The sequence below is a fragment of the Caloenas nicobarica genome, chromosome 1 (genome assembly GCF_036013445.1).
Source record: "Caloenas nicobarica isolate bCalNic1 chromosome 1, bCalNic1.hap1, whole genome shotgun sequence".
NCBI lineage: Eukaryota > Metazoa > Chordata > Aves > Columbiformes > Columbidae > Caloenas > Caloenas nicobarica.
The window spans coordinates 57,705,579-57,775,322 of NC_088245.1; the positions used below are offsets into that span (position 1 = coordinate 57,705,579).

General features: G+C 40.6%; 1 protein-coding gene across 2 annotated transcripts; it reads right to left on the minus strand.

Moving 5' to 3' along the window:
* Positions 1-5,105: 5,105 nt before the first annotated feature.
* TPH2 (tryptophan hydroxylase 2) lies at positions 5,106-56,607 on the minus strand. Of its 2 annotated transcripts, XM_065644646.1 has the most exons (12): positions 56,518-56,607; positions 55,208-55,216; positions 53,035-53,187; positions 50,040-50,223; positions 49,831-49,931; positions 46,125-46,192; positions 40,671-40,867; positions 38,846-38,981; positions 33,287-33,413; positions 12,880-12,975; positions 5,369-5,502; positions 5,106-5,280 (listed from the first exon to the last, which is right to left on the minus strand). In XM_065644646.1, exons 1-12 carry the CDS (start codon positions 56,605-56,607, stop codon positions 5,106-5,108), a joined length of 1,470 nt encoding a protein of 489 aa, XP_065500718.1. The 2 variants fall into 2 exon arrangements, with proteins under 2 accessions (XP_065500718.1, XP_065500709.1); XM_065644637.1 differs by lacking the exon at positions 55,208-55,216 and having other exon boundaries at positions 56,503-56,607.
* Positions 56,608-69,744: the final 13,137 nt, after the last annotated feature.

Genomic DNA, 69,744 nt, shown 5'->3' on the forward strand with positions numbered 1-69,744 from the left:
AATAGTAACGCATTTCAAAAGGTATTTTGCAAAAGAAATAGAAAACCAAATTGATTTAATAGGAAATAAAAGTTATTTTACTTGTTCCATACTGGTCTCGAATTACCCATTGTGTCTCCTGTGGGGAAACAGGGCTGTTTGGCTCCAGAATGCTTTCTTGCTGCTCTGCTATCAGAATTGTACTCACGCTGGAGCTCACGCAGAAGCTAGTGTTGTGGGCATTATTTGGTTTGTGTTTCAGGTCATGTGCCAGTTTAACACGGACAGAAATCTACCTCCTGCTGCTTTGTAAACTCAACCCTTTCCCTCCAAAGGTGGAGTGCAGCAGCAGCAGCTGCTTCTTCATTATTTTGCCTAAATATTAGAAATTTCTGACTACATTTTAAAAATGTCCACCTGAATATCCACCACCCACCTGCATTTTGAAGTACCTGACTATGTAATGTGTTTCACACTTATTCCACCTGAATAGTCCACTCTGGGCCAAATCCCAAGAACATGCCAATGCTTATTTTTAGTCTCAATATGTCAGCTGTTGGCAAAGAAATATTAATTCTTACTCTAAGGTGTTGGAGGGCCTTTTTAAACTAAACATAGTTGTTGCAAGATGTTTTGAATAGACGTCACCAAATTCTGATTATTTTGTGTTTACTTACCTTTTCTCTAGGATCAGATACAAAACGAAACAACAGAGGTTTCACGGAGTATTTCAACTGAGGAGGACATCATTTAGTATCCAAGCTCAGTTAGATTACAGGAAATTGCCAATAGGGCTGCCAAGGACATCTCTGCAGCCTTTATTATCTCAACTAGAGGGACTTGTTACTAGTAAGTATTTGCTGGTATAACCAGAATCTCTCTCTCAGCTCTGTGTCTCAAACGTATTTGAAAGCCCAGAAGAGGGATCTGTCACTGTTGGCCTATTCTTTAGTGATAAGGCAAGAATTTGTCTGCAAAACATCTCCAGAGTTGGAGTGATTGATAGCACAGAGCAGAGCCATTATTTAACAATACCAAATTTACTCCTTTTGCAAATTATTTGGAAACACAATAACAGTTCCTACTGAGATAGAAGGGAAGCTGCCATATTTCTAAAAAGTTATCAACTGTACCGCTAAAACAAGAAGAGCAGTTTCCTGGTTGGAGTGGAAAGCTGATTTCCTGAATGGAAGAGCATTGCATTGACCCTTACCTGGCCCTTAATGTGACAACGGGCTGAGCAGCAAGTACGGGCCCCAAGTTTCCTGGTCAGCTATATCAGGGGCCTGGACCAAAGCTCCCTGCTAGATGAGTCCAGTCTTTAGGGTTGGTCAAAGACCAAAGGAGGAGGCAGAGGTGCAACTGATGTGCAAATGCTCTGCAGTGGTGGCTGCTGACCATTACTGCTGAACCGTTTTCCAGGCAGTTGCTCTAAGAGATGTCAAGACATTGTCTAGCCTCTTTCCTGATCTCAAGGCAGGACTGACTGTGGTAATATAATTCCTGAGAGAAAGCTAGCTAACCTGTTCTGTTAAAAAATGATGGAGGCTCTGCTGCTTCCCTAGGCAATCTGCCCACCATGTTTCACTGTTACATAACTTAATGCTCCTTCCCTGCAATTTACGTCCATTAGTTCTTGAGGCCAGAGAACAGTTTGTCTCTTCCGTTTTTGCAGCTATTTCTATGTGTTTGAAAAAGGTTATCTTGTCTCCCCCCAGTAAACTCTACTCCAAACTAAGCAATCCCAGCTTCCCAGTTCATCACACGGAAGCCAGGCTGCTGCTGGCTGGTGATAGCTTTCAGTAGCTGCTGACTGGGCTGGATTTGTACCAGCAGCCTGTAGGTGAAAGCCTTCAGCAGCTTTAGCTCCCCAAGCCAGGCTGTCCTGTCAAAGATGTGAAACCTTCTTCCGTAATCCGATACAGGGTATCAGTAAATGTGCATTACAGTACAGTAACTTTCTGAAATTTTCTCCATCGCATTAGGCGATGATAACAAGAAGAAAGGAAAAAACACTCTATTTTGTGAAAGTGTATTGAAGGCCTAAACTTAAAACAGGATTCTAAACAGGTCTCGAAGAGTAGAGAGGGAAAACACAATATATTGTATTAACACCTTCCTCACTCCATCCCCGCTACTGAACAAACGAAATGAAATGCATGAACCATGTCTTGGTTTGCAAATGAAACTTGGTATTTGGATTTGCTGCAGTGTCTCAGAGTGGTTTTCATTTCAGACTTTGCATGGTAGTAAACACTGCAATGCTTTACATTCATTAAGCTTGGGCCCATTTACTCTGCGCAGGCAAAGCAAGTACATATATCTCAGACCCATAAAGCATCAGTTCAGAATTACACAGAAAATAAATGAGCCTAAGCCAGAAGTCCAATTTCCAGAGTCCAGCTCACTAAAGCTAAACAACCACCTTAGATAAATATGGCCTGTTTTAAATGAAACGTTAGTGTAATTTGATAACTGTCAATAATTCCCTCATTATGCCTAAATGAGCTTGTCATCCAAGGAGATTGCTGCATGGCTGATCGTAATTTGCTAATAAAAAACGCAGAGAAGTATTTCAGCTAAGCTGGAACTATTTGATTCATAAAAGTGCAATAGTGCACTTTTTAAAGCATTCCTTCCCCGTCCTGGCTTCTCACTGGCTGAAGCCCGAAGTCAGTTTGCTCTGCAGCCTGTAAGAAGGCAGCTTTGCTGTGTAAGAACAATGAACAATTGTCTCTCTAAATCACTATTATTCCTTAGCCCATTATATTTAATTTATTTTTAATCACGTTGTATAATAGAAATAAAATCATTGGATTAAGCATATATCTAGCAGCAGGAGCCCATTATCCTTTGACAATGTTCTGTTTCATTGACATTATATCTTCATTGTAGACAGTTTCCTTGCCATCATTAGTCCTAAAATGACTATTGGATTTCAAGGGTTTCTCCCTAATCCATAATAAGATTTACTTGCTAACAGCACAAAACAAAACAAAGATATGCTTCTATTGTTTTAGTGCTGTGGAATTATTATTTTAAGCTATTCAGAAAAGTCAAGAATAAATCCAGGTATTATAAGTATTTAAAGTTTTCCTGCATAATTCTGATTCAAGGGAAAGCCTCAGTAACTTCATAAGCTTTGGATATCTGTTACTCATTGGGGCTTTATTTCACTCAAGCAAGCAACAATGCTTTGTCAGTTCTTGAATGGAACAAGATCTACTATTTGTTGTGTAATGATTTTTTCAGACCGGTTAAAGCAAATCTCACTACAGTCTGTTTTCTTCAGAAAGGGCTACGAGAGGTTCATCAGATTCTATGGGAAGAAAGAGGGAGAAAGTTCCATGCCAAGGTTGCCAGTGATTCCTCTGTGATAAGTGCTGGCTAACATACTCAGCACTGATATCAGAAAGTTAAAAAACTCCTCCAGCGTGCTGATCCCCATGGGATAATTCAATAGCTCTTCAATTGTACCAACAGCAGTCACAGTTAAATCTAAAACTAGAATTTTGCACACCCTATTAACAGCAGCATTACAATGCAGCAGGGACCATCCAGAGGAAAAAAAAAAAAAGGCATTTTCTGTTATCTCATCGTTATCTTTGAGGAGATGGCAGATTTCCCAGTGAAAATTATCCTTATAGATTGCCTCTTATTTAAGGATATGCTGGTTCTATCAAGTGATGCTCTTTTTATCCTGAAATTGCTGGCAACAATTAAAGAGAATCTGCATGACTCTTTCAGCTGGGAGAGCAGCTTCAATAGATACCTATTTTCCATACATGTAGACAAGCTATGACACTTTCACCCATACTGACATGATCTGCATAAGCCATGTGGTTTCCATTAAGAAGCGTCCATACAATATAGTCAACTCTCCATTATCTCGGCTAATAGGAGAATAGAATAACCCAGATAAAGGAAAGACATGCATAATAATTGCTTCCAGATAAGAGCCGGCTCAAATATTTCTGCACTGTGCTCCCCAGACAGAGCTTGTAGTTCTGTCAGAGCTTGCTAACTTAGAGTTTATTAACTCAGGCATTACCTGCATCCATCCTGGTACAAGCTAGGCAGCTCGGGTGTCTCTATGATTTAATCACCACACAAGTAATTTACTAACTGATAATCATCTTGGCTATAATTAAATAACAGCTTCCATATTCACCCTTTTATATGTGCTGATACTGATACAGAGTAGACCCAGTCATGCACGGCCGTGTCAAGGTTGAATGTGGCATAATGAGGAAAGGCAAATTATGCATGAAATGCAAGAGGAGTACATTCAAAAGACAAGGGAATGCGGAAGGCACACTGTGATGTAGAAGGGCTTTATATTCACATCTAACAACCCGGAATTAACACAAGCATTTCCTCTCTTATTCCCCAAGAGCCCTCGCAGAGGAAGCATGCTCAGGACTGTCACAGGTAACACATGCATGAACTACAACTGCCTTTCTACATGAATTGTCAAAGGTTGGGGTTTTTTTTATTGTGTTACAACTAGTCAGCCACACTGAACATTTGTCAGTTTTGAGTTCTCATAATCTGTAATCTCCATAGAACTTTTAGTACTGATACATAGCCTTCCCGATCTCAGCATTGGTATATAAATCGTATTGTTCAGTCAGAAGAGTCACTCAGTTCTGTTACAGATATATGGGCAAAACATTGTCTTCATCACTATAGAAAGAAATACAGATTCTCTTACAAAGAAAACAAAAATGTTGCAAATATTTTTTTCTGGATTCTTATGAGAGGAGAGATCATAAAGAAATAAACTCAGACCTAATGAAATCAGCAACACCATTTCTTATACATTCAAGTGATTCATCTTATGGAAACCAAACTATCGCCAGGCAAGATTTTAATCCTGTACTTGTACATGACATTGTGTTGAGGAATTGATGATTATATTCTGCCACATTCCATGTTACATTTACAAATTAGCATTGCCTTGGTTTGTCTGCACGTTACAATTAGACAGAGCTACACAATGATGCAAGCCACAGGCCAAGCTGTAAAGGGAAAATTGATGGGTTTGAGAAGTTAGCCATTTCATGTGATATTACTAGACTGGCTACAGAAAAAGCAGCTCATGGAAAATCACAGTGCCACACATATCAAATCCCTAAATATCTGTTCATTTTGCTTAAAGCATCACATACAGTGTTTAGATCGCTGCGCAGGTCTTGGACGACGTTTTCTATGCTCCTGGTATCCTTCAGAATCTCAATGCTTTGCGTATATGGATTGAAATAGACAGAGAAGGGACGATTGATTGATTTGGCGAAGTCCCTGAAAGGAAAAAGAAAATTAACAACTCTTTTCTTTCAACCACTAAAGAAGAGAAAATTAGATTTTTGAGTCAGGGGAAATAATTTACCTCATCTTTTCTTTGGCTTCTTCAAAACTTTCTGAAACAAAGTAAGCTTCCTGGAAAGTGGTGATAAGGCATTCTTGCAAACAGGTTGTCTTTGGATCAAATGTTTTCACATTGGCCTTGTCAGAGAGAGCATGCTGCAAAACACACCACAGGATCTGTTAAAACCATATTTTGATATTGCTGTGCATCTAGGCAACTGTTCATAGGTGCAGCTTTTATATCACTGTGCTGTATGTTTCCAATTAGTTGATAGTCTCTCTTGTTTTACATACAGTGATTTTTCAGTTTGATCAGAATAAATAATTTGCTTCTTAAAAAAGGTCTTTTTATGAGAGTAATTTTCTTTCCCAAAATAATTATTAAAATAATAAAGAGGAGATTAGAAATGCCCCTGAAATGTAGGCATGCAGACCTAAATCTTCAGCTGGAAACAAAGAAGTCATCAAATAACATTATTGAAAAAATATCTGTACAACTACAAATATGTATGTTCCCAAAACGTCACTTAACTGGCAGAATTGATCGTAGTCTTGGTGGGTGAATTGAGTCTGACCAAACCATTCATATAATCTGTGCTTTACATTTTCAGGCCAAAATCATATAGTATTTTCCTGACGTTGAGTTTAAGAGTGAAACTATATATCTGAAAACCCATTAAATAATGCCCATTTATCACATGTTGATGAAATGCATTACCCTTCTGCCACATACACCTCAGCAATAATGCTCCATATAGTAAAGAAAAAATAACTAAATAAACAGACATAGATAAGCACAGAGCAGACACAAGGCAGACAAGGCACCAAACAGTGCCATCCAGTGAAAAGATTTCCGATAAGCCTTTCTTTTTACGTGACTGGCAGAAGCCACTAGAAAGGACACAGAGGTTTCAAAACTGAAAATCACGTACTGAGACATTTTCCAACACAATCTTTTTCTAGCTCCCCTTTCCATTTGAATACTCGTGTTAGCTTTTGGATCTACCTTAACTTTTAGAGCACATGTATTTTCATCCTCAGTGCTCTGTACAGAAGTACAAGGTAAGGAAGGAGAGCATATTTAGGTCAACTTTCAACCTTCTTTAGTCCCCTAAGATCTATCGATAGTGAAGACGTACATGACAAGCATAAAGAAATGACAGGGAGGGAGCAGATCCCCGAGGACTGAAGGTGTCTCTTATTCCTTTACTTACTTTCTGCATGGACATTCTTTTATAGCAGAGTAAGGTATTAACCTCAAGGTATTCACTGCACCTTTTATCTGAGCTCTTGCTCATTCTTATTCCTAAATCCCTGTGAAAGGCTCTGAAAATATCACAGTAGCTCTCAACCTGCAGTCTCCAAATAGCAGGACATAAAACTGGAACAAGAACCTCTTCCTCCCACCTCCTCTCTATCCAAAAATAAATACATGAAAAATTAATGCGTGGAATCTTAAAACATCAAGGAATTAACTTTAGTACATGTATCTTTTCCTTCCGACAAGGTTTGCTGTTTCTAGCCAGCCATCAATTAAACAGGCTTGAAAACAAAAAATCAAAAATGGTCCAATCTTAACCAGTGTCCTCTTCTAAGTGCATCGCAGGAACAGGCTCACCTTATTTGGCCTCTGTCTATATCCTTGTTGCCACTGTCCCCTTGCAGAGCCACGATGTGGCTGAGTGCCTGCAAACTTAGGCATTTACATCCTTCTATTGAAAGGAATTTGTTTTTCTTCACTGGGAATTATAATAGGTTCCATGGGAGGTTAACTGTAGATAAAAACATCTCTTAAGGTGCCTTTGTCCTTCCAATTGAGACTTGATACCTCAAATGTCTAAAGCACAAAGTTTTAAAACTCTGAGTGGACTGAGTGAAGCCCTGTGCAGGGAATCAAGAGAGTGATATGGGCCACGTTTTCTTAGGAACTGAATCAGCAGGTGACACATCTGGCTCAGGGATTCTTTCCTGTACTGTGACAGCTTTGACAGAAAGGGTGACAGTGTTGTTCTCTCCTCCTCCACTCAGTAATGGCCTCTGCTGGGACAGGCTCACTGCTTTGGATTGAAGCCATCAGAGACAAGAAGGGATTCAGCCTGTGGCTCCTACATCATGAACAACTGCTCTAAGCACTGAGCCCAAATTTTATAAAAGGGGAGAGTTTAAAGAGAAGCAAGAGCTAATTCTTTATCACAGTGGATGTTGTCTGAGAAAGCCTTTCTGGTTATTCTTCTCAGATTATCTATATGAAATTACTCCTGTTTTCTGGATCCTAGTTTAGTTTACGCAGGAGCAGAGACTGGAACATGTAGACACCAGGAAACACACAACTTGGGAACAGAGGGTAAAGAATTCACATATGCCTTCAACATTAGGTGACAACTGATCATTTATTCTTAGGATTGCAGACTGGAAATGAAGCACCTGAATTCTGATGAATTTCTGCTCAAGATACCTATCTCCCCTCTAGGACATGGTCTTTTGGCTCTTGGATGAACTAGGCATTGTCATGGCTACCAAAGCAAAGGGAAACATCTTTGCAAGTCTGGATAGCATTTTCAAAATCTGCAGCCTGGCATCTGTAACATCTACTATTGAGTTGATACGCTGACACCAGCAATGCCAGAGTTCAGCAACCAACCTGAGCTTGCAGACAAACCTTCAGACAGACCATAAACTGTCTGGTGTCAACTTGGATGGTCAGGACACTGACTCAAAGCTGAACTAGAGTTTGTTTTTTACCAAAACATTACAGTACTCCAAAATGTTGGTCCTTGTCACTCTCAAAATTCCAAAGTACAGAATCTCAACGAAAAACTTTGTCTGGTGAGTCCAAAAGCTTTAAAGCTCAGGCCTGAATTTTTTTAATGAATGCTATTCACTTGTGCTTTAGTTGGACATTCAGTTCTTCAGTGAACTCAAATCAGTAAGTATCCAACAGGGATTTCTCCATCAGAAACCTCTTCAGTTATCCACCTCCAATGAGATACCAAGGCTAACAATCATATGGAAAATAGCTTTTGGTCAAACAGAGCATCTTACCATCTTGTGGATTTGTGGTAACTGTCTCTAATGTCCCATTCATATAAACTGTACTGCTTATGCTAATACAGCTATTGGTGATTCTCCTTCAGTTCATGCAACACGAGGTCGGAGTGAAACTTCCAAATGAATCATCACTGATTCCCAGGAAAAGCAGCAGTATCATTCAACTGCACAGCTTAAGAATTAGACAACTACCCATATTGGAAACCAGCATAACTCTAAAGAAATGCCTCCACTCTCAGCTAGATCAAATATTAAGAGAGTGATTTAGGTCTCTAGGACCTAGGATGTCTGATGCATCTGTACAGGATGGAAGATACAGCACAGGATCTAAAGAAGACTTAGATGTTTGTGGAGTAGCAGCTGGAGAGCTGGTCAGATATGCTGGGGCATCCCAGATGGCACCAGGCATTCACACTGAGCAGCCATGGATCATTCCTTAAGTGACCACTACCACTGACACATAAAAAGATACTTTGGTCTTGTAATTTCTCCTTTGAGTATAAGAAATAGAGTGTAATAGTGTAATAATACAACTCGGAGCTTTTCGGTTTCACCAAAAAAAAAAAAAAGAAAAGAAAAGAAAAAACCCACAAAACTCAAAAACCAAAAAGCAAAATCCTTAGATAGCAAGGAGAAAACTTAAGATGAGTTATAAATGTCTGAGGAGCACAGGAGGGCAGAATAAGAACACAGGTGAGAAGTTGCCTGTGTGCCAGTACTTATTTTACCTCCCTGCTATTCTGTGGGAAAACACTCAATCTTGGAAAACCTGCTCTTAAATGTTTTTCTGCTTATCTACAACATGGGACACTTTCAGATTTGCAACTTGATTTTACAAGAAACTTCTAATGTTATCAGTGTAGTTTTCTGTACTGTTTGGATGAATAGGAAAAGACTCCCTATTAACAAAACAAAACAAAACAAAACGCACTAAAATAAGCGTCTAGGATCCAGGAGTTTTTTTCTCCACCACCTTCATCCTCTTCAGAAAACAGAACCAAAACTTGTATTTGAATCTTTTTGGTTATAAAGGCTAATGTTGCCTCTTCTTAACACAAGCTATCATTAAAACAAAACATGACTGGATATTGTATTTGAATTTAAAAATCTATACAGAAAGATCTGAAGTCCACCTCTGTTAAATATAAAAGCATGTAACAGGGATATAAGATTGATCTACAGCCAACTGAAGTTGATAGGAGACTCCTTTAATGAAAGGGTTCAAGAGAGCATCATACAAAGTAAATGGATTAAAGTTTCCAGAGACATTTGGACTGTCTTTTAGAAATAGTTTTAGTAATGAAAATGTACATTATTTCTGCCTTATCTCTAAGTCCCAAATATATACTGAGTGATAGCGTTAGCTAAAGTTAACCTGACTATATTAGGCAGAACATTTTATAACTACTTACTGTATTATTTGTTTTCCCCCAGGCTTCATTTTTCACCTTCTCTTTCTCCTTATTTTGTTGTGCTTTTAACATTTTTTGCTTGATGCTTCCGTAGCACGCACATCAGGAGTTGCATTTTTCAGTGCCCAAAATTTGAAGTCTAAATACTGAGCGGGGAAAAAAACTTGAAGGGAATCCTACAACAATAGGCTGGTGCCAACATTCCTCTAGCTTTTGCAGTTCCTTGTTGCTAAAGCCATTGACCAGATTTGCAGAGTGGAGCAGTGTAATATAGAAACAGGGAAGACTGAACAAGCCATTCTCTCATCCAAAAGGCGCAAATGCTGCTGGCCACTTCCACCCTGCAAATAGCGCAACTCACTTATTTCTAGATATTTCTAAAAATTATACATAAAATTGGCCACCATTGTGTTTCCTGTGAATAATTTTGCATTGAAAAGAGGGCTGATAGGGAGGGCAGCTGGAGAAAGGCTTCTTGCTGAAAAAGACGTATTCCTGTAATATCAAATGTCTGCAAAGTCAAGGTAGCAAAATTCAACACTGAAGCAAGATCTACCTTCCTAGTGACAAGGATAAATAAGTATTTTAACTTCTTCATAGAAGGCACTATGGGCCCCCAATCTCTGCTGTATTAAGAATGGCAGGAGTTATTTCTGAAAGGACTTCTTCACTCTGACTCCTGTGAGAAGTATGGGGGTTGCACACACGAGGGTCAGACTTCATGGCCATGCAATCTGAGTCTCCTATTCATCCCCACTCACCACAGAAATAGCCAGTATTGTTCTCATCTTTTTCAGAGCAATTGCTGCCATCCATTAACATTTCAGTTACAATCAGGATATTGATATCATCAGGATCTCAACTACAATCTGCTATATTAACATTATCTTTCAGATACCTTCAGGTCAAGGAAGAAATTTTCCCTCCCAAGGGATGTTAGAAGATAAGGGCAGAGGCAAAGGAGGTTGATTTACCAGGAAACCTCAGAGACTGGCAATGGTTTGATACAAGGCCATGCACCAGTGTCATGGGTGCTCAGGCATTCTCTTTCCTAAGCACCTGCCTGATGTATCTTGTTGACAAGAAGCACACCTGGCGGTTTCTGGCCTAGAAAGAGCTGCTCCCATGGTCAGATTGGCAGAAAACTTCGTAGCTTTTTGCATTTTCTTCCTTACCTTTTACCTTCTTTTCTACCCTGGAGCACCTCCCCACAAAGACTTTCCAGACATTTTTCACCTTAGCAGTTCCTTCATGGCGACTATGCCTATTTGTGGTAGGGTGCTGTTCTGTGCCTCCAGCACACACGTGCTTAGTCTCTCAATAACTGAAATGTCTAACTTAAGTCCCTGTGCTTGGTATATGCAAGATCTGGTGAAATTTAACAGCTTATGATACACAAGAGGTCAAACCAGATGATATAACAGTCCCTTCTGGCTTCAAATCTATGAAATATATAGGTAGTATAATAGAAAAGTGTATCATATTATTGATTTATGGCAAAATTATTATGATATATATGACCATACCTTTGAAGCAGATCAATATAGTCTATTAATGTGCACATTATTTAGTTTTTACTGTTGCTTTTCAAAAAGATTATTCCTTGCACTTATACGTTATTGCTGAGTGAAGAACGCAGATTTGGGATCACAAACGTGTGGTAACAAAATACGCACACTTGACAAGAATAATGTGTTTGTTTATGACATTGATGGTAGAAGATTTATTATGTTCCTGACTATTCATTTCCTCGCTTTTATGCCCTGAGATTTTGTAAATGACATGACAGGTATTTTCAGGGTCATCATCTAATGATCGTAACTGCTAGTTTAAATAAAAGGCCTGATTCTCTGCAGAATCCTGGCCAGAGTTTGGGGTTCAGCACTGAATATTGCTGGGCCAGAGGAAAACAAGCAGGATGTGTTCATCTCTTTGCGTTTAACCACCTTTGCACTATGGCTATAAAATATTGCCAGGCTGATACAGACTGCTCCTGTGGCTGATGTACGCACTGAACTTACAGCAACTGTAATGCAATCAAAGAAAAAATATTTGAGAAAGTAATTTTCTTCAACCTTTTTTCTACTAATGAAAGAATAGCAATTTGACTAATGACCTTCACCATGAACATGCTCAGTTATAGGTGAAACAAACAGCAAAAAGAGACTGAGATACTTCTATTAAACTGCCAGGTAGTTCATTGGAAGTCAGGCCAGGAGCATGGGAAGATGTTTAAACACAAATAAACAGCAGGTATCTTGCAAAACAGTTTGTAAATACTATTCTGTATACACTGTCTAAACCCAAATGTTTACCTGAAAAGCCACCAAGAGGTCATTTGGGTCCCCATAGCACTCTTCCCTCTACTTCCCCTTCCCTCCCATCTCTCCAACAGACATGTATTATGGCCCAAAATACTAGTGACAAAATACCTTTTTGCTTGTTTCCTAGGCATAGAAAGAGGCAACAGAAGATCCACTACGACTATGCACACTGTGCAAGGTTAAATATTTTCACCTTTTCAAGAATAGGGCTCTAAGTACTCTCACATAGGCATGTACTTCAAGCCTAGCATGAGTTTATATGCATTCCTTAATTTTAAATATGATTAATCTACTGAATCAGGACCTTAATAAATATTGTTCTTTTACCATCAATAACTAATCCATTGAAATACATTGGATTACTTACAACAGAATCATACCCGATTTCAAAACAATTTTTTTTGTGTATATTAAAAATGTATGCTTTTCTTCCAAACAAAGCTTTCAGAGCCCAAGGCACCCTTACCTGTTAGAACCTATGAGCCTCCTTTTACAAGAAATGCAAATTCAAACAGAAATAAGTTTTGTAGTTTATAGTTGCTTTGGTACTTCGGTGCTGACAAATCCATTTCATGCTTCAAGTGCCAGCTGATATTTCAAAGAAAGCTTTTAGGTCAATATCACATTTTTGAAGCAAGCTTTTTATCCAGAAAACTTTAAAATTTGTTATTTGAAAGCCAAAAACCTTAAATCCAACTATTATTTTGTTAAGATTAAAAGAAAGCTGATTTTGCTCTAAGGGCACATACCTTTAATTCGCCAATAGAAGACAGAAGTCCTGCCCCATAAGCACGTAGCTGTCCTTCTTGCTTGCAAAGGCCAAATTCAATCGTAAAAAAATAGCACTGTAAAATATACAGATAGACAGATACATATAACATAGTTGGCAAACAGGCACTTCAGCAATGACAATCGGTACCACATTCACTTGATTACCTTTTCTTCAGAATTTCATGTCTTTAATATAAATTCAGATAAAGAACATTTTACTGCTAAGTACTTTAAATGTTGTGTTCTGCAGTATGGGAGCTTTGTACAAAAATGTGAGATTTTGCTTTTTTTCTGAGTACCCGAGCAGTTCACAGGAATGGTCAATTGGGAACAGACAAGCAAGTTCATTTAGGTATCAAAGGCGCTGAAAGTAATCTGCAGAGATTTTTGAAACTTTCTGAAATAAATGAGGTGCCTTAAAACAAAATCCTACAAGGTAGTTGGTCTGCCTGTCTAGAAACCTCTGAAGATCTAGTTCAGAGCACTCAGCTGTAAGCTCAAGCCGATGCCACTTTGAGGTCTGTCGCATATTTAAGTGCTGTCTTGAGTTAGAATTAACTTATATGTATCTGCTTAAAAGTCTTCTTGAGCCAAGGCCTCAGTCTTCACTAGATTTTACTCTGTCCTAAATGAAGAACCAATATGCCACTCGGTTTCTCAAATTACAGAAGGAAAATTACAGTCAGTTGAACGTTTTCACTTGAACAACCCATTACCATTGTTCTCTAGGTCCACATTCAATCAGGTAACACTTCTGAGCTGTAAAACTGCTGAGAAGCTGTAAAAGAGACGAGCTAAATCAGCATAACAGTACTGGATTTAACTTTGCTGTACCAACAAACAAAGTTAAATATCAGGAAGATCGTAAGAAACCTAGATAGCCAGCTCACTCTCCACTACATGCAAGAGAAGACAGTCACTTCTGCTCCTATGGTACCGAGTTTTAGTTTGGCTTTGTTATGACACATCGAGACTGTTTTTTGATGTTAGATCAACAAATGCGATTAAGAATATGAAGGTTTTAAGAAGTCGATTTCTAGCTTATACAAAAATACTGCATATATATATCTCCATGCATGTGTGTGTTTATTACAGTATCTGACAACTTCAGTTTTTGTGCAAAGGGACATAACTCCGCTGAACCTAACAGATTTACATGTGTTCGCAGGAAATACGAATTTAGGATAAGAAACAACCCAGTGTTTGGTACTAAATCTTAAGTTTTTCTGAATAACTTGAGAATGGATCCTAACATGATGGGGTTTTTTGGTCCATTTCCTCTTTAAAACACCACTCTTCCAGGCCAAGTATCATACTAAATGCAAAAGAGCAGAAATTAACAGCTTTTCTAAGTTCAACAATTGTTTAGAAATTCAGAAATGATTCATTTCTCTGCCTCTCATAAAAGTTCCTATAGAGCTAGTGATTCATGCCGCATGGCACTATGTAGAAGGGTATAATAAAAAAGAATGAAAACATGAGTCCTGTGTCTGATCCACACCTGCTAAGTCAGCCGGGAAGAAGGAAAGGTTGCAGTGACTTCAAATGTCTTGAGTCAGACCCCATCACAGCAAAGGCACAGATATCCACAAGAGAAGGCAAAAGCACAGCATTGTCAAACAAAAAATCAAAGCTCCAGCTCTGGCTTTGGTATTGACTCCGGTAAGTCAAGTTCCATAAATGTTTTTGTTAAATGCAATGAGCTGATGTTACCACTTAAAGGAAGGCCAAACAAGATGTCTCAGGAACAAACAGCCAGACAGACAAAATGGTAAAGGCATCACTGTAGGAGCTGAGCAAAGCTGAGAGACCTGCCTTCAAGAAGAGTACAAACTTAGCTTTCCTCCCTAAATATTTTGCTAGAAAAACCTTCAGGGGGCTACAGTCCTGGTTCTGTCCTTGCTGCCACCGTCAGCAATGAACCACTCAGCTTCACACTTAAATCCCACTAACATCTTTGAATTTGCCCCCTCCCCCTCAACTCTCTTAAAAGACCCCATTTGGTAGTAGCAACTACGCTCTGAACATGAACATCCCGACAGATACACAGCAGGACCGGGCTCCTGAAAAAAACAAAGTGATCACAGTCATTCTCCTTCTTAAAACCAACAACAGCAAAAAAGGGGGGGTGGGGGGGTCGGGTCTGGCGTTTTTCTGTTACAGATCTGTAAGAGCAGCCACAACTTTGTCCCTATATGTGGGACACCTTTACTGCAGACCCTCCCCACGCCGAGAAGGACCAAAGTGATGTCATGCTGCTGCCAGGAGCTCGGCAAGCTATCAGGCCAGTGGAGAGAGGGAGGAGAAATGCTCCCCACTTCCCTGAGGATGTGGATTCACGGGGAAGGAAGGGGCAAAAAGCACAGAGCTAAAGTTGGCACAGGAGAAAGCGATCCACAGTGCCCAGGGGCACAGTGCACAAGACAGAGGGACACCTCAATTTCACTCCCACCTTGATGTACAGACAGCACCCAAAGAGGGATCTTTAAGTTGAAAAATTATTATTCTAAAAAGGAAGTCGTACTTATGAGTCAACACTTGCTGATGAGAGCCTATCTTCAGTATTGATAAGACTTGCACTCTTGGTATAACTAAGTCAAATAAATTGCACACAAAATGACCAGATGATAAAACACGTCTGCCTACTACTAACTTGTGGTATTAAGCCATAGCACCAAGAAAAGCTCTTCAAATGAAAAGCTGATTTTTTTGATAAATTTGCCATATGCAACAACTACAATTTCTGTATTTAAAAGAGCACTGCTTACCTAAAAAAAATGAGATAGCTCACCCAATGCTGCCATCTGCAGATCACTATTCAGCAATACATGATTCCCCCCCACCCTCCCACTCACAGACAGACGCACAGAGGCAGCTCAGCACATTACGAGACTCCACAGACTTTGGCAAGCTGCACTCTCAAGTCTACAAACATCGAAGCATACTGATAAGGAGGTTAAATATTAACTATATAGAGACACTTCTTATAGATCAGACGCATAAATACCCGCTATATGCCTCTCTTTGTGTTGCAAACTATACTAACTGTGGTATTCTATCTTATACACAGGATCACTGCACTGGAGTGGGAATGACTGAACAAAGAAATGGCTGTTGAGATGAATAAATTTTTTTTAAAGCCTCATCTGAAGGTAAATAGCTGATTATCACATTGTTACATGCAGGCTGGTGAACGCAAGCACAAATGAGGGGATGCAGGCTCCCCTGTTCTGATTTCAAATCTTGGACCTGTCCCCAGCACATTCCGCAGCCTGTAGCCCTGAACATGTGGCTCCTCTACAAGCTACAGCAATGTCCTTTCGCTTCCTTTTACTTCCAGTTCCACCTCATCTTTGGGATGAGGTGTGGCTTTGCTACAACGTATAGGTAGGCTCTTGAGGTAGGAAAGGTGTCTTTCCATGTTGTATAAATTCTGTAGTTTTTTAAAAGCCTTCCACTAAAATGCCACTCCATTATCCAAAGAAATAAAATAAGATGAAGAATTGAAGTGCCAAATGAAGGATCAAAAATAGTTTTTAAGCCAAGAAACATCACCGTAATGATCAAGACTAGGATAGTAGGATACGATTTAAATTTATTTCTTTATTTTAACTGAAGTATATAAAAAATAATTTATAGTTATGCTCATGAAACACTGTCTACATGGGTTAAAAAATGACTAAACAGATCCACAGAAGAAAATCCTGTCAAGGGTTGTTAGTTACTAAGGCAGCAGATCGCTTCGAGTCCCTGAATCGAAAGTCATTGGCAACTAAAGTTGAATACCAGGAAAATATCACAGAATCACAGAAACACAGAATGTTAGGGACTGGAAGGGACCTCAAAAGATCATCTAGTCCAATCCCCCTGCCAGAGCAGGAACACCTAGATGAGGCTACACAGGAAGGTGTCCAGGTGGGTTTTGAATGTCTCCAGAGAAGGAGACTCCACAACCTCCCTGGACAGCCTGTTCCAGTGAAAATATCACCACCATATGGCTTTAGACCTACGCTGTCCTCCGGACATCTGCAATTTGCCAGTGTTGGAGACAAGATTCTGGGATAGCTGGTCTGGCCCAGTATATACGTAATTGTAGAAGTCACATCAGTTGTCCTACTATTGACAGGAAAGATACAGAACAGTAAAAGCCCTGGCAAACTCCAAGCCTGTTCTCCAGGGTAAACACAATGTCTATTCTTCATGTTCAGGCACTGTCCTGCATTATAAACTGGGCTACCAAAAGAAAAAGAAAAAAAATCAGTGACAGCTATGACAGCTAATAATAAAATCATTTTTAAAAAATACTCAAGGGTGTTTAAAGATTTTCAAAGGCAGGAAAAAGGTCTGACAGGCTCAAGTCTCATCTGACTGGTTTCTAAGACTTTGAAAATCACTTCTTACATCACACCATTTTGCATTTGGGAATCTCCCTCCTGGGACCTGTGCAAAGAGTTTGCGTAGGGTGCTGGGTGCCAATGTCACCAAGTCAGTACTTCAAAATCTGACTTGTCCATAAAAAGGCCTTTCAAGCCATTCTGTTTCACTTAGTTTTCTTATGGTATAGCTTAGAGACCAATATTTGTGTTCACTTGGCAATTTTCAGTATGATGTATAACACGAGATTTTATCTGCTCTCTAAGAGTACCTTGTAGAGATGTTGCCATATGAGTCCTGAGAACAACAACCACGTCAAGAGCTGATTCACTTGCACTCCCTGTCGCAAGGGGGAAGAAGAAAGATTGAGTAACTGTATGACTGCAACCCTGGCACATGGACAGGAATATTCATCACTACAGGAACTGCTAATGGGATGGGGCTACAGCCCCAAGCTGACACCCAGTAGCACAATCACTTTACATACATATAAAATTAGTGGCACTGAAGACAACATGACTACTAATGTGTGTAAATACTTGCAAGACCAGTGCCAAATAAATATCCTTAAGTAAACATCTTTACATTCTTTCTGCTGGATTTATTGTTTCAAAATATATTTGAATGGATCACTCAATTCAGACGTGTGTGATATGTTCACAATATGCAAAGATTTATTCCTTTTTCTTTAGAAAAGGAGACCTTTAATATTTTAAAATTATTTACCTAGAGATTTAATCTCTCATATAGTTGCAGCTATCTCATGGGAAGATAGTTACATACAACTGAAAGACTTTCAAAAATCCCATTGTTAGAAATTAATCCTAAGAATTAATGAAGTAAAGGTGTTTTCTTGCCCCCTGTAAAAGTTGCTCAAAGAGCATGCAAATATTGATTCAGAGATCTTGGTGATTCTGCTTGTGCTTTCTTTAGTCATTGAGACCTGGCACAAATACATTTGTGAATAGTTGCTTATTTTTCAGTCTCAGAGATATCAATAGTCACCAAGAAAAGCAGCTGGCATTTCACATTTGACTGAATTATTCAAAATTCGCAGTCTGTTGAGTAGTATCAGCAACGTTTCACTACAAGAAACAGATAGATATAACACAGGTAACCCAGGCAACTAGCCAGTACAGCCCAGTGTTGGAGTCCAGACATCAAGCAATACCGGCTATTTGACAGCTATTCACACAGGAACATTATTGAGTAGAAATGCAGGGAGATTTATCAACAACAAATAAATCTCATGATGAGCTTGTGAATAGATCAAAAGCAGAAAAGAAGTAAAATTCAATGGCTAAGTCTTTCATTATAGATGATTTGCCTACCTCCAACAAAGGCAGTGACCCTATTCACAGCCAACAGCATTTCTAAATACGAAAACAAAGTTTAATTTTTCAGAGTTACCTTCTTGAAGTATTTTGTTTAGTCTGCCGCTTTGAAATGTATTTAGGCTCACTGAAATGAGGTTTCCTTCCAGGATTTCAAAGTGTATATATTTAACAATATTCTCCTTTCTCCCTCATCTGTCTGTTTTGCATTCAGACCTTTATTAAGGGTGAATACTTGGAACAATCTCTTTAGAAACAAAAGTTTGAGTAGATGCGGTGCCGCTCATTAGAGCACTGGGGGATAGATGCACACCAGCCTTCACGTTTCTGTTGACAGCCATAGCACACAGCATCACCACATGCAAATTCTGCTAATGCAGAGGCTTGGAATGCTCAGAGAAAACATTCACTACAGGGAGCACGGTGGGGCTTAACCCCTTGTGAATGCTTCGAAATGATACGTTTCTTTTTTTCCAAGAGTTTCTCGAGAAAAACTCGTAATGGTAGCCAAAATAAAATTATCATTATGAGTTTGTAAGGAAGCAGAAAATGTACCTCAAGCAACACAACTCTACATTGGTATCAGTAAGGGGGTAACTCTATACCTCCAACGCCAGGGAGCCCAGCCAAGCCAAGACAATATGTATGGCACTTGTCCACCTTGCAGGTATATCCTGTCTTTTGGGATATGATCTGGAGGACACTCCTACTAACACCTTTGTGTCTCTTGAGAGAATGTCTCTTTCTGTTGTTCATTCTCACATGAAGGAGGCCCTCTTGCTACTTTAAAGAGCACGCAAAGAGAATGGAGGATGGAGCAATTCTAAGATCTTTCTGCTTTTGCTGCGCCAAAATAAGTTCTCACAGAGTTGGAGCCATGGATTTCCCACCCCATATTTGAATTACTCCTAAATAATCTGAGGTGGTCTGTCCGAATCCTCTCATTTTATCTCAGTGGAAAACCTTGGAGACCCTTGGAGCTGCAGAATTGGGAACCTCAACACTTAAGCAGAAATTGTTTCTGTGTAAAAGGCTGGTGTTTCCTTGCAAGGCAGCAATTCCCCTCCACCAAAGATAGCGGTCACAGAGATGACAGGAAAAGTCAATCCCACAAAAGCACGCTTGCCTCAACTTGCTCAGCTTCCTCAGAAAAAGAATTCCTAGTTTTTTCAACATAATTAACTAATAGTGCTGAAGCTTAATATGCAGCTCAGGAGATGAGACCATAGAAACAATGAATTGCTGCTTAGACCATTTGTTAAACATAAGGCATTGATGCCCTAATGCCTTACCCTTCCTGTTTCCCCTTCCCTATAATTTGACTCTTATCTTGAACAACTTCCAAAACCTAGGGGTTTAAGGTTTATTAATTTCATATGGAGTTATTAAGAACAAATGATGTGCAATAACAAGCCATTCCCTTTCCACTTTATTTTACAACACATAACATGAATTCACGTTCAGCACTCCCTATGGTAGCCGAAACGAATATCTGCTCATTTCTTTTTCAAGCTGTTGCTTCAACTTTCATCCATCTAGAGCTTTCACACAGTTAACACAAAAGGCACAGTCAGGTCTTTTGACATGTTAGCTGGGACTCCCAAGAGATGGGGTCCTGTGAAAGTCAAGCTAAAAAGAAACCACATTCTTCAGTCTGTACTGCCTCACATGACACACTTAATCCACCATGATCCTTCACAACTCACAGGCTGCAAGCTGCGTCTGTCTTTAGGGCTCTGTCACTCCTGTTTTCCAGATCTTTGACTTGCTACTTGTTCAAATGAGGACTTTGTGTTAACAAAACCTATCGAAGCATGAACATTCCTGATTTTATAAACTACGAGGGCAAGGGCTGGTAGCCCAGAAATGCTCCCTCAGCATTGCAGCTTATGCTATAGCTTGGAGAATATGACTCCTCTAGCAAAGGGCCAGGAACTTGATCACTGACAGGTTGGCATGACCCAAGAGAGAGCAGAATTTGGAACAAACACAGATACAGGAGATCATTTAGCTGTTCTTCACCTGACGGAATTCCCATTTTATGGGGAGTCATCAATCCTAGGACTGTTGCCACAGTTGTGAACTGCACTGCTTGGAAGAACACCCACAGAACAGACAAGAACAACTTCAGAGACTTTTCTTCCTCCAGCATCCATTGCCAGCATCTCTACAACCCAGCCCTCAGGACCTGTTTCCCACAATTACCTGTGGACCTCAGCACTGGTCCAGCATAGTTTCCCCTTCTCTAAAAAGACTAGCTTCCACTTGCCAGGAAGCACGTTAAGAAGGAGACTCAGAAGAGAAGGCATAAGGTTGCACCACTCCCTGAAATACCAAGAAAAACTCCTCAGGCTGGGGAACCAGAGTCTGTCCATGCTGCAATGCTCTAAGGAAACTGCACAAGGGGAAAACCAGCACTGAAGCCTCTTCCACTTATCCTCAGAGGAGCTTTGCATAGACTAGTAAGGTAAATCCACAGATTGACAAGAAGCAAAGGTGCAGCAACAATTCATGGTACAGGCAAACCTCATTTTATAAGCAAAGAATTCACTGAATCACTGCCCTGTGTCAGCCCACTGTCAGAATGAACTACTGTGGGCTGCAAGGCCTCTTTAATAACTACCCTTGGCCAGCCCAGAGACAGACCCCCAACATCGTCTCTGACAGATATTCCCTTGGGAAAGGCACCGGGCACGTGTGGTGCTTCTCATGATGCCGTTCCCTGGAGCAGGCTGCGTCCCACCTAATTGCCAGGCCAATTACTGCACATGGAGACTGCACTGCAGGGAGTGATGCAGAAGAGTCACTGAGCCCCCCGTGACATTTGAGCTGAAGAGGGGCATGAAGTTCTTGTGTACACGCTCAGCAGCAAAAGTCCTAACATATCTGCTAATGAGGGGGAGTCATAACTTCAGAAAAGGGAGCAGCTTTCTGGGGCTGGATCTCAGAATTTTTGCAAGCCCTGAAATTGTGGGAGCAGAAACACATTGAAGAGACAGGGACAATGGACAGCAAAGTTTTAAAAGTCTTATTTCAAAGAAAAACTGCACTATTTCTTCAGAGTTGTATCCACTTCAAACTTATTTTTGAGGAGCAAAAAAGGGTAGGACTTCATTCCAAAAATAACAGCATACACCCTAATTTTCTAAACATTAAAAAAAAAAAAAAACCTTCTTGTGTCTGTTTACTGAAAACTGGTGTAACAGCTAAGACTTGTTTTAAAACATCACAGTTTCCAACAGCAACACTGCATTTAAACTCAATGTTCTTTTAATAACATAAATGCAAAGGGACTCCCAAAAGCTTTTGTGGCTCTTAATGCATCTGCTCAATCTGCCTTGCACCAAAAAAAAAAAAAAAGTAGGCATCCACACAAAGGTGTAAGTTCTATTCATGTCAAGCTGACAGCAGACAGACAGATCAAAGAAGAAATGTAGCTCAGGGAATTCTAAATATCTATTAATTTTTCTACTAAAAATATATCCAAATTGAAGATGTTTCTCACAGCCCCAAACAAAATCTTTTTCAAGTATAGTTGAGTATCTCCTTGTGGGTCCCTGATTTTCAGCAGTGAGGGCATGTAAAATGAATCTTTCATAACCACAGAGTAGTCAGCTGAGTCACCCCTGAGTTATTTGCCAGAAGTCTGTAAACACAGAGCAAATCTCATGAAATGTATTCAGCAAGATGGGAAAAAGTTATACTGAGCAAGTACCTGTAAGCAGAGAGATCACAGCTCTTCATTGTACCAAAGTCCAAGGAATTTACAGTGGCTGTGGTCTAGGAATAACTTACCAAACATGAAATGGTCATTAGTGATCAGGCTCCCACTGATATGCAAGATTTCTGTGCTCATTTAGGTCCTAAACTCAGTGCAGCTGTATAATATGGATCTGTTCATAAGCCAATATGTTTATTCAAAGTTGAAAAAGTAATCCTATTAAGGTGGTTACATTCTGGAAATGTAAAATGTCTTTTCAAACTACAATTTTAGCAACTTTATGTAGTCAAAATATATAATTGTAACAATTACAGCCTACTGATTCAAGGGCAGAAGGAAAAATCTTTAGAAAAAGAGTTAATATGTTTTATGGAGAAACAAAGGATAGTCTGGGAGTATCCACTCTTTCCAGCATGTCATGAAAAAGCTCTGAGTTCAAACTGTTTTATCTAGCACTACTAGTAGACACCATCTTTATCAATGCCACATTGGTGAGCTATAGAAAGTTCTCTATAATGTGTAGAAAATATAAAGCTCACAGTTGCTAACTGAAACAAAGTTATCTTGCAAAACTAATACTGCGTCTCATGCAAAAGCAAAACCTCAAACCGAGCTTGAACCTAACAAACTAACTGATGGTGGGGGTTGTTCAAACTGTGCATAAAACGGTGCCATCCTGTTGATGTTATGTTGACCTCACACTGAGACAACTTCAGCCATCGCCGGAATCAAACCAAAACACCCTAAATTAAGTGACACAAGGCCCTTCTCCATAAATGTTTCTTTGGCTTCAACTATGCTCTCAGGTTTAGAGTATTTGCTTTAACTTTCAAAAATCATCAACAAATCAAAAAGCCCTTTATATAATACCATCAGAGGGCCTGCCAGCCCTAAGAAGTAGCTAAGAGAATGTGTTGCATGCTATACCATGTGAACTTGGTTTGGACAGAGAAAGAGACACAATTGCAAAATCATGTCCTCCAGAGCTGATTCTTTCCCTGCAGAAACCCGTATTCCTAAATAACAGGGTTTGGCAAGGAAGGGGTTAATATAAATTTTACAGCAACAAATGCTACCATCATTTGCATGTGTACAATCATATTGCCTTTTAGGAGACTGTATACATAGAAATGAAGGTAGTATTTAGCTTACAGACCTAAAATCATTTAAAGTAATGGCAAACCTCTCCTTGGCCTTCTGTGGTGTCCGAGTTGGACCTGAAATACATAATTAAGCTATACTTACAAAATCATTATGCTAGATCACCTAAAAATATCTCCGTTAAAAATGTACGGGACTATATTCCATCCAGCACTTTGATGCCATTTGATAGAAAGATAATGACAGGCACAAGAACCACTTTTTCAAAGCTGCAGCACTAAGTAATTAAGCCCAAAGCATAGTTAGCTCTTTATGGATATCAGCCATATTTTGTCTTACTTCCATACTTTTATCTGTGCATAGAAAGAAAATACCCAGGAACATGCTGGGTGAGAGAATTAGACTGAACACATGCAATATGCTCAGTCATTGAGTGAGTATTTAAAATTATTCAGACTGTGTATGGTTGTGAATATTAAGTTAGGATCTTTTCAGCTCTGTACAGACATGATTTTTAAGACTCTTTTCATAAGAAGATGGTATTTGGGTTATGCATAGGAGCTACATGTATGAATGTCCCTTCTGGAAGCAAAATTATACACTGAAATATTCCAGACAATAAAAAGATCAGTGCATGGTTTGAGGACTTCCTTCATTACACATAATTGGTTTGGTTTCTGCCTGACAGCGGAATCTCCTGGCTTTCTTCTCCAGAAGACCCCTAAAAGGAGGACCAGACATGTAGGGTCGCAGCGGTGGCTGCCCTGCACAGTGCAGCAGGGTGCACAGATCCCAAGCAAGGGGAACCTGGGGCTGGCCCACCCCAAAAGCAACACAGGACCCAGCCAGATCACCAGGCAGCTGCACTCAGGGGGCTACTCCCAAAAGAACCCCACCTGCAGTCACCAAAGGCTTTTCTTTCTGCATAGCACTCTTTGGCTGCACTGGCTCCATGGATAAAGTCAACTCCTCCACCTGTGCATCCCCCACAGCACCGACATTATCCTGGTCCTCAGTGACACTGCGACAGGGTCGACATGAGTTGCCACAGGCTGAACTCCTAAACTTCCCCATACACCTGCCAGAGGATCCCCATGTCTTGTACAAATGCCTCAATTACCGCTCCATGCTACAGAATCTTACGGATTTTAGTAATAATAAACAAATGAAGTATAAAATTTATTTTGTTACTTTGCTTTGACACTGATAGATTTCTCTAAGAATACTTCCAACGTAGTACGGGACGTACTATGGTACACAAATAAAGCTTTAGCAGCATGAGACCCCTGCGGTTTTGGACTGTACGTTAATGCTTTTTACAAGGGAGTTTCACATGTATGAGCTACAACCAAAGAAAAATCAGTGTGGCAATGTCAGTATGAATGATATCTACTCAGAGCCCAGGATTATCTCTCTCCTTCAACGTAACAGGGAAGGCACAGGCCACCCGAGAAGAGCAGCAGCAATATATTCTGAACCTTTCTTCTACTGCTTTTTTCTCTATTTTCTTTATTTAAACCTTTATTCTTGTAACTTACATCCTTTGTTTATAGTTGCTATCCAAAACACTTGCGCAATTGTTGCTCACTGAAAGCTTATGCTGGGTCCTTTCTTTTGTCCCAGTTACTTTTGTTCTATAAAATCCACTTCATACCTTTTTGCTAATACATTTTCCTACTCTAGGTCAAAAGATAAAACAAAGATGCAAAAAGCCCTATCAAAATTCATAGACACCTTCCACCTATTCCTCAACCTATCTCAACTGGATCCAACACTGAAATAGAATCATAGAATCATTTCGGTTGGAAGAGACACTCAGGACCATCGAGTCCAACCATAACCTAACTCTGGCACTAAACCATGTCCCTAAGAACCTCATCTATATGCCTTTTAAACACCTCCAGGGGTGGTGACTCCACCACTTCCCTGGGCAGCCTGTTCCAATGCCTGACAACCCTTTTTGTAAAGAATTTTTTCCTAATATCCAATCTAAACCTTCCCTGGTGCACCTTGAGGCCATTTCCTCTTGTTCTGTCACTTGTTACTTGGGAGAAGAGACCAACACCCCCCATGCTACAACCTCCTTTCAGGTAGTTGCAGACAGCGATCAGGTCTCCCCTCAGCCTCCTTTTCTCCAGGCTGAACAGCCCCAGTTCCCTCAGCTGCTCCTCATCAGACTTGTGCTCCAGACCCTCTACCAGCTTTGTTGCCCTTCTCTGAATTCTCTCCAGCACCTCAGTGTCCTTCATGTAGTGAGGGGCCCAAAACTGAACACAGGATTTGAGCTGGGGCCTCACCAGTGCTGAGTACAGTGGCACAATCACTTCCCTAGTCCTGCTGGCCGCACTGTTCCTGATACAAGCCAGGATGCTGTGGGCTTTTTTTTGGCCACCTGGGCACACTGCTGGCTCATGTTCAGCTGGCTGTCAATCAACACCCCCAGATCCCTTTCTGCAGATTCTTGCCACTTGCATGCACTCCCAAGTTCCACAAATTCTTCCTGAGCTCTTTTTTTGAGGCTCACTTTCATTACTGTTCTAGCAGAGCACACTTCCGAGTGTGAGCTCTTGAACTACCAGTAAAGATTACTATTGCAGAATCTGCAATTTCTTAATGAAAATGAAGTTGCTTCTGAAAATAAACAAATGTAATTAGCAAGCCAGCACTGTGTGAAATTTGCACCATTCTCTTGTTAACCTATATGTCAAAATACATTACTTCTGCGCATGTAAATTTGCATTTGCAGTTCAGTAACCTCACAGATTATGATCTAACCACTTTCGGAAACATAATGCTACAAGAAATAAAAACAAAACCAGTGTCTGGCTGTAATTTGCTATGTTATTAGAGTCTTTTTCTTTAGCGTTTCTAACTGCTTAGGGCTTGATCTTCCTAAACGACATCCTGTCTAAAAGGAGCTATATTATTTCTACAGCAAAATTTATAATTCCTTCCCTGCTCCCAATTAAGTTAAATTAGTTCTCTCTTGCATCTAGCTTCCTCATTACAGTGTTGGGCCCAAGCATACAAACATACAAGTATTTTATAAAACTACAGTATTTCTAGTTACTCGTGAGTGCAAAATTTTGCCTGTTAGGGCAACCTGAGATCCTCCCAAGAAGTAGGTCCCTGACCTGACCAACTGGGCACCCTCATAGCAACAGGTGAACCCTCTTTCACATTCTTAACTTGTGAGCGACACAGTACAAAACACAAAATGTTTCCTTTCCAGATGTAACATGTCCCACATTGGCCTACTCAGCCCAGAAACTGGTTAAAGCAGGAGGTTTGTATTTAAAAATGTTCTGCAAAACAGTATTTTAAACCATCCTCTACAAATAAAAAAAAAATTTTAAAAAAATCCGACATCCGTAGTCCCCATCTCCACTGCGGTGGCTGACACATGATTTCTTCACCATCTGAATGACCTCTCCCATCTCCTCATAGAATTTGCAGCAGCAGGATCACCCCTTTGTACCTTCTGCTAATCAGAAACCGCAAGGACTTGTAATTCTTGAATAGTGACGCTCGTTGACAAAGATGGATCCACTGAATTCTACTTCCCTCCTGCACCTGGATGCAGCACATTTCTCCCATCCCTAAGCAGCAAACCACATCAGTTCTACAACATCAGGTCCACTCTTCCTGCTACACAAAAGGCTTCCAATTCTGTACCAAGCACATCCAAAACTGGCTTAACTCCACAGTGCTGCTCTCAACCAAAACTCAAATTAGGGTTCGAACTGCTTGTTTACCCCACTCCTCGGCCTGGTGATTGAGATATCCTCTTTCTTTTCCAGTTCTATCTGAAAAGGTGGAAAGGGTTCAGGGAAGGAATAACATGCTTAAAGTTACAGAGCATCTTCCACATGACAAATAACTAAACAAACAATCGATTTTCAATCCAGAAAAAGGAGACAACTAAGGCAAAAAAATGAATCAGTTCTATAAAGTCATGACGGCATAGGGAAAGCATACAGAGATGATTTGATCATTCTCTCTTCAAATACAAAAAAAGCTAGTAGGAATCAGGCTAGAAACAACAGAAAGAGACAGTTCACGAGACAGTGAAGAGTTGAGCTATAGAGCTCTTTGCCAAAGTTACTGCAAGTACTGAAAATGTCCACGCCTTCAAAGATAAACAGCTGTCTTTGGACAGAAAGCCTATCATGATAATTAAATACATAGAAACCATATTTGGCTCCAGAGTCCCCTGAATTTCTGAGTGGTCAGAAACTTGGAAAACATTTTAGAAGAATCAGTTATGTTCACCTTGTTCTTACATTCCTCCTAAGTAGCTATTTATGACTGCACTTGGGCACAAGGCACCAGCCATGTGGCCTGACCAGCACTGCAGTCTTACAGACCCAAACCTGGAAACAGACTCTCTCCAAACCCAGAACAAAGGTCTCAACAAACAATCACAATTCCTGCAGAAAACACTGAGCGTTTGCTCCTATTTTAGCAGCAGAACTCTTCATATTCTTCCTTTAGTAACTTACCTGGAGCGTTAGCTTATTTTTATATACTACAGAACCATTTGTTTTTGAGCTACAAAGCTAGTTAGGTATCACTGCTGAGATTTTGTTCTTGTGCCATGAATCTCCGACGTGATGACTGTGAAAACGCACTATGAGGGAACGCTGCGGTATTCTAAAATATTAAATATTGATCTCTGGAATCTGCAAGGTTTTTTTGCCCTTTAGTTCTGTTTGGTGATATATGTAATATCTTTTCTGCTCACCTCTTTGATTATGCATACTGTAGGAGGATCTGACATCTGTGCTTCAGTTACTTCATCAAAAAGTATTGCTGAAAGAAATCCTTAAAATACTGATACCGTTACCTGTGATTAATTCCTTTGGAACAGAGCAATCCCACAAATTAGGGCATGCTTTTAGAGCAGCAGTCAGTGTGCCCAGCATTCAAACAGACCTGTATGACTTTGTAATGATTAAGAAAGCCACAAGGTTTCACCTTCTGCTTCTTGTAGCAGTTTTAGGTTTTGCAGTTGGGCAATTTCAAAATACATCCACACGTGGGTGTTTTTGCCTGGTCAAAGTAAGGAATAGAAACATAGCCCAGGCCATCTACTGATGAACAATATGGATCACAGTATTTCCAGACTCATGCTGTGTGGCCAGACAGTGTCTGGCTGTAGAGATCCATCAAACCTGATTTCAGCTTTATAGTGCTAGCTTTTACCTTGGTAATAGGTTCATCTTCCCTGAGCGACACACGTCCCAAATCAGAGTCACCCCATATGTCTCCTGTAAGTCTGTCAAAATTTACTCAAGCAGTTGTTAAATCATATTCACTCCCAGCTCTTCATGCTGCAGTTCCTTTATTCATTAACTACAGGCATAGCTGGAAGCAACTGCTTTGCAAGAAACTCCATTATGTCACCGCTGGGCTTAGGGTATTCACTGTGCTCACTCCTGGCATTTGTCACGCAATCATGGCATGCAATTGGGAGATAGGAAAAAGACTGAGCAGAGATTCAAATGTTAAACTTCAATATGCTCAGCGAATGCCAGAGCTCTTGGACTATAATACAAGGTTTCAGTTGGCCAATAGGTAATTATTTTTATATGGTGGGATAGCTTCAGCAGGGGAGATGATCACAGGCTTACCACAGTGTCTGGTTCACTATCATTTTGCAACTATAAATGGGAAACATGCAAACAGTCTTGATTTTTCAGATGCACAGTGAGAATGTTCGAAATTCCAAATATTTTTGTAGCTTTCTTCTCAGCTCTTTGTTCATCCATGGAGGAAGACAGTAATCCAGTTCACAAGCTGGACTTATGGCCTAGCACTATCAAATAGCCCCTCTGGGAAATCTCAGCTGTTGTTTGTGAAGATAAGAGTCTGCAACAGTCTGCTCTGTCTAGTGAGACCGTGAATGCTGCATCTACCTTAAGTTACCAAATGCAACTCAGTCTTTATCTGCAATGCTCCTGTTTCTTCCGTTCCGGTTATCTCCTCAGCAAATACAATGTGTAATTGTCCTGAACTATGTGACAGCTGTTCAGCATGGGAGAAGAACTAGAATGAAGCCAACAAGACCAGATAACATAGATCCTGAGGGAAGACAAGCAATAAGATCACAGGAATTACCACTGACTTCTCCCAGGGAAGCAGTTCTTAACATTGTTTTTATCCCAGCAGGTATCTTTAAAATATTTTGTTTGAGATATGTACACAGTTAAATTAAACTCAGCTTTAGAAATAAGCCATTGGCCTCAGTCATCATCTGCGCATGGTAAAACATTTAGATCCATAACAAGCCTGAAATGCATTTGCAAGACCTCATCACACACAATTCTTTCAAATTCAGAAGCAATTTGCTATTGTGGTTTTCCACACAAAGGACAGCAAAAACAAGAGAAATTTCTTGATTTCTGCTGTCCCATGCTTTTCAAATACCAGAACAAATATTACCAAGAAAGATGAAAAAGTTACAATTTTACAGTTCCAGAGAACTAAAGGTTTGAATGTGACTTCCAGTAAAAAACAATAGGAAAAAACTTAGTGCAACCTAATAGTCCCTGATAACCAAATTCTCGAGTGGAAAGATTTGGTGATAAACTGCATATAAACTATAGACACTCTGCTAGCCTTCTCTTTTCTGAACCACCACCAATTAATGTGCACCACTGAATTTTATATACACAAACACATCCTATACACACTGTCTCATGAAGGAGCAACCTGAGCTATGCTGAAACAACCTGGCAGGAGCTGGGGGGTCACTTCTGCCATTAGCAAGAGAGACAGGATCCTGCTTATCAACTTGCAGCTTTACAAAGACAGCTGCTATCTGGCTCTCAAGTCCACAAATTACAAGGTAATACTGAAATGTAAACCAAGGTATATTTTTTGTACAATTTTCCTGACAAAATGTAATGCTGTTAAATGTGTTGTAAATGATATATTATATAAATTAGTTGAAACACCTCATGTCAAGTCCTCCCTACAGCTTACGGTTTGATAGCTAAGCAGAAAAGACAGTCTTTGTTTATTTTTGTACTATGTGAAAGTAGAAAGACCAGGCATGCTTGAAAAAGCAACTCAAAAGCATCTGTAGAAAATCACCCAGAGTAGCCCAAGACACTAATGATGATGATGATAGCAATTAGTACCCAGATACGCATGGCCAATATTGTATTTTCTCAACTAGTAACTGCGTTATACCACACTACAAGCAAAAAAAAAAGTGGATTCTGCAAATATTTTGTCATGTTTCAATAACCTGCCTCTCAGTCATTTGGTTTTTGTGTCTTGCCTCTTTCTCAGGCTCCTAAAACACTGCAAAGGAAACTGCATCTCTCAAAAAACACTGCAAAGACACTCTTTTGGCTCTTTCAATATTCGACTTTCACAGTAAGAATGATTAAGTTTAAAAAAGGAGCAGAAGCCACTCCTTTCTCCTTGCCCTAGTAGTCTGACTACTAGACTCAAACAAGAGGATAAGGAGACCTCAGTTCTTTCTTTTTCAGTCTCCTTCCCCTGCAGCTGTCCTTCCCCCCCCAGCTGGCCAGCACCAGGGCCTCTGCAATGCTTTCCCATTTAATCCCTGCCCTCAGTGGGGTTCCACAGATGTGACTAATTGCAATTTAGCAAACACTTCTAGTCTGCCCAGGGACCAGGTTCCAGCTTGCTCTACATCCGCTGTGTCAGCTCTGCAGGGACAAGAACATCCGCACATTTGCTTTGCAGCTCAGGACTGATGGGGCACCAAGAGCAGATCTATCAACGCCAATACGTGGCGGCTTTTGAGAGCAGAATGGATTGCGAGATTATGAAATCACCTGTAATAATTCTTCCCTTCCTAGTCTGAATTCCTAAGAGGTGTTTCCTCTCTACCTAAGGCCATTGTCCTCCCTGTAAAGGCTCAGCTGTTAATGTCACCATCTTTTGAAACAGGTCATGCTAATGGCAACCTTGTTTTGGGCATATTGCTTCAAGCTCATTAATATTCATCTCCATTCATTTGTTTCTTTATTTACTTTGAGTTGCCTTGCTGGAACCTGCAGTGCTTTTCTGTGTTAAGAGTCTTGGCTGGCATTTCTCGGCTCACTGCATCTCTGGTTGTTCTATAGGATAGAAATGGGACCGAACGTTGCAAAAGTCAGTTAATAGCACCTGAGGTGACATTTGGTGCCCAGCTGAATGAATTTCTTGGCCTCCTCACCCTCACTGCTGAGAGGTGTTCTTTCTGCTTGCTCTGAAGTTGACTGTTTACATTGCAAATTTTAGGGCAAGGAACATATCTGTATTTTGTCAAGCACCTGCTCCTGGGGAGTACAGCTGTCCTTCTATGAAAAATAACACCACCTGGGTTACCTTAAGTCTCTCTCTAAATGTAACTTCTGCTTGAAAGAGCTATTTCCAGCATGGGAGGAGAAATCAACTTTGACTCAGGTATCAAATTCTTAGTGTGATAAGGGAAAGTGATTTAGCTGTCTTCTTTTATTTTTGGCTTTGTGATTCAGGAGCAGCTCATTATTTGGATGACACAGTCATAACTGGGAACTTTGGTGAGGGGGAAGTGTAAAAGCCCTTATATAATATTCAGAGGTCACTTTATATTAATATTTCTCCTCAAACAGATCAGTCCCAACATTGTCCTCTGCAACAAGCCCACACCATCGAAGGTTATTTTGGGGTGAAAGACTTGGACATACTCTTTTCCATAAAGTATCGACAGGGACAGCCAGTTACTTAGTTAGTTTCTCTTGAGGCTGCGCATCATGACAAGGTAGGTCTCCTTCCTACTAAGTCCCTTCCTAGCAAATGTGCAAATAGACACACAACTTTCATGATTCCTCCATACAAACAACAGTTTCTTCTCTGTGGGCATCCATTAAAAAGCCAAGGAACACACTCTGAAGCATATGAGGGGAACTGGCCATGAGCAAGACATCGAGCCTTTCTAACACTGAGTGAGGCCCATTTGAGCAAATAAATTCGGTGGCCACTTCTGGTGGGCTAAGGAAGAAAAAGCTAACAAACGGGTACAAACTCCTTTTTCAGCAGATGGGACTCTAAGCCATTGCTAAGCCAGTGCATCAAAATTATTACAGTTTAACCGAACCTTGTTTGAATCTGCCTTCGACACCATGCCCAAGCCATTTCCATGTCCAAGTTATTTCCAACCCTTTAAATCCTCATTGCTGTTCTCATATAGAAAGGCAGTATATGCTGGATAAGATTTAAAGTAACCTATTCTTTTGCTGGTTGTCACAGTTTACACTGTCTACTGATATGTGCCTCATTTGATGCAACCCAAAATTCACCTCACAACCATTTGCTGAGGCACATGACCTAGGTCTAGATCTACTGCTCCACAGCCTTTGCTTAATAACTACATATTCTCCAACAGGAGCAGCAGCAAGGATGCAACGCCACCTTAAAATACATCACACGCTACAACACAGTGAACAGCTGCAAAATAGAACAGTGAGTACAGAAATACCTGTGCTAAGAGCCAAAGTGGATACCTGTGGAGGAGCTAACAGTGTAGAGCTGAGCGCACACACCAATTTTTTTTTTCAAAACTACCTTTTTTATGTGTTTTCAGCACCTTAAAGTAGACAAAATCCTTCTCAGCTAGCCCTGAAAACTGGTGATTATTGCACATAACAAGTAAAACTGCCTGTCTGAAGACCAGTGTGTTCAGCTTTGCTCCTGCTAAAAACAATGGAAAAGTACCTAAAGCTCTGTGATTGTCACATCATAGTCATCCACAACCGGCAATTGCAGTCGGCAATAATAAGACAATGCATGTCACTTCATCAACCAAAGAGGAGGACAGATGAGAGAGCGTGTCACAAAAAGATTTTGACTCACAGTGGCTAATTTCTGAACATCTTCATCAGATGCTCCCAGTGAAGCAAGTCCTATCTCTTGTGAAAACTGTGCAAACTTAGGATCAGCAAGTAGAGGCACATGTCCCAGGAGTTCATGGCACGTATCCCTAAGGGAATGGAAACGAAAAGAGTCATTACAGAAATGAACGCCATAATCATTCCATAATTCATATAATATATGTCATTTTACATGGGTCTGACTTTTACTTTAAAAGTCTTACCATGAAACATGTTTTTTACAGTGTAGCAGTTCTTCCCTGTGTATGGTTCTGTTGAAACATACATGTTTGCTTCCATTAAATGGGTTATGTGTCATTTAAGCCCACCTGTTCTGCGATTTCCCCATCATTTCCAAAGTGAGTGGGAGGTCCTGATCACTGCTGTCTTCCAGGTTTAGTACCATGAAGACCGAACTGCCCAAATGCAAGCCAGATGTCTCACAAGTACAATTTTCAGCATTTCTCTCCACACGAATCAAGTTCAAAATCCAACACATTCCCTCTTTCTCTTCTCCGTTCCCCTTTCCACACCTGGGTACAGCTCCACAAGCATTTTGCCACTTGCCACTAGAAATTCAGGGCAATATTTACAGAGGTTTCTGTGTGCTTAATTGTTCATTTAGTCCTGAGTTCCTACTGCAATTACTGGGTACTTTTCTTACATGGTCCACTTTTCACCAAGCAGATTTCAGAAAAAGCAGAGAACCCAAATTGTTTCAGAAAGAACTGCTGTCTACACCTGTAAGAGCATTATTAGTCATGACAAAGTGCAGATATAAGTGTACGAAAAACTGCTAACCAACCTAACAAAAGTGCACATGCATCATCTACAAAAGCTCTCAAACAATTCTGAAAGTTTTGGTGCATTTGTTCACACAAAATAATGGACTTGGTAGTAAAGTTCACTTTAAAATCAGATCTGACATTTCCTTTGCTTTTGCCTCTTCAAAGACATTTCTCTCTTTTTCCTAAGCTGTAAACAAATGTTTTAAAGGCAGGGAGAAAACATCAAGTTTTCTGCCTTCTATCCAAAATCATCCAATTTGTCTTTTATAAAGTATTTTTGTTTGAAAAGACACAGAACCTGACACTTCAGATAAATCATGAACAGAAAAACAACCTTCTATATAATTTAAAGTCTCCTAACTCAATACTCTTCACCAAGAAGTCTACACCAACTGTGTCTGGGTAGATGATAGTAGACAGTCATTTCTGAATACATGCAAATGAAGATTAGTATTTTGTGCATTCCTAATTTGCCTCACCAAAGCTTAAAAATATAGTTCTAGTATTGGTGGGTCACATACAAGTCTCTTTTCTCAGCCCAGATGGCCTCACTGACAGATGCTCAGCAACATTTGCTCATGTTATGTTCACACTTTTTGGTGAGACAAGCACCACTCTGAAGTTGTGCATGACAAGTCTGGGCTAATTTCATATATGAGTAATTCATTCAACAGTACAGAAGAATTACGCAATCTAATTTGTCTTCCTTCCTAGATGTACATATTTCCCAAAGAAGTAGGAGAGGTAAACAGATACTCTTGTGTCTGACATGATAAAATAAACATGGTCCATGGACACAAACTAGAGGTTCAGTTGTAGCAATACAGACTGAATGCTCAAGTTTATTGTGCACCAATATTTTTAGTCAACACCTATGAAACATGTTTGATGTGTACAGGAATAGTACACAGACAGGAATAGTATCAGACATCACACTTACATAAGGTAAATGGTTCGCATTTGTTTTCAAATGCCTGGTAAAGCTTGTCCTTCCTCCTGAAAGTAAGATCTTTCCTCTCTTGTTCCTATATTATTGCAGGTCCTTTCAGAGCCTGGGATATCCCTGATTTCTTCAAAAGTAGCTGGCAAGAAGACTTCTCTTTGGTGATGCTCTGAGTCTTGCAAGATGATCAAAGCTCCCTACCACAAGACCCATAGCTTAAATAGTTCTCCCTTCCTCACCGGAGCTCAGACTTGAAAAATTGGCTGGCTCTGCATGGTATCCAGCTCTTTGTTCAGGAAATGGTTTGCATCACTTGAGTGGATAAACAGCAAAGGTTAATGACCCTTCTTTAATTAATTCTTTAATTAATTCAGTTTCAGTCACAACAATTTCTTCTGTCATCTCCTGCAAGATTTAGTTCACTAACAATAAAAAAGACAGCAGAGAAATGGAGTTTGCAGTCTGACAGACATATCCAGAGAATTCCCAGTACCACACAATTCACTGGAAGAACCTGACTCCTCCAGCCATCACCTTCCAACACAGCAACAGGCCACAAAGCCCATCCTCTGAAAGTCCAGAGCTCTACCTCCAGTTCACATCTTCACTTCACTGATTGCTGAGCACTTCACCTACGCAACACTGCATCAGTCCAGGTATATTTAACTTCATATCAGTAGTTCTAATAACAAGAGCAAAGACATAGTGGGACTGGCTTCAAGTTCCTGGCTTCAGGTAAGCACGCTTGTCTCCAGCCAGGCTTCTACAGCAGCATCACTACTATTGGTACCTAAGCAGGTGTCTACATCTCTCTCTTCCTGTGCTGAAGTCACAACTCCCAGAAACAAACAGGCAAAGACGTGTTATTCTTAGTTCTTCAATGGGACACGGGCTCTTAGTGTCACTTCCATCCTTGCAGACAAAACCAGGACAGAAAGAGACAAGCCCCATTGACTTGTCTCTGCTGGCAAGGGGAAGAGGATGAGGAGGCAGAAGATATTTTTCTCATGCCTTTAGCTTGTAGATTCTTCCACTAAAACTATGCAAAGTAGTACTTTGAACGCACAGTCATAAAGAGGGGAGCTTGAAATAAAAACATCCGAACAAAAAATAAAACAAAACAAAACAAACAAATCTTCCAAGCAGAACCATGAACCAGCATTTGGGATTGTCATTGGAGTCTCTCAGATTTTGATGCCAGTCTGGTCTTTTATAGATAGTCTAAACAATGTAATTCTTCACTTAGCTACCAAGGCTTGGTTCTTTTGTTTTATTCAGAAAATAATTAAGTTCCTTTAATTTATTCACACACATTGCTCAGAGAAAATACGATTTTTGTAATGCACTTTTCACAGCAAAAGATTTTTCTTGGAGTAAATTAGTTAGCAGAGCAGAGGAAATCTATATAGCTCTGTGAATGTAGTGGAAACATAATGAAACTCAGGAAGAAATGTTTTAAAATGCATATAGTAGTGATACAGATCAAACCAAATGAACTCTCTAATTTGTATCTAGCTCTATAGCCTGGGTGCTAAATCTGATGGAAAGCCCACAGAAGTCAAAGTGAATCTTTTTACCAGGTTTATATCATTGAAATGCAACATTTACCAAGCCAGGGACCCGCAGCAAACCTCATTATGGCCCCATATATCAACCAGATCTCAGGGCACTGCAGCTGCTGCGGAAGATGAAGAGCTGTCCGCACTCAAGTCAATTTAGTTTTGCCGTTGGTTTCAAAAAAAGTCAAGATTTCACTCCACATTTCTGATAACACTTACTATATGCTCCATCTTATGAAAAAAATTAAATACATTTTAAAAGGGATTTTCAAGATTTTCCTATGGAGTTCCTGATAGTCAGTACACATTATTTAATTTATGCGAACAAGTAGGGCTGCAAGAAGAGAGTAACATCATTAGAAAATGACAACTTAATTCCTCCGTTAGTCATACTTAGAGGTGTTTAGATTTTAACCTGGATTTTTAAGTTCAGCTCAAACAAGGAATAAAAATCTTCATTCTAACTGAACTATTATTAACACACAGTGACTTTCCAGACACCATGACCAGATAGGCTACAAAAAAGTAGTTGCTGTTACTACTAAGGATCAGCTATCGTACACTGTATAATTCTGAATGTAAGCAGCATCCTGAAAACTACAGCGGTCTCGAATATACAGATCAATGAACTAGAGAACATCAGCAAAAGCATAGATGCACTTAATTGTTTCCTGGAAGATGTTCCTTCCTTTGTTCTTGTTGGAGTTATGTACCTAAATCCACTATCAATAGATAAAAATATTCTTCCAGTTTGTATTAAGTTAATGAATGTCATCATTCTTTTGCTGAACATTGGCTGAGACACTGACTTCTCACAGGAGAGGAAATCATTGGTGAAAAACCTGGTACTTCCTAAGTATAATTTCTTTTTTTGAAATACTACAGATATTTTCAGATAGACAAGAAGAAGTCCAGCATCACATACCCAAGCCCTTCTTCCAGGATTTTACATTGTAGCAATTTGCCTAAAAACTGAAGAGACTAAAGTTCTAATTACAGAGGTTACAAAAGTGAGTGAATTCCTCCACGGATTACCACCTCTTTTCCAAGCGAAACACGCACACGAAACCAGCCTCGTAGCATTACAGGAAATACTTTGCCCAGGTCACAGGCTGAGGAACGGAGCAGATAAGTGTCCAACAGCACCACCTGGTGACTCCTGACAGGATAATGTTGGAGCATCTTTACATACAGCTTAATAGGCGGTTCCATTAATCCTCTTATCTTCAAAAATACTACTCCACGGTTTCACCAGCCTATCCATGAAATCAAAGTTAGGCATGGGTCCAAATGTTTACAGGACTGGAGCTGAATATATATGTATGAACTCCTTGTGCAAATTTTGGCAAAAATAAAATACATTCAAATAGTGCAAATTGACCAATCAACAGCTACAATTTCACGCTAACCACCCGATGGCTGATTCACTGTGAAAATGCCATTCTGCGGTTACAAGATCAGTGGATGCCTTTGGTAAAACTGCCTCCATATTATCTGACATGCATTGTTCTGTTATTACTGCACACAGAGCACACCATACATAATACAAGACAAGAAATACAATAGCTTCGATCTTTTTTTTTCCCCCCCACTTTTCATCAAGAGACCAAATGCCAAAATATTTCATCCAAACTCGCAATATTGTGTTTTGGAAAAGCTGCAATGCTGTCCCATGAAAGTCATAATTAAAGTGTCTCTTATTTCTATCATGTTCCCTGTAACAGGCTTCATATCTAATATCCTCTCTGGGTGAGAGACTAGTGCCTCATGACTTGCTTGTGTTGTGTTATAGGAGAAAAATGAAGTTCAGCTGTGGAGTCTGGCCCACAAAAGATAAATGAGGACACTAGAAGACTAAATTCTAATTCTGAAAGCAATTTTTTTCAAGGGATTCAGGGCTTTTTTTCCAACTTCTTTCATTAGCTGTCCACCAAAAAAATAAAATTTTATAGACACTTTTTCAAATTTTTAGTTGAAAGCTCTATATTCCACTGAAAAATAATCCAGATGACAGAATTTTTTTACCCGCTATATAAATAATGTAGTTATTTAAGACCCTTGTAAAAAATCCAAAAGAAGCTTCGAAGTAAATTCTGGCTCACTAATGTGAAGAGTTTTGTCATCAACAGTGTTAACTAAATTTTGACCTTTGTGGGAAGATTCCTCTTTTCAATCTTGGCAAATTCAACAGGCACTTCTAAGAATCCAGTGAACTTATTTTTTTCAGCACTAAAGCAAATGTAGCAACTTACGGTTCCGGTGTGTAGAGAGGATCTGAGCCATGTCGTATATACTGAGTACAATGAAAAACTCTATATGCTAAGCCAGCCAAAAAATCCCGGGGAGACAGGTATCCGGCAACGGGTCTCACTGTGAAGCCAGACCTTTCTGAAGTGAAGGAGATAACAAAAGACTCTATTATACATCACTAGAGCAGTTTCTGAGGACAGGTAATTACCTGTAGCTAATTATTCTACCAGAGGCATAACACGAACAATCTTGGCTCAAGATGAGCGCACATCATTTTCACCTATTACATACAAGAACTATTTTGCATTGCTAGCATATGTTTAATGGAAACAGACAGAGATATTTCAAAGTTGGATTGAATACCTTTGTCTAGAAAACATAGTAAGGTACCATAAGTGATGTTCTCAAATCGCAGAGTATGATTTTTATGTCTGGTACCAAATGGGAGAGAAGTTTCCAAAACGGAAGATGAGTTCTGTAAAATATATTAAAAACTAACAAAACAGAATAGGATCAAATCCAACCTGTCCATATTTTTACAGATAAAATACTGTTTGTGATAGTAAAATACTGACTTCCATAGTTGAAGTCCTCATTTAAATATATAACAGAGTGTGCCTTTGTCAAATTAGTCCCAGTGGGGAATAATTTCAGACTCAATGACTTTGAAAAGCACATTTCTCTCCCAAATTCATGCTTTACACTTTCCAAGTGTTTACATGAGAATGTTCCAAGTTTTCTCTTCAACAGACACTACTATTGTTGTATTTAGTCTGCAAACATATTTCCGAAAGAAGTGTGAGGTTTTGAGTTTCTTGTTAGGGAGAAAGAACCTGTAAACTTCAGCATCATTCCTTAGAGACCATAATACAATATATGAAAGACCCAGAAGACACAACCAAATTCAAAGGGAAAGTAAGACTTTCATTACAAATTTTGTATTTCTTAGTTAAAAAATTTCCATGCACATTTGGGACAAAACACTTTGCTATTTTTTCTCATAACACTTAACAGCACATAACACTTTTTTACAAACAGCAGTCTTTATAATATGTTAGTTTGTGAGCTGCGGAAGCTCCTGAGCAAGGAGGAACAAGCATATGTATCTGAAGAGACCCTTGAGGAGAAAATATTAACTGAACTCTTTGTCAGCTTTTCCTCTAGAGTTAAAAACTGCAGGTTCACATCTGCCACTTCTCTTTCCGTGTAGGATACATTTCTACTACAGATGAAAAAGAAGGTTATTTTCAAACTTAAATATGTAATATCCTAGCCCCCTAAAAAATAACATGAGAGAGAAGTACCAGATCACCTATGGTGTCCCACTGTATTTTTTCAACATACAAATAAGACTAGCTTCATGAGGTCTTGGGCACTCAGGAAAGTCTCATATTCATCTAGGCTGTACAACAATGTGCCAAATCTGTTCCCCTGTTTAAATTCCATTATTTGGGCATTATATTCTCTCTTTTACCTGCCTGGGTATTTGTGGGATGCCTGCTGTGATTATCAGAACACCCACTCTGTGAGAAGGAGAAAAGCAAAGCTAACTTTTGTCCCTGTGCAAGAAAACATCATGTGATACATGTTGATACAGCTGTTGAATTTCTCTCAACTTCATACCTGCAGGTACATGTATACAACTGTCTTGACTCAACAAACTTTCTGCCACAGAGAATGTCAAAGTCAGAACGATACTCCAGGCTAAGCCAAAGTCCACTGACAATGCTGGGGGTCTTTTCATTCAATGTGCATTGTATTTCATATTAACAGAAACAGAGTTTTCATGAAACTGTATCTATTGGCAAACCAAATATGAATTCTTACCTTTAAGAAAAATAGAAACGTCTTCCAGCTGAGGCACATTGTCCTCTCTGTATCCACAGTACTTGGTCAGCAGAGGAAAGTTTTTTAAATATTCACGACAAGCATGGGTGGGATAGAGTTTACTGAGTTCCCTAAATACCACCCCCCATGTTTTAATTTCTTCAGCTGTGTACTCCACTCTGGGAATGGGTTGACCACTGTAAAAAATAAAATAATACAAAATACATTGGTATATAACCAGATTGTGGACAGACTCCGGATGACAAAATTTCTGTGAAAAGTATTATTTAAATAAAGAAAAGTAGACAAAGCCTATTAAAACAATTTAAAACTATTTTAAAATGACAACTAGATTCTTTTTGCTTAGAATTGCTTCTTGATGTTATGTTATACATATTACATTTATTTCTCAAGGACCGTATTTCTTCTTAAGGAATGAGAATACTTCTTGACCTTTGTACATATCAAAGTAGAAAGATGGATTTCTTATACACCATGTTCATATAGCAGACTAATATTTCTCTGTTTATTGCCACTGATGCCTTTGCAAGTGGTTAGCTGAAGGTCCTGATTCAGCCTAACCTGCAGATTCAGTAAGACCATCAGCAGACTGCTTGCTCTATGCATTCTTTAAAATATGTAACACAGCACCATTACCTAGCATTTTACAAAATGAACAGTAGCCAATTGCATAAATGTTTAGAAATGTGCGGATCCAATAAAAAATATATATATTTATTGCTTAGACTGTTGCTTACATGTGCAGATATGTTTGGAACCCCAAATTCATGCAGGACTACATTATGAGGAGGGTCACTTCAGAGCCAACAGACTAGAATGGGTGAAACTAAGCTTCTAAATACATCTCTTTTTTTTTCCTTCTGCACTGTTCCTCTGCCTCCTCCCCCTAACACAAATACAGAGAAATTACAAAAGCAGGAACCTTCCAGGGTACCTGCTAGTCTGTCTCTGACACCCAAGATTTGCTTTGAGTGGTTACAGCTAATTCAAAACTGGCTGCCTGTGTGAAGAGTGTGAAGGGCTCCTTCCAGTTTGCACTGCCTTGTATTTAGCTGGAAGGAATCTCTCATGCCATGGTCATGGGCCATCGTCTCACATCATTAATTCCCCCTGGAAACTTTAAAAATCTTTCTCTGCATTTAATGTTCATATACTCTAGTATGTAATCTGTGCAATCTGCCTTCTCCTCAGGTATCCTCTTTTCCCACACTGTAAGCAAGTACAGATTGGCAAAGCAATTCACAGGATCTCCTTCCACTCCATCAGCGCCTGTCCCCTGTTCCCTTGCCACAGGGCGGGCAACATGGGTGCTCCCAGCCCAGTGCTGTGGCTTCCTCAGTGTTGCAGACAGCAGCCAAATGGGAACTCTGGGCACAGGGAATCCCACTGCAGCAGGAGACATGCGGCGGTGGGCTTCTGCTGGGGCTTGGCTCTCCATCCCAGCTGTCACCCAGTTCGTAATCCTGTCTCCACTGTATGAGGTGAGAAAGAATGAGCCCTCACATCACATGCAACTGCTGCTTTGCAGTTCCTGCATGCACAAGAGCATCCATCCTACATTAATTGTGGCTGTCCACTCACCTTTATTGAAAACTTACTATTTAATCCCCTTGCCTTTTGCTGTATCAAAGGATTTTGATCCATGGAAGTATCTGCCACTCTGAGGCTACTTTGTATGAGGTACTCGTTAAGGACTCACTGAACATTCAATATACCCACTAGTTTCCCTTCAGTCACTCTTTTGCAGACGTGACAAGAATTGCAACCCATTTAGTGACGCGTTTCTCACCAACAGAAGCTGTGCTGGGTCTGTGCCCATTCTGCAGTGGGAGTCAGTCATTCAAGTCTAGTATCTGTCTTCACCTTTGCGCTTTATCAGCCTTAAGCTGCCTGCCAGCTCATGGAAAGCAAAACACAGCTGCTTTAAAGTGTACCGTACATGACGGGCACAAGCAGGTTGCTACTCCATCCACCTGGGGTTGCCAGAACACCGTGCAGTGGCTTCATCCCTTTTCCTTAGCCCCGACCTCTGCTACAGATGCTGCCAGTATGGTCAGCACTGGCCCAGCAAAGAGGAAGAAATGTGTGCACCAGGGGAAAAAACTCAGGTTTCTATTTAGCCTGTCACTAGAGAGGGATAAACACAATAAAGGATCTGAAGCTTGTTCACTGCTCACTAAAAGGTTTATAACTTAGTTATTGTTTCAATTAATTCATTAGTACTGAAGTAAGGTTCGCTGAACGTTAATTCCTTAATAGGATTTATGCCTGGGAGAGCTGATCATGATATTGCTTGCTTTGTTGAGAGGATCAAGGCAGCCAGACTTGAGGGAGGATCTGTGCTGTTCTCACTCAGCTCTGCAAATCTCATTTTTCTCACTCTCTTACTTCAACAAGCAAGACCCACCTGGCACCCAAACTTTTCCACAAATCATGGGAACGGCCAGCCTGCATAGCCGGCTTTCTTGTGACTGACAAAGATGACTCTACAAGCTAATTTATCCTGAATTTTTATTTCCTCTTATTAAAATAGGGTCTTTCCATTTTGCCACTGTGATAAGCTATCAACTTATATTATGAATTCCCTCTTAAACCTCACATTTTTCCTCCAGATTTAATTTTCTCAACACTTTTGCAATGCCTGATCAGTCTCAGAGGACTAATTAGCAAGATTAACACATTTTCACTATCTTTAGGATAGAAGCTAAGTGAAGGAGAGATTAATTTTTTTTTGGTCCATTTATTTCATACAGCTGATCTTCACTGCTGTACTCTATTAGCACGTCTTTCCCTCTAACATCCAGCACCAGCAAATATCTGATCCTCCAAGTTAATTTCGTAGTGTTTTTCTCTCTCCCCACTACAGAAACCTCTTTATGTTCAACCAAGGCAGAACATCTACCACTACAGAACAGCGGCAATTCATAAAAGAAATGCTGATCCAGTATTTTCAACTCCACAATATTTTTACAGGGCCAATTTCTTGCAGTCAAATCTCTTTGTTATGTTTTTAAGGAAAGAAGTGTGGAGGTTTTTTTACACTGGAAAATGAAAAGCAGAAACACATTAAGACTCAATAAACAATTAGGAAGGTCACTTACCTGGAAGACACTGAGAGGTTCAAGACAATGCTTTGAATTTATCTCTAAGGGAAGCAGTCCTTACAACAGAGCTGTTCTTTTTGTATAAATAAGCAAATAGCCATTAGACTACAAAAGAGGATGTGATGAGACTGCAACCTAGTGTTGAGACACCCACATTAATTCTGAGCTCCCCAGGGCAGCAGAAACAGCTTAGCTGTAGCAGCACGATGTCCTCCCTGAGCTGATCTACCTTTCGTCAGCCTGGCTTAGGCTGAGCTCTGGGATGCTGAGGGTAAATGTCTCCCCGGGCTGCCTCCACAGGCGTTCCCAGAGAGAGACCAACTGTACAGCCCAGCAGATATGGCACATCCCTGGGGTTAGGACAACCACTGCAGCAGACCCGAGGAGCATGAATGAGATTTTGCCACATCTCAGGTAACAGCCCTAACCACTGGCCTCCCAGCCATTTTGTGGTCCCTGGGTGAAAATATTTGAAGCATCTTGTTTTCCCTCTGCTAATAATAATAATAGGAAGAGTTTGGGATGAAGGACGTAGTTCTGAGCAGTTTTGCTGAAGTACAAGATCTGACCCCTGAATAACCTCTGGTTAGGGTTGTTTGATTTTTGCAATGTGCCTGCAGAAATGGTTCTTGAGCCTTCAAAATCTAAAGAAATAAAAGTTTTTTCCTTTATCTGTTTTTCTGGGAATATGCAGGATTACTCTACTTGCTTTTTGTGAAAGCACATTTCTCACTGGCTTCAGGGCAACAAAAAAAAAAAACAACACGACCTTTGTAGCAGAGGACCAACCACTGCTTAGCGAGCCAGCTGCGTGATCTTTCCAGCACTTAGGCAGCTGAGACGGAGAAGGGAGGAAGATATTTCCAGCAACTAAGCAGCTGTGAAATGCACGGCACTACTGCTACCTTCATGGGCAAATGGAGAACTATCTGACTTACTGAAAGAGCTCTAGGAGCACACAGTCTGCTCTCATCCACAGGTACCTGCTTGACATTTCAGACTGCAATAAATGCTAGGCAAGAAGAACTAACTCTACAGCAAGCATTAAACCGAAATATATATATATAAAATAAATCAATCAGCTGTAAACAAACAAAAAAACTGTCTCCATTTACATTTGAAAGCTGGCTAAATTTAGAAGGTAGCTGGGTCAGCCTAGGATGCTTCTCTACCAGCCAGTGCCCTGACCCCAGCAGGCAGCAGCTCAGTGTGCTGGATGAATGTCATGAGCATCCAGTTAAACCATAGGCAGAAAAATGGGAACTAACACTAGCACCTACACATTGATTGGTAATAGCTTAATGACAGGAATGGGACAAGAGTAAAGGAGGAATATAATCATTATTATATTCTCGCAAAGCAGAGTTAATTCTCCTGTTCCCCAAGCCTTCTGCAGCCTGTATATTATCCTCATATTAAAAACAAACAAATAAACAAAAACAGAACTGAAAAACCTCCAAAAATCCATTTATTAATTGCTTCCTGACAAGATGTGCCTTCTACGAAGGGAGCAAAAAGTGTTGTGTTTTATATTCTTTAAACAGCGTAGGTACAAATCTCAAAGGAGAAAAATGAAAAACCTGAAGAAGTGTGGTAAAATGGAAAAGATGAAATTAGTGTGTTCTTTCCCTTGAGAACGAGGGCGTAGGCCTGTTGCAAATAAAACCTAGAGTATGATCAGAATTAGCTGGATGCTTCTGTGACAAGAAAATTGCAACACAGGAGGTATTTGTAGGTAGCACAGAAAGTTAACTTCCAGGGATGGCAGTAAATTGAAAATACTGACTTGACACGGGAAAAAAAAATCGAAATGAGAATACATGTCAAGTGTATTTGTGCACAGACACCAGCTTCACTAACTACAGAGAAATCCATTGACCAAATTCTGAGAAGTTTAGAGCTGTGTTGGCAAAACTGATAAATGGCATTTTGCAGTGGCCAGTATAGCAAGCACATGAAAAGAAAATAATCATTTCAGTTTTTAGTAAGCTCATCCAGCTACACGGCGACACTAGGCATGTGTGATTCACTAGTGCCTCAGTTTCTCCTTAAGGCATCCAAGCATTGGTAAAAGAGTTTTTGAAGTTTAAGCAGCTATGAATAAAATGCTGAGGAGGAAGCACTTACCTTTCAAATGCTCTGCTTGCCTGTATCTGTACCAAAAATGTAACAGGATTTCTAGCATCAGGTTTGTCGTTTATAGCCTACACTAAATTAGTCAAAGTTTAAAGGATGACTTTATCTACTGTTAAACTTCATCCTACAGAATTAAGTACAGCATGAAATCTAACTAGTCAGCAGCATGGGGAAGAGTTATGCCAGTACTTACTATTTATAGCTCATGGCAACATCCACAAAGTACTTTCTTCTCTGTCGATAGACATTGTCTTTAAATCCCTTAAGCAAGGAAGAAGAGAGTAATTTACAATAAGGACAGAAAATTAGCTGTAAGAATTACAAAATAAATCATTAAAGTGTTTATTTTGTACCTAATTGTATTGTATTTTGATTAACACCATCTACTGACTGCAGGGGAAGATAAGGATTTTTTCACTTTTTCCCCACCAAAGTGCCATGGGAGTTTTTTTCAAGACAAGTTTGTGCATAGCTACAGAAAATCATCCAAGATGCTGGAAAAAGGAAACTTTTTCCTTGTCATTTCATCTCACTCAAGTTTTCATTAATCTCAATGGAGATATACACACAGGCAAAGCAGAATAATTGGCCTGTCCTTAATACATCTTTCTTCACTAGAAGAATCAAGCACTCAGAATTCACAGACAATTCATTTTGAAAATTCTGCTTTGGCAGTTGCCATCTTAACCAATGCATTAGAGACTGAACCACCAGCCTCAAGCAGCAAATACCCATATTGCTCCGATTTGAATTACAGAGGAAGGGCTCACGGGCTATGGCAGGCTCATACCTTTTGCACAGTAAGTGCAAAAAAAGAGCTGTACAATGCATACATAGCAGCCAGTCGCAGCCCTTTGAGCTATTCAAAACTAAAATAAAATTTCTTCTGTACCTGTAAAAGATGTAGACACTTCAGGTTTTGGACTACAAAAAGAGTTATCTATTTTCAAGGCAGGACTGCCAAACTCTTGAAGATGAAAAAGGGTAAAAAGTTTATCTAAGTTCCCTAGTTAGTAGCCCAGAAAGTGCATTTAAGTTTCCCCTAGTCAGAGCTGAGAAGTAAAATGCATTTTTTCCTCACTGCTCACATACACAAACACAAATCACTGAAGGAAATGAAAAGATAACATTATTTGATTTGAAATATTTGTGTGAGTTCCCAGAAAACTCAGAAGGCACTTTACTTCCCCATTGCCAAAGCTGCGCTGCTGAGGCAGAGTAAGGGAGGATGTCAAAGGACTGAAGAAAACCTTCAAGCCTCCACTCCTACGCAGAGAAGTTTTTTGACTGGGAAAAAGTTGCTGTAGTCTGGCAGAGCCTCTTTGTCCACTTAATACCTTCTGACAAAAGCACTGAGTTACTCAGCTGCAGACTGTTCACGAGCCCAAATGGGATGGAAGGCAGCACAGGGGTCTGAAAACACTGTCATGAGTAGCGAAACTGAGAGTGAAACCATTAATCAATATGGAGTGGGTTAAGACTATGCCGCTGAAGTGGTGCTGTGCTGGTTCTGTAATAGGGTAATTCACTTTGGTCCTCCGGCACCTACACGCCGCTGCTGAGGAACATGGCAGGCACCAGAAGTGGCCTTTGAAAGGTCAGTCACAGATTTTTACAGCTTTTTGCCCCATCCCTAATACCTGGCATGCTGCATACGCTAACAAATGGTGTGTAAATTATGCTTATAGGAGTTCCTCAAGTGTAAAATATATATTCACGTAATGCAAATGTCTTTTTTCATTGTAAAACTGAAAGCAGATTTTCAGCAGAGCACTCAAATATTTAATGAAGGCACCAGCTCAGAACATAAAACAGTATCAAATGGCCCATCACAGTCATTGACTCAAGGCTAGAATGAGCCTGGCACTAAGAGCTCTGTTTGAACCAAATTACTCTTAACAGTTAAAGGTAATCAACAGATTTTTTCCATTCTAAGAAAATGCGAGGTAAATCCTTGTTTGTCATCGAGAAGTACATGGCAGAAACCAGGATCCAGGAACACGCTCCTAGGCTGCAGGGCCATGGTGTGGGAAGGGCTCACACACGGTAGAGGTGGCTGGGAAACAAGTGAGACAATGATGCTTGTCATGGCAGATCCACGGATGGGTGACACCAGGGACAGGAAAGTGGGTAACATCCATTTGCTAGAGTGCACAGACGTGAGGGTCTGCGCCTGAGCCCCCGCCACAGCACAGCCACTGTAGGAGCTGTGGAGCACACAGGACAGAAGGCAGCAGACCAAGTGCCATTTCTGCAAATGACAGGGCCACCAGGAATACCTGCCTCTCCTCAGCCGAGGCAGTCACCAGGGAGGAGTCGGCACAGGCACTGTAATAACATGGTATAGCATAGATGCATCACCAGAGAATCCCCTCTATTCTGCCCTGGTGAGACCCCACCTGGAGTTCTGCGTCCAGCTCTGGAGCCCTCAGCACAGGAAAGACATGGACCTGTTGGAGAGGGGCCAGAGGAGCCACAGAAATGATCAGAGGGATGCAACACCTCTCCTATGGCTGAGAGAGTTGGGCTTGTTCAGTATGGAGAAGAGAAGGCTCCGGGGAGACCTTATTGTGGCCTTTCAGTACCTAAAAGGGGACTGTAAGAAAGATGAGCACAGACTTTTTAGCAGGGCCTGTTTCAATAGGACAAGGGGTGATGGATTTAAACTAAAAGAGCGGAGATTCAGGACAGACATAAGGAAGAAATTTTTTACACTGAGGGTGGTGAAACACTGGCCCAGGTTGCCCAGAGAGGTGGTCGATGCCCCATCCCTGGAGACATTCAAGACCAAGCTGGACAGCGCTCTGAGCAACCTGATCTAGTTGAAGATGTCCCTGCTCATCACAGGGGGTTGGACTAGATGACCTTTGAAGGTCCCTTTCAACCCGAACTATTCTATGATCTTATGAATTGATCCATCTGCTGTCACTTACAATCTCTTTGGGGCCATTTTTCACCACCTTGGACAACACCAACAAAATGTGTGTGACAAAACCCACAGGAGACTCTCACCTACAGATACAGTTTAATGTGATTATATTACAAGACAATCTTATGGTCAGATATCTTAGTTCATTACCTACTTCTTTTCAGATGGAAGTTTCCTACAACACCAGTTTTATCCACCCTATTTTACTTTGCAGTAGGAAGGAATACAACTAGCTACCACCAGTGTCTTTCAGCCCACTGGTCCAAAGGTAGAAACTTGGATTTATAACAAATGAAAATGTTATTACACAAATGCTTACCATCATCTGCCATCTAGACACTCATAAGTTAGGCATTTATGGACATCAGCCAAAATAAATAAAACAATAACAAATCTATTTTTTTGCCTTTTGCACTGAGCATTTGACACTACTGCAGACTCGGCTTGTGTGAAATGTCTCCTGTCACCCAAGTCAGGGAACAATGTGAGACACCTTCCCACCTGCTGCATTCATGCAGAAACAAGAATGTGTTTCTCTGATTTATTTTGTAATTATCTCTTGAGTGCACAAGGAAGCCTTCCTTTATAATTCTTTCTTCTCTGACACCTAGGTTAGTATCAGGTCTTAACTAAGAGCTGTGACGGAACTGAAGGTCACTGACCTAAACTCGTCAGAGTCCAAAAGCTTCTGTCAACTAGTTAATCAAAAAAAAAAAAAATAAATGAGGCAGTACAAAAGGGGCCATAATTGTTCAAGAGTGACTAAGTTTTCTGGAAGACCTCCTTTTTGGGTGTCCTACTACAGAAAAGGAAAATTAATTAATTGAAACCATTGAAGAGAACTAAACCCCCATCTTCTGAAAAACACATTCTCAAAAAAGTACCCAGAATCTGTAGTCACCGGGCTTTTTATTTGACTGGCAAATAACCTGAACAAATTATCTACAATACAATTTTATGTTACACTTACAGGGTGATCTGCATCCAGCTCAGATCCATACATCAAAACTCTCTGCGAGCATTTGTCTAATTCAGATATCTTCCTGGGGAACCAAGGGACACAGTCAAGATCTGTAGAAGACAGAATATGAGTTGAATGTACTGGAGCATAAGACTATGGAGATACCCATGCAAAACGTTTGTCAGCATCTAAACCAAGTGACAGAAAAGCAGCCTTGCCTTCTTCATCAGTCCAGATGTTTTCTGGTGGATTGAGAGATACAATATTAGTTTGAAACTTGAGCAACTGGATTAGTTCATTAAATTCTTTCTTACTGCAGTCACAGTCCACAAAAATTTCCACCTCCGAGTTCCTTCTCTTCGATTTTCGTGATTCAATATGAACCATACTCACATGTTTCTCCTGTGGAAAGATGAAACAGCATATGAAATGTAGACATACCAGCTAGAAGGGGAATATTGATGGCATGTTCCTTAGGAAAGTTTTTCGCAGTTATTAAAAAGTGTTTTCATTTAAAGTACTCCCTCTGGACCTACATAACTGGTTAGTCACACTTATTAAATAACAAAGACAAAAAAAATCTGTATACTAGATGTAAAATTAATACTATTGTGTTTAATGAAGAAAGTTAACTTATGATCTAATTTTATCTAAAAAGGCAATCTTTTATAAAGGACAATATTACTTTATAATTTTTAAAGAGAAAACAATTATAATGCAATTGTATATTTACCTTTGTTAAACATGAAATGCAATTTTATTAGGCAATGTGCAAAATAATACAGTTAATTTAACTGTATTTGAGTGTGTTTACTTAGGCACTATTAAATGTGTACTACTTCAGCATCTCTCATGAATACGAGGGAGACATTTTTTTTTTTTAAGAATTACTGTATATGACTCCTCATCTGTCTTTCTTGCAGCAACTATGAATTACCGGAAGTGGTACTAGTAATAAAATTAAAATCTGATTCCGTTTATTCTCTACTATAATGTCCCCATCAAAACTACACACATAAATGCGTAAATAGTTCTAGCATTAAAATTTTCCAATGGGGTATCTCTCCCACCACAACCACTGGTCTGCCAAGGGTGTTGTACAGTGACAGACAACCATAATGTGTTCTGGCTGACCTGATCTAGTATTGTGATAGCCTTGCTTCAAAACAGGAGGTTGGACTAAACAGCTACTTTCAACCAATATTTCTATTGACTCTGATTTTCCCTTTTTTGCGAAACACAGACAATCTGTTACTTTTCACAACTATACTTTCACTTACTCAGTGAAGCCAATAAAACATTTTTTAACTTCCAAATGGGGAGAACTCTGCACTTGTACTTCCACCTGCCTGCTGTATTTTGCAGAAATGTCCATTTCAGGTGAAGGTCCTCTCGGTACAGCCAACCCGCAGTCTCTGCTTTTACACCTCTGGATATACGTACAAAATTCTTCAACTGGCATGCTCCAGAAGGTACGTATATGGTGTATCTCCTTAGCTAACCCATTCACATAACAAATCCACAGAAGGAAAACACTCCATCTGCTGAGGGGTTTGAATCTGCTATCTGTAAACTGGCAGATTACGAAGCTGAGCAGGATCATTCTGATGATCTTCTCCAGAATAAGAGAGGCCACAGGACTTCCCTGCGTGTTCTCAGCTGACACAGAGCCACCAGTTTTAGGCATTCTCTTGGGAAGTCAGACAAGTGGCTTTGATCTACCCTAGGCTGAGAAGAGAACAAAACCCTAAACTCCCCCTCATGGTACTCAAATCATTAAGCAACTCCGTGAATAGGGGTGCATTGAGTGCACCCTCAGTAAGTTTGCAGACAACACCAAGTTGGGAGGGAGTATTGATCTGCTGGAGGGTAGGAAGGCCATACAGAGGGATCTGGACCAGCTGGTCGCTGGGCTGAGGCCAATTGTATGAGGTTCAACAAGGCCAAGTGCCGGGTCCTGCACTTGGGTCACAACAACGCCAGGCAGCGCTACAGGCTTAGGGAAGAGTGGCTGGAAACTTGCCCGGAGGAAAAGGACCTGGGGGTGTTGGTTGACAGCATCTCAACATGAGCCAGCAGTGTGCCCAGGTGGCCAAAAAGGCCAACAGCATCCTGGCTTGTATCAGAAACAGTGTGGCCAGCAGGACCAGGGAAGTGATTGTCCCCCTGTACTCAGCACTGGTGAGGCCCCACCTTGAATCCTGTGTTCAGTTTTGGGGCCCTCATCATAAGGAGGACATTAAAGTACTAGAGAAAGTTCAGAGAAGGGCAACAAAGCTGGTGAGGGGTCTGGAGCACAAGTCTGATGAGGAGCAGCTGAGGGAACTGGGGCTGTTTAGCCTGGAGAAAAGGAGGCTGAGGGGAGACCTGATCGCTGTCTACAGCTACCTGAAAGGAGGTTGTACGGTGGAGGGTGTTGGTCTCTTCTCCCAAGTAACAAGCGACAGGACGAGAGGAAATGGTCTCAAGTTGTGCCAGGGAAGGTTTAGATTGGATATTAGGAAAAAATTCTTCATGGAAAGGGTTGTCAGGCATTGCAATTCCTCTCAGTTTTCTGTCAAACACCCTGGTTTCTGGCAGCCTCCCTCCTCGGGGGTCTAACTCATCCCCTTTCCTTGGCTGGGGAATCTAGGTATCTACAACAGCCTTGGGAACCTGCTCCCAGAGCCAGCTCCTGTGAGTTAGGATTGGCAATGCCCAGTGCTCCCACACTTACACGCCTCTGATGGTTTGGCCTTAGAAACCAACACTTCACTATTTACATTCTAGTTGGACACATAAAGCCCTGACCCTGCAAGCACTTAAAGGTGCATTTACCTTCATGGCCAAACATTGTCCTGCAGCAAGGCTGCCACCACCACCTGTCTGTATATAATCCAGATTCTGAACTGCTCTCTGAAAGTGCTTCCTTTCACTGTGGCCTCCACAGACAACTTCAAATCTAATTTACGGTGTTGAGAATCACACGTTGGAAATCTAAAGCGAATCGTGTGAACATCAGCATCACTGTTAACCTGTATTCCAGAAAACCCTTCACGAGCCCAAAATGCTTTGTTGAATGGTCCATAAAGTTTTAAGTTACTTTTATTTGGTTCTGCAGAGTCTAACTGCTCTCTCTTCCTTCCGTCATGGTTCATTAGATTTATACCAACAACCAACCTGACCTCAGTAGCCTTCATCAGTCCAGTCAGTGTAATGATTTGTAAGCTTTACCTGGAAGAGTCGAAGAGCTTTCACCAATCCACCAACTTCATTCTTCAAGGAAAACACCACGGCTGTCTTTCCGCCTTCAGAAACAGATTCACCTTTCCCATTTCCCTTATTCCCTTTCTTTTCCTCATTTTTCCCAGAACTCGATCTGTTTAGCTACAAATGGACAAAGAACAGTACCATCTCAGACACAAACGGGCACTTCCCAAAATTTAGTCCTTTTACACAGTGAGAAATTTTTGCTAGAAAATAGCTGAATGGAACTCATCCAGACTTCATTTAAAAGGTAATGCATTTGCTTCTAACCAGAACCATAGGTCAAAGGCAGCTGTTAGAGACAATTGTGTAAGAGGCCAGTCTGTTAAAAGGAGCTTAAGGAAAAGCATATGAATGTTCAGGATACAAATATGATGCTATTATTAGGGCAATGATAACAAATATGAAGCACATGGAGATGGTCTGAATTACTGCAAAGCCTGTAGTGATGCTACTCTAACCTGAATATTGCTGCAAAACTGAAGTGATGCTATTCTAAGCTGTACCAGTCAATTTATGATGATTTATACTGCTCTGTATTTCTGCATTAACCACTAAATTTAAAACAAACTTTGTGTTCTCTGTTGTAGTACAAGTAATGTTGTCATGTAAGGTCATCTTCCCTGAGAAAACAAAGCCTCTGTTGCTTATAAACATAAGCACAGAAATACAAGCTTAGACTGCACCTCCCAGATGAGCTGGCTGAAGAACTCAAGAAAATAAAGAAAAATCACACCATCCTTAGTCATTCCTGCATTCTTCTCTCAACTCGTGGGTCAAAGACTGCTTTAAGCTGAATTTCAGCCAGCATTTTCCAAAATATATAATTTTATCAGCTTAAATCTTGCCAGGAGGCTGACAGTATATCCTTTGTAGACAATTTTTCTAAGACTGACCAGGATTTTTAAAAAACAGCCTGCTTTTTCCAATACCCACATTGTGAGTCCTGGAGATATCAAATCTCCAGTGAGGTGCTAACTGCTTTTTTATTATCCTCCATAATATAGTCACTAAAAACGTGACGATGTAAATTAGGAATCATATACAACTGTTTCATGTGAATTGAATTGTCTTTTGGTAAACTGTAAAGCAGCTGACAGAAAATAACCCAAAAATGAACAACATTTTTGAACAGGTAACACTTGATAAAAGCCAAGTTAATCCCCTATTCTTATATTTTCTTTACAGGTAGGTTATCCCTCTTGCACAATGTCTGTGGACCTGCAATGACAGACTTCGGCAAAAGGTCTCCTTGTGCTTCTAGAAGATTTTACAGTATTTTATCAAGGGCTTCGTGACCCAGCAAAATATTAGTAAGGTTCGGCCTGATTCCTTTTCAAACTGGATTATATTAAATGGTTTTCTTAAAATTTGGTATCGCTGACAGTGACGAGGTATTTGCATCACATCCATTTTAATGCATTCACATGGTTCATGTCAGATTGGTTTAATTTTTTACCTGATCCTAGTCCACTCTGAAATATCTCCCTCTACTGAAGAGAGCACCCACAGCTCTCAAGTCAGCTCCCACTGGATCTTCTGAGATTTTTTCTTAAGGTATAAGAATGCCGTGAATTAAAAAGAGGGATAGTTAAATTGCATAATCTTACCAAAGGCCACTCTTTAAACAGCCCAGGTTAAACCAGCCACACTTAAACTAGTTACTGGACATGCTAAAAAGTCTCTGTGGTCTTCTCTCATCATTTATTAGGCTACACAGAAACAATCCAGAAAAGCAATTATGACTGTAGAATTATATATGAGGGGTTTCAAATATGTTTATTTTTTAGTAATTGAGCTTATTTGATTCTGCTTCATAGGAGGTTTGCTCAGGGATAGTTTAGGGAAGGTCACTTTTGTTTTGATTTAAATAATATTTGGGATTTGACCAAGTCATTTTCACATGCATCAAGCACACACAACCTCCACATAAAGTGACAAAGATGCTGTTTTTACAGCATCCATGATTTTTCACTGTGTGCTGCTTTCTGGAAGCTATGTGCTGAGGGTCATGTAGTCAAACAAGTGCCTGAGAATCTCAATATCATCGAGTCCTCTGGGAAATGAGAGCACTTGGCACTTTCCAAAACGGTCACAGGTTCCCTAATGCTCTCAAGTGAGCGTTACCTGAATTTATGACTGAAAGACCCTGTCAAGCACATAAAAACCAAAATATCTATTTGTTATGAGCACAGTAGAAGAGGTTGTGATATTGCAAGAACTCAAATCTTATCAGCCATGCTCATTAGTACACTTTATAATGAAATCATGACTAGCAGATCAACTTTACTAATGAAAACAGATTATCTGGAGCAAGCGCAAGTACTCATGAATAAAAGTCATCTGTAGCAGAGCTCAGTGAAGAAAGTAACTCAAATAGAGAAAGTAAAACAGATTTATCCCATTTAAGTCAATATTTCCAATAGAAGCAAAGTGTGCATAAACAGGGATGTTTCACATTTTACTATGCAGATAATAGGCCAGTTCACAACTGGTACAAACTGCTGCATTCTCTTGGTTCTACTCAAGTGATCTGAATCTTCATGTGTTGCAAAATTTTATAGGAGGCAAAGTCTTCATAATCCTAAATATCTCACATATTTAGAGCAGATTACATTATTATTATCTATTAACATTCTTTGTTCTTATTAAAGCACACCTGTTCAAACACGTTTACTTGTGAGCGTACAGAAGTTTATCCCGTGCTTGAAAGGGACGCAAGCACCTGTCGCACCCATATCACCATCTTACAGAGATCTGCTTCTACCTCCCGACGGGGTTTTCGACAGGGAAATGCACGTCCCCTGCACGATGCTCCCGCGCTCCTGCACCCCTGCTAGTCATCAGGAGCTGGGAAACCCCAAATCCAGCTGCTCGGCAGTGAAAGCGCCACGGGCACTGATGCGGTTTAAGTGCACACGACTCACATATTGCCAAAAATGTTTTGCACATCGTGCTGCGAGGTTTGCGAGTGCCTTGAAAGGGCGGATTCTGCTGACACAGCACTAGTGCATAGAGTCGGCAGGAATTATCACAGGCGTTCAAAATTCGAGCATTTAAAAATGCCCGAACTGGACACCAATGCTTTTATATTATTCCAATGGCAATATTGGAATTGCAGTAAGGCTTTCATTTCTAATGAAACTTTTACTGCTGTTTGAAGACACGTTTAAGGCAGCGTTTTGAACGAGGACTAAAAAGTTGGCTTCATCGGCCCCTATAACTGCTGAAAAACTATCCACCTGGCCCTAAAGGTGAGAGGAAGGGACACCGGGTCCCCGGTACGGGCCGGCTGAACCCGACCCCCCCTCGCCGCTCCCCTGCCCCGGCAGCCCCCGCCCCTGCCCCCGCGGGGGTCCCCGCAGCCGCAGCCGCCGCCGCCGCCGCCGGGGGTGGGCCCGGCGGGGAAGCCCCGCTCCCAGCCCCGCCACTTACGGTGAGGCTGCCGACGGCGGGGCGCTCCTCCGGCAGGGCCGAGTCCAGCGAGAAGCCCCTCCGCGCCCAGTACTTACTGGAGAACATCATCATGGCGGGCTGCATGGGGCCGGCCGGGCGGGGGGCAGCGCCACGCTCTGCCCGCCTGGCCCCGCGGCGGCTCCTTTTATACCCCCCCGCGGAGGCTGATGGAAACCCGATTAGGGGACACCCGTCTCCGGGTGACGAGAGCCGCCGGCAGATGAACGCCCACGGTCCCCGCTTACCTCAGCCGCCGCCGCGCACCGCCGGGGCGGGACGGCACCGGCGAGCGGTGTCGCCGCCGGGCGCTGCCCAGCTTCACGGCCCCCGCCCCGGCTGGAGCCCCCCGGGCCGGGAGGGCGGCGGGGATCCCGGGGGGGCTGTGCCGACCGCAACGCCGAAGGACCGCGCTGCGGGAACGGTCCCCCCGCCCGCCCCTGCGCCGACGGCTTCGCCTTCCCCTCCCGCCGCTGCCCGCACGGGCCCCGCAGCGGGGCACAGCCCGGCCCGGGCGGCGGCCGCGGGCAGGGGAGCACCGCTTAGAACCCCGCCCGGGAAGCCAAACTAGCCTGGCCTCTAGACGTTAGGAAAAAGTTCTTCGCGCAGAGGGTGGTGGAGCACTGGAACAGGCTCCCCAGGGAGGTGTCACGGCCCCAAGCCTGACAGTGTTCAAGAAGAGACTGGACAATGTCCTCAGACACACGGTGTGAACTGTGGGGTTGTCCTATGCAGGGGCAGGAGTTGGACTTGATGACCCTTGTGGGTCCCTTCCAACTCAGGACATTCTATGGTTCCGCCCGGGGTGGGGCAGAGCCCAGGATCACCCTGCCACCGAGGCCGCAGGGGCGCCGGGAGGTCCTGGGGAGGAGCAGAGCCAGCAGTGCCGGGACAGGGCCCAGTGGGGACATGGGAACAGCGTGCCGAAGAAGAGTCGGAGCTGAGTTTCTGCGCAGAAAAGTTGTGGTGGGATTTTGATGTGAGAAATTCTTCAACATAGAAGCTCATCTCTCTCCCTTTTATGAGGTAGTGCTTTGAAAACATAGGCTGGTTCAGAGAAAATGTATTACAGGATAGGAATTATATCTTGCAATAAAAGACTTTAACGTACCTTATAAATTGAAGGGTGGCTGATGACATGGTGACATGCAAAGAGTACTTCCACTGAAACAGCATGTTTAACTGGAAAAAGCTTTTTAATCGAGACAGCAATGGCTGTGTAAGGGCCAGACTCGGATCATAAGACTGTCTTCTAACCACAACATCAATAAAGCAATTAATCACCTGTGAAGGTAAAACAATCCCTCATAGATCCTAGAGATCTTTTGTGTTTATATGTATATGACCACTTGTCTCTGAAATACTCATAAAGACTTATTTTAAGAATTTGTTTACTACTTAATTTCGGACTACTATAAACTCAGAAATGGTAAATGAGCAGAAGGTAACTGCTGAAACAATGACTTGACTGCAATGTTAAGGTAGTGTCTCAGTCTCTTAAATATTGTTTGAAATTTGTTTAGGATTTTTAGTTTCTCTTACACTAACATGGTGATGTCAAACATTCATTTCATCACTTTCTCACCCTATTCTTTTTCTCCCTGCTTTTCCCTTTTCCCAAAACTTTTCTACGACGTACTTTGAATAAATAGGTTACCTTACGGAGTTTAGGACTGAACAGTCATAGAATCATAGAATAGTTTGGGTTGGAAGGGACCTTCAAAGGTCATCTAGTCCAACTCCCCTGCAATGAGCAGGGACATCTTCAGCTAGATCAGGTTGCTCAGAGCCCCGTCCAGCCTGGCCTGGAATGTCTCCAGGGATGGGGCATCGACCACCTCTCTGGGCAACCTGGGCCAGTGTTTCACCACCCTCAGTGTAAAAAATTTCTTCCTCATGTCTGGCCTGAATCTCCCCTCTTTTAGTTTAAAACCATTACCCCTTGTCCTGTCGCAACCGGTCCTGCTGAGCAGTCTGTCCCCATCTTTCTCACAGGCCCCCTCTAAGCACTGAAAGGCCGCAATAAGGTCTCCCTGGAGACTTCTCTTCTCCAGGCTGAACAACCCCAACTCTCTCAGCTTGTCCTTATAGAGGAACAACATTGGATTTGGAGCACTATTCCAGTAAGTTTCCTTCAAATACATAAAGAGTTTTCGCTCTTCCAACACATCAAGCAGGGGAGGAAAACAGCCACTGCTTCCCCTTGCAGTTCACCAACAGTGCTTTCCTCCGCAGCCTCCCCGAACCGGGGCAACCTCACTGAACGCCAGAGCTGCCATCACATGTCCTTAACTTGGTGCACATATAGATCACATTCCTGTGCAATCTACTCTAGGTGTGCCTGCTTTAGCAGGTGGGTTGGACTAGATGATCTTCAGAGGTCCCTTCCAACTCCATCCATTCTGTGATTCTGCGATCACATAGATTGAGAGGAAAAAATTAAAATCAGATCCACTGAAGCCGAGACACTGAGTGGGGAGCTGCACAAGGCATGTACCAAGAAATATTGCTCATAGTACTAAGCTTCATGTCACATCTAGCTCCACTGAGGAGTGCCTCCCATCAGACCCTCCATGCCTTTAGCCTTGCTACACTTAGCATCTTATAACTAGCATTTACATAGCTGCATCATTGCAGAGTTCATTTTGCTCTTAGAACGACCAACACAGAAGCACAACAAAAGATTTGAGACTGTTTCATAGCCCCCATGTAGTATCACAGGAATGTACTGTTTATCACAACTAACAAAAAACAGCAAAAGCTTCCAGTCTAAACTGGCCATTGCCCGTCAGATGATCCCTTCTTAAAATGGGTGGTCATGCTCAGTGTTCAGGACCAGGACAGGTTCACAGCTTCCTCAGAACTCATGGGAGGCCTGAATATAATCCTTTAGCTTCACTTTTCCAGAGTTTCCCCATGTGTGAAATGTAATAAGGGTCCTTTCTTCTGCTTGACAATAAGATTGTAAAAATATTTGGTTCCTCTACCTGATCCTGTAATGCAAATCAATCATTTTCATTCTGCTAACCCACAAAGTTTTACTTCATTGTCCCAGTTAGGAGAAAGTGTGTCTACATGTGACAGTTCAGTCTCATATCCTAAGCTATCAAGAGATATTCTATGTCATGTTTATTCATTATTTTTAATAATGGGAAAGCAAGTTGGAGTCTTTGGGCTTTTATATTCCTACCTGCGACACCTGAGATACCTAGATACAGTTCCTGCAGCTGAACAATTTATGAGAGTGAGATCACTCAGCACCCTCTGGATGCTCCAGCAATGAAACCAAGCTCTACTGAGCAGACTTTTCTCCTACCAGCATGACAGAGCACGATTTTATCTACTGTCAGATGCTAGCTCTGCAGCTGGGACATCGCACACATCAGCGAACCCGTAGCCTTGCTATCTCTCACAGCTCTGTGCAGTAACTAGAGCATGGCAAAGGTTTTCTGTCTCTCACAGCCTCTTCAGGATGACTCATGAATGCAAAACAAACAAAGGTTCATTATATCGGCAGGTGCTGTATAACAGGCAGGGAAGACGCGAATGGTCCAACTATTGTAACCATGCTGCCTGCCCATGAATTCTGCAGAGAGGCTGATCCTCTCTGGAGAGGAAGCTCTTCTTTTGCAGCTTGTATTTTGTAGGTGGACTTTCTCATATCAATGCCAGATTAAAGGTCACGCATTTATTCACTAAAAGTTTTTACTACTTCTTTGTTCTAGCTACAGTACAACAGAGCTGGTATATGGTTCTAGGATTACTGGTAAACTACAGATTTTGTTTAGAGTTCAACTATTAGGTTGGTGCAAAAGTAATTGCTGTTTTGAACCACGGATTTTAATTCAATATAACCAGGCTCAGACACATCTATGTTAATCAAAATAGGAACCCTTACAATCAACACATTTTTGCCAATGAGAAATAAGTTTGTTTATTCCCACAGCATAAAAATCTGTGCTTCAGGATTCGACAAACTCTTGGAAAGCGTTTTCTGCATCCTGCTGGTTGTGGAAGCGTTTTCCCTGCAAAATGTTGTCAAGATGCTCGAAGAAGTGGCAGTTGGTTGGTGAGAGGTCAGGTGAATATGGCACATGAGGGAAAATTTCATAGCCCAATTGGTTCAACTTTTGAAGTGTCAGTTGTGCGACGTGCGGTCGTGCATTGTCGTGAAGGGGCCCTTTCTGTTGACCGATGCCGGCTGCAGGCGTTGCAGTTTTTGGTGCATCTCATCCATTTGCTGAGCAGACTTCTCAGATGGAGTGGTTTTGCCGGGATTCAGCAAGCTGTAGTGGATCAGACCGGCAGTGGACCACCAAACAGTGACCGTGACCTTTTTTTGCTGCAAGTTTGGGCTTTGGGAAGTGCTTTGGAGATTATTCTCAGTCCAACCACTGAGCTGGTCATTGCCAGTTGTTGTATAAACTCCACTTTTTGTCACACATCACAATCCAATCAAGAAATTGTTCATTGTTGCTGCATGGAATAAGGGAAAACATTTTAAAATGTTTTTATTTCTAGTTTTGGTCAGCTTATGAGGCATCCACTTATCAAGCTTTTTCACCTTTCCAATTTGCTTCAAATGCCGAACAGCCCTATGATGGTTGATGTTGAGTTCTTCTCTTCGGCAACTTCTTGCGTAGTTGTAAGAGGATCGGCTTCGGTGATTGCTCTCAGGTGGTCCTTGTCAACTTCTCAAGGCTGGCTGCTATGCTCCTCATCTTCAAGGCTCTCATCTCCTTTGCAAAACTCTTTGAACCATCACTGCACTGTACATTCATTAGCAGTTCTTGGGCCAAATGCGTTGTCGATGTTGCAAGTTCTCTCCGCCGCTTTATGATGCATTTTGAACTCGAATAAGAAAATCGCTCAAATTTGGTTTTTGTCTAACATAATTTCCATAGTCTAAAATAAATAAAAAATAAACAGCAAGTAATAAGTCAGTAGGAAAAAAACATCAAGCAAGAAAAGTGCATTAAAATGATGTATAACATAACCACATTTATTCAAGAAGGTGTTCCAATATCAAATGGCAAATTTCAACAATGCAAAAACCACAATTACTTTTGCACCAACTTGGTTGGTTGGTGCAATATAGCTCACAGTGCCATATGGGTTACACAAGTGAACACTTAAAATCCCTGGCCAAAAAACTGGGAGTTCATGGAAGCAGTGATTCAAAAATATCTGTTTGATAATGTATGTCAGGGTGCCACACAACAATCTTATTTGACTTTAGGAGATGGAGTTAATGTTGATAGAAATAAAGGTAGCTGTCTAGCACATAGACATAAGTTTACTTTTATTTCTAAAAGGCATCCTATTGCCTACAATCAGAAACTCCAAGATCTTCTTTAGTTTACATACAGATGTTTTCCTCTCCTCCTATGAGACAACAGTCACCATTGTCTGAATGTCTAAGTTATGCACTTTTTAAGCTTAAAAAATGCAGAATTCTCAAGTGGAAATCTAAATCTGAAGCAAGATTGTGAGATGTTTTCAATGTTTGAGTCATTTTCCCCCTTTAGATATATCAATTGTCCATTTCAGCGTAATTTTCCTTAAAACTATTTGTAACATTTACCATAGTTTGGTGACATTCACTAGCAACCTTAAGACCTTCCACTTGATTTTAACAGGAGGATAAAATTCACAGTGCAGAGTAGCTAGTATACACCAAGAAATCATCTGAATTCACCTCCGGCTCCTCCAGATCACCACCAAGTCTTTGTCTACAGGCATGTTACAGCAGGAAGGAGAACTTTGAAGTCATAAATGTGGCAGAACAGGGAAAGAAATGAAGCTATGACAAAGTATCAAAAAAAGCATGAAGAAAGGTGGACTTCACAAGGATCTAAAAATGAAAACAACATTATTCAATGTGAAGTCAAAAAGGCAAAAAGAAGAACTATTACTCCTCTTATTGGTGCAAGAGATGTTGACACAAAGAGAAAATATGTCTCAATACATAACGACATCATCATTTATTTGGTAAAACAAGTACTTTGCAAAATAATTGACTAGCCAAAGGAGCTGCTTAAAACAAGGGAAGATGTACAGTCTTTTCCCAGATTATGAAAGATACACACACCAACTCAAAAATCTATTTCTCTGAATGAGATAGGTCTGCTGAAAAATCTGTGATGAGAACATACACCTAATTTTTAAGTCACAAAGATACAGGAAGCACACGCTTTTAAGCAGACAACAAAATCATCCCATGTTCTAATAGCATTAAGAGGACTTTAATCAACCAACAGCTGTTGGGAAAGGATATCTACCAAATTACAGACTGGCTAGGATGATCTGGAAATACCAATGATCAATTTTGATCCACGATTTGGAAGAAAACAATTAAAAGAGAGGCTGTGGTATATTTAATTTGAGTCAACAGTGAGGAGCTGTTGAAAACATTAGGCAGATGATGGACTATGTGAAGAATGAACATCAAATGATTTCATAATTTTCAGCCAAAAGTCAGAGAAGAAGGTGGAAACTGACAATTGCAGAAAAGAAGATCTCAGTAAATTCAGTTATTTCAACATACAAGGGGAGGAAACCTAGTGCAGAAAGACAATTCTTTCATTATTTGAGGAAGAAAATAGTTTCATCTGGAAACTGTTTCACTGTAGAGGAAGTGTAGTCTCCTACTACACTTTTACTAGTAGTATGATAAGTCATTAGTTTCTCATTATCTTCAATTCAAAAAAAGTAGCTTATAGGAGATGAAAGCTAGGACCAAGATACAAAATACAGGCAACATAACACATTAACATATGGACAAAGGCTGTAATACAAAATTAAAAGTAATTAGTATAGGATGTCAAAAGTGATTTTTTCCAGCAGCCAGAAGAACTGAAATATTAGACCACGACTGAATAGAGGAAAGGACAAAACAGAAACATAACTTTTTTTTTTTTTTTTTAAAGGCATTAAATACCTAAGGGGTTTTTTGTGTGTGTTTTTACATCATTCTGTACTAAAAGAATCCAGTGTGATGAGGGGTCTATCATAACTAACAGCAAGAGCACAAAGGTAAGCTCTTAGCTTTTAACAAGATAAAAAAATGTTAGCGAATACTTGGGCTAAGTCTGATTGTAGCAAATTACTTGGCACAGAAGCCACATTTCCAGAGTAGGCTCACTAAATCTCTGCCACAAATAGCTGTTTTAGGAACTCAGGGGATGGATAAGTGACAAAAGACAGGAGAAAAGCCAAAATTATGTCCATTTTCAATAAGAGGAGGAAGGGCTGAAGAATCATGGACAGGTCTAATTTCATTTGTTTGAGAAAAGAGAAGTATCAAAATTATTTATAAAGACCTAGACGATAACAGATGATTAAACAGTCAAGATGGATTTGCTGAGAACAAATTGACAAATCTCATTTCCTCTTATGACAGTCCTGTGCACCAAGGCAAAACAATACATGTCATTCATCTTGGTGGTAGCAAAGTATCTGACGTGGTCTCTTATAACATTCTCACAAGACAGATAAGGAAACTAAGTCCAGATGAAACTAATAGATTGAACAAAGGGGTGGGTTCACTGTTAAATGGCAGGGTGCAGAGAGCAGGAGATCCACAACTACCTACCCTCGCTCCTAAACTAATAATAGCCTAAATGCCCATGTAGAGACCACCCATAAATTCCCAGACCGTACCTACCTCAGAGATGCTGTAACCGTTCCAAAATTTAAACAGATCGTGGCGGGGGGAGGGCTACTTATAGGCAACCAGCTGCACAATTACAAGAGAAGGAAGAGCTCTTATGAAGGGACTCAGAAGTTACAGAAAATCACCAGCTGTGGGTAACCATTCAGTCTGCCCTGGAAGTCCACTGAAAAGTGCCTATACCATAGACTGCAGGATCTGCGAAGGTGTTCTCCAAAGGGATTATACAAGCATCTGGCAGAAGACGGACATGCCTTCCAACAGGAGATAGTCTAGCTGGTTTATTATTCATGAGCTTTTAAAAGTGTCTTCCAATATTGAAAATCTATAATTTTAACAAACTTGCTGTATGTTTACACCCAAGTACATACCTCAGGGTGAAAAAATGTGTGGTGTGATTGCTCTGGCTAAAAGGACTGGTTAAGTCTTAAATTTGTCAGCTCCTTTACGTGGTTCACCATACACTGCATAAATTAATCACACCAGCATAAACGGTATAGCAGCACAGGGCAGAGAACAAAGGATCAGTAGTGCCACTTTTGGTAGCAGTAGTTGTACTCTTTTGTTGTTTGAAAAATTATCAATTCCCTGAACCCAAATATCTGGACTTTAAAGACTTCCTTGGTCTCCTTCATCAGTTACTTTAACAGTAAAACCAGAAGAGTGTGTGGAAGTTCTCCAAGGCCAATGCAGAAAGCTGGCATGTACCCATGTAACCTAAAGGACGTCTGGACCGATTAATACTTGAAGAGTGTTTTGGAAGTCTCTGGTGTTGCATCTCATTGATTAGACAACCAATAGAACAGCTGAATAGAAATTGCTTATATAACACAAATATTTTTTTTTGCGTAAGGTCTAAATGGGCACTTTAAAAGTGTCATCTTCAATATGAAGGATTAATTTATTTCTGTCATGCTCTCAGACACCATCAAGAATGGCTCTCATCACACCACGGGGTCAGGCTGGGATGGAGTTAACTTTCCTCATCGCAGCCCGTACGGTTTGTGCCTGGAGCAGTGTAGATGACACACGGGTGTTTCGGCTGCTGCCGAACCCTCCCTGCACAGCATTGGAGCTTTCTCACTTCTTCCCCGGGGAGCTGGGCAAGAGGTTGGGAGGGGACACAGCCAGGGCAGCTGACCCAAACTGCCCAGAGGGATATTCCACACCACATGCCACAGCAGTAGCAGCTCAGGGAGAGGAGGAAGCAAGGACAATCATGGTGATGGTGTTTATCTTTCCAAGGAACCTGTGTGGAGTCCTTGCTTTCCAGGAAGCGCCTGGACACCCACCTGCCGTTGGGCAGCAGTGACTAAAATCCTCTTTGTGCTTTCCTTGCGGGAGCAGCATTTGCTTTCCCTATTAAATTGTCATTGTCGCAGTCCACGAGCCTTCTTGCCTTCCTTCTATTTTCTCCCCATCCCAGGGGAGAGGGCGGTGGGTGAGAGGCTGGGCGGGTGCTTGGCTGCTGGCCGGCATCAACCACACCACACACAGAAACAAGTGACCACCCTTTGCTGAACGGCTAACCTGGGCAAAATAATAAACTCTACGCAACAGGGCTCTGCTGTTCGTTGATTAATAACAAGATACATATGTGGCAACAGTCCAAGAACTAATGTTCAGGTAGGGTACACATAGCCTGTATAATCAAAATATATACTATAATCGAATTCCTTCAAAACATAACCCATCTAGAAGACTTCATTTATTTGAATTACATGGACAGATTGAAATATATATTTGATTCAGTTGTGAAATTCATCTTGGATGAGGCAAAAAGTGACATCCTACAACACATTTTTTGTTTGCAATTCATCAGAAAATTGAACTTGTGCCAAAGATATAGTGATTCAACATGAAAAAACAGCACACATGCTTTAAAAATGTTTAAGATTAAAATCCCCACTTAAATGAAAAATGAAATGCAAGCTTAATTTATACGAGGCCTGCACTGCAATAACTTCACTTAATTGAATAGCAGACATTATCAAGTCCCACTAAGCATGAAGCACAATCATCTTTTAACACCATAAAAAAATCATTTGAAAGCATCTTTAAATCAAGTATAATACCACACATGCGTGAGATCTGGCTGTTAAGTGCTCAGTTATGTCTCTGTGTCTCCTGTCACCTTTTCAATGCTCATATACAGTCGTGTAAACTATTAAGCTAGATGTAGGTACATAAATGTATGTTGAGAACCAAGAGTTAGGATTTCCCGGTTTAATCTCAGCCACCATAGAGCAGCTCATGAAGCTTCTCCCCTAAGCACAAGCACTGACCTCTCTGCCACGATTCTTTCACCACAGACATAGACGGCACCAGCCACTGACTAGAAGCGTTCGGAAAACAGTCAACAGATTTGAAAAATATATTGAGATATTTAGCCAGTCACAGACAAAATAGTGTTACCAGCACTTTTCTACAGGCCACGGACCAAACTGCATTTTTAAGCTGTATCTATATGACTGAACACTGACTAAAACAGCATCTGAGGAACAGTTAACACATTTCCTAAACAAATGATTATTCCTGCACATAGCCCACTTAGACACCTTTTTCCAATCACATTTGTCATGTGAATCAGTTCTCAGATGCACTTTTAAAATTTCTCTAACTCCTTCAGCTTTGTCATTTCTGTTGTCTAACAACGAACAATTTGAGGAAAACATAGATTTGACCTAGAGAAATTCTATCCCAAACTTGGTAAGGCTTCATTCGCATCACACTAGGATGCATGCATTGTGCTAGCAGCACCAAAACTTGTTCATGGTCCAAATTCTGAATGCCAAATCATTTACAAGAAAATCTTTTTTTCGAGTTAGGCAAGAGTCTTGGAACAAAAAATTATTTAGAGAAGTGAGGGAAAAGTGCCTCACTTATTTTGAACTAAAACACTATCTCAAAAAGTGGAAGCTAGTATACTTTTTATGGCTTTCTGAAAAGTTTCAGCAATGAAGCTTTGATTTGGTGCTCAAGAATATATTTGAAAGTAGTGAGGGATCTGATTCCTCACTGCTTTGGCTGAATGGAGGAAAAACTAGAGAGAATAACTGAAGAGACACCATCAGCATCTTAAATTTGTCCACTCAAAAAATGCAGAAGTTTTAACAAAAAACTTGTGACAAAACTGGGCTTGTTGAACAGGAACAGCCTAATTTTAATTAAACTACAGATCAAACCAGAAACATTGCTAATACAATCAACATCACTGTATTGCCACATCTGGTTCTTAAAGCAATCAGGACCTGTTACAGCATATATATAGCCTTTGTATTCTTTAGGAAGATTACCCACAACAATGAATACAAATCCTCCATATCTGACACAGGCTTTAAGGCCACTGGTTCCAATATTCACAGGGTGCAAACCAGTCATTAGGGATGACCAGGACAGACACTAAATGTACTCAATAAAACTGAAGCATTAAGTGATTACTATGGGCAACTTAGTATCATCCTTTTATCGTTTTTAACTTAGTATCATCCTTTTATAGTTTTTAACCTCCCAGCATCATGATGATTCTATAAATATTCACATTGGTCCTAATGTCCAAGAAGCTTCAGCCTATTCTCCTTTTTGTAAGTTATCCTCTTGCCTTCAAAGAGAAGAAAAAGCCCTCAAGAATTTACTTCCTAACAAACAAAATTGCCCAGGCAAAATAACAAATCTCTCTTAAGGCAACTCCTACATAAATGTAATTTTTACCTTGGAACAGATAACACTGGAATACTGCTACAATTGAAAAGTACGAAGTTTAAATACTTGCCTCTAAAAGATAATTATTTCAAGTCAAGCATTAAAAAAAAACAAAACAAGTTTGCAGGAACTAAACAAGCATTGTCTCTTTTATAGTTAATTTGTATTTGTTAATGCTAAGCAATCTAAGTCATTCCCCTACAAAAGAAGCAGAGCAACCTCCAACCCATGGCATTTTTTCAGCCCTTGTGATTCTGATTAAGGCCTCTCATAGTGTTTGTAGTCTCAGCTTAGACTAAATCCATCCCTAAAAATCAGGAACAGCTTGGTGGAGGATGAGGTTCCTTCTTGATCGCAATTCTTTGCAAGGCTGCCTGTCAGCTGGAAGGAAACTACAGGTACTGAACACTGCAAGGGGGATTACATCTTACTGTAGGGGAGCAGAGCAAGCCTACCTACTCCAAGCCTTCTCAGCAGCTGCTCACTGTTAATTTAAAGAGCGACCTTCTCATCCTTGACATCTGAGTGCTTAATACAAAGGGAAAAGATCAACAATTATACCCAAAAAGGAAAGGCAAACTTTAAAGGCTAACAGTATTTCTTAGCAGCCATAGCTGTAATTTTAAGAAATGACAGAATTTCACTTAAATAGGCATTTCCTATATATTCGAATATTTATGGTCAGTCAATTATTTTCTTCTAGATCTTAGTAGGTTTCATGTAATTTTTGTGGCTGCATATCCTGAATAACTCCGAACCATGCATAGTTAGTTGACAGACTTGCCCATTGCATTTCTCTGTTTTAGACACTTCCCTCCCACCCTTCCACAGTTTCATTTTAACATAATTTTTGACAAAAACATTTTGCAAGTCTACTTCAAAGCGCTCCAAAACCACTGAAACTAACTTGGTTAGTACATTTGAACCAAAGTGTTGATTATATAAGTTCTAATGCCTTTATGTATTCTATGCCACATTAAAGGAACTGCCAAAAAGCACAAAGATCAACGCTGAACAAAAGCAAGATGGTTCACCGTAATTTCCTGGACAGGAAATGAAAGGCTGCAGATATGCCGAGCTGTGAAGCCTTGACTTGAACCACATAAGACTTTTTTTATTAACTGATGAGAGATAGCACATTTACAATATTAAAAACAAAATCTATACTGATTCAGCTCTCCAGTGTTTGTTCACAACTGGTGAGGGAAGTTTAATCGGGTCTCAAATTATTGCAACAACTTGATTTATCTATCAAAGGCTTTTGGTATTACTTGTATTTGCTTTACATGGCACAAATAACACTTGTAAAAGTAAACTGCTCCAGAAAAGAAAGCTCCGCCTCATGCCACAAATCAACAGCTTAGAGATGAAAACTATGTTCCACTCTGTAATAAACAAGTATTCCCACTGCTCTTCATTACTCACAAAATATATAATATTGATGGACTAACCATTGTTAGCTATTCCCCTATCTCATGTTCTTGTATCAACAACCAGACAACTACATTTTTTTCTCTAAATATGATTTAATTAAAAACACTAAATCAGCTTTGATTTTTATTTTATATATGTACAATAGTTACCAAATAATGAATACACTTAATCGGTTATGTTAAATTTCACATAACGTCAAAGGACATCAGTATGGCATGGAATAAACTCACACTGCCTTTTGCATATACAAAAAATGCATTAATGTTAATTGTGATTACTGTTTTGGCTTGTGGTTTATTTTTATAACCTGCTTATTAGTTCTCCAAATAATCTTGGCATAAAAACAGTGTAAGTAGTTAATCGATCAGTTAATATATTAGCAAAGATAAATATCAGTAAAGTTTGCAAGAAATCAA

Bases quoted from the DNA above. Each gene is read 5' to 3' on its own strand.
- TPH2 (XM_065644637.1), bottom strand. From the start codon at position 56,607: ATGCAGCCCGCCATGATGATGTTCTCCAGTAAGTACTGGGCGCGGAGG. The intron at 49,932-50,039 runs GCAAGGCTGCTT...TGTCTTCTACAG, and splicing joins CATCTGGACTGATGAAGAAG to ATCTTGACTGTGTCCCTTGG. The intron at 12,976-33,286 runs GTGAGTCAAAAT...TATATTTTACAG, and splicing joins ATGTTCAGAAATTAGCCACT to TGCTATTTTTTTACGATTGA.